Raw genomic sequence first — 72,089 nt, 5'->3', positions numbered from 1 at the left:
GCACCAGTGGTCTCAGTTGGCATAAGACAGCTTCCTATGTTACTTATGTAGCAGGTGCAAAGAGGTAAGCTCTGTGGATTTGGAGATAAAGTCCAAAAAGCTCAGTTTTCACACCAGAAATGCTCATCCCCAAACACCCAGTGTGAGTCTCATCAAAACATGAGATAAAAGTAGGCAGACCTTGGAGAAAGGTGAGACCACAAGCATTAGAGAAAGCAAGCAAGAAAGAAAGAAAGACGAAAGAAAGAAAGAAAGAAAGAAAGAAAGAAAGAAAGAAAGAAAGAGCCCTACACAATGATGAAGCTTAGAGTAACAGAAAAAGAAACCAACATTAGCAAGAGGGAAATGCAAGAGATGGTTTTTAAAAAATATTTTGAAAGAAATATTTCTGAAAGAAGGTTGAAGCTAGCCAAATATGCAAAGGCCGGGAGTTCCACACAGAAAAGACTATGAGAGAGAAAACACACACAGGACATAGTGGAAGGCAGAGAAGGTTTCATATTTGATTAATGGAATGATGGAGAAGAACAGGAAGAGAGCGACTGAAATAGATGGGAAGGGGCAAGCCCAGAAAGGATTTCAAATAGTATCTCAAGTTTAATCTTAATATGGGGCAATAGAAGAAGCCAATGAGGATAAAAACACAGATGGGCAAGTCATAGGAAGCTGATGAACTTCTGATTGGCCACTGTGAGAGACAGGAGCACAGGAAGCTGTTTTATATGGAGTCAATCCAATTATTATTATTATTATTATTATTATTATTATTATTATTATTATTATTATTTATACCCCACCCATCTCGCTGGGTTTCCCCCAACAGAATATTAAAAATACAATAAAACATCAAACGTTAAAAACTTCCCTAAACAGGGCTGCCTTCAGATCTCTTCTAAAAGTCATATAGTTGTTTATTTCCTTGACATCTGATGAGAGGGTGTTCCACAGGGCAGGCGCCACTTCTGAGAAGGCCCTCTGCCTGGTTCCCTGTAGCTTTGCTTCTTGCAATGAGGGAACAGCCAGAAGGCCCTTGGTGCTGGACCTCAGTGTCCAGGCTGAACAATGGGGGTGGAGACACTCCTTCAGGTATATTGGGCTGAGGCCGTTTAGGGCTTTAAAGGTCAGTACCAACACTTTGAATTCTCCTCTAACCTAAAGGAACTTTCCTCTTAGTGCTACAGTGTCAATTCCCACACATTTCCCTTGTCCAGAAAATGCAGTTATCTTTCAATAAAAGAAAATTGGATTAATCTAGCATGATTGACACACTGTGAACATATTCTGTATTGCGTCTTATTTGCACATACCATTCATATCTTTAATTATCCTTTCCTTTAATATTTGCACGGTCTTAGTAGTCTATTTGTGTTAAGCCAGCAAGTGTATAGTTTCTTGGGCTGCTTTAATTTTCCTACCTATAGATATAATGATAGCTGCTGGAGCCAAGGGAGGAAAAAATACTTCTATACAGCTGACATTTCCTGTGCCCATCTCCATTAGTACCCTGTGATACAGAGCTAGGATCCAGCTCCACTTCTGATCATGAAGAATCCATTTTAAATGGAACTATGAATGAAATTTGGTGGTTTCTCACCCAAATAATCATGCTAGGGTCATGAGTGCATGTTTCTTCTACCACCAGGAATGAACTAGACCATTGTCCTAGTATGCTGTTCAATACAGAGCTGAAGCATAACTTGAGACCCACCTTGCTGAATGCACCCGTTTTTTGTCGTTTTAGGCAAACAACAAAATAGGGGGTGATTTGCCCCAGTGGTTTCCCATTATTTTTGTGTTTGCTCTGATTCTTTGAACAGACCTGAGATACAGACTATTATATTAGAAGGATAGACAAATCCCACTTTTAAGCACTTTTAAATCTCATTGATTTTAGTAGGGGGGATTTAAGCATAATACATAACTGTCTTTCTTTCTATCTTTTAATTATTAAAGATTTCTTAGTTTACAAAAGTATGTGCAATGTCTCTTTTTTCAAGTTACATTTTCTACAGGTCAGTTTCATTTGTTGAGACTTTAGTGTGACATTAGGAAGAAAAAGGGACACGGATGGCACTGTGAGTTAAACCACAGAGCCTAGGACTTGCCGATCAGAAGGTGGGTGGTTCGAATCCCCGCGATGGGGTGAGCTCCTGATGCTCAGTCCCTGCTCCTGCCAACCTAGCAGTAAAAAGCACGTCAAAGTGCAAGTAGATAAATAGGTACTGCTCTGGTGGGAAGGTAAATGGTGTTTCCGTGCACTGCTCTGGTTCACCAGAAGCAGCTTAGTCATGCTGGCCACATGACCCGGAAGCTGTACGCCGGCTCCCTCGGCCAGTAAAGTGAGATGAGCGCCGCAACCCCAGAGTCGTCCGTGACTGGACATAATGGTCAGGGTTCCCTTTACCTTTAGGAAGAAAAAATGGGGGAAGAGGTGGAGGGGACCATGGTGGGTGGGGGTGGGGTCTGGTGTCGATGTTTCTATTTTACTTAATGTATATGTGGGGTTTTGTGTCAGCGTCATTTGTGTAGGTTCTCTTTCCTATTCGCTTGTGTTCCTTCGTTGGTGAGTAAGCATGGACCAATGGTACCAAATAGTATGGGAAACAGCCCTACTAGAAAAATTAACTAGTAAACTGAAACTGACATGGGGACAAATAGAAGAAGATGCCTTCACCCCAGTATGGCTCCCCTTTATCACATACACAGCCCAATAAGATAACAAGAATCCACCAAAAGCATACAAATCAATATGGCTAGCCTGATTCAAAACACCCACCCCACTCACTCACGAAAACAAAGTTCACCACAGCCAATCACAAACAAGCAACTACATAACTGTCTTTCTGAAATGAAGGCAAGCACATGCTGAAATCTCTCTTAGAAGCATAAGAAGAGTGCTTCCAGATCAGGCCAAAGGCCCATTTAGTCCAGCATCTTGATCAATCAAACACCAATGGGAAGCCCTTGAACACAATAGCACTCGCTTCTCCTGCAGTTTCCAGTAGCTGGGATTGAGAAGCAGACTTTGGAGGTAGAACAAAACCATCAGGGTAAGCAACCTCCATGAATTTTTCAAACCCTCTTTTAAAGCCATGCAAACTGGTGACCATTATCACGCCTTGCGGGAGGGAATGCCATGTGGTGTAAAGCTGGACCTCCTTTTGTCTGTCCTAAATCTTCCAACATTTGGCTTTGTTGGATGGCCCAGTTCTACTTGCTCCACACTGTGCATAAACTTATAACCCATGAATGAATGGGAGTTTGATGGGTCACATGTTGTGCCAGAAAACAAACAAACCAAAGTATGGCTGCTTTTTTATACAGACATAATGCTTAACAGCCATAGGAATATCTGTGGGATCCTAGTCCATAATATTTCCTACACTGAGCACAAGATGTGCTAAATGACTTACAAGTTGTTCCACAGGGCTTCCAATTCTATAGTACTATGATTTATGTACAGAGAAGTGCATGGTTCTTTGCAATTTACAGACAAGCTGTTTCGCCTTGCCTTGTACCGTATGAATTTGCCAAGCAAATGAATGGTGTCTCAAGGAAAAGGAATTAAAGAAGAATCATAGTGTATTCTTTCCCATTCTGCGCAATGCACCCAGGGGTTGCTTCGTCTTTGATTTTTTTTAAAAAAAAGGAAATCACAAAGAGATATGAAAATTTTTTAAAAACCAGGTAACTCATGCATAATAAGTACCATTACATCATTATTTTGGACATTGGATGAGTGCATTAAATATGCATCTGGTTCTTTACCATATGCTGCAGGTAAAGCAGATGTTATGTGGAACACTTGCAGACAAACATGACGATAGCAGCTTACTTGTGTCTACAGTAATTGAGGAACGGAGAGAAAAACATGTCCCTTTCCATGAATGGGGCAAGGGATGCATTTCTGGAAGCCTGAACATATGGCGTTGTATACAGCTAAGGCCCCATCTAGTACAGTATACTTTTAAAGCAGTATCATGCCTCTTTCAAAGGCCAGGGCTTTCCAACAAACAATTCTGGGAACTTTAGTTTGTTAAGGGAGCCAAGAGTTGTTAGGAGACCACATAACTCTCATAGAGCTACAATTCCCAGACCACACTTAACAAACTACAGTTCCCAGGATCTTGGGAGGAGGGAGCCATGATTGTCTAAGTTGTATGGAGTGGATTTGGCCTACAGAAACTCCACCTTGCCCTAGAAATTGAAGACCTACCATTTGTTAAGAGTGCTGAGAGTTGTTAGGAGACCCTGTTCCCTCGCCCAGAGCTATGATTCCCAGAGTTGTTTAACAATCAATCCTTCCCAGAGGACTTGCGGAATCGGACTCTTTTAACAACTCTCAGCACTCTTAAGATTCCATACTATCTATGTCTTTGTGGTCTCTCCTGAATACAAGATTTATGCTGCTGTTTATGTTGTTGTTGTTGCTGCTGCTTGCTGCTGCTGCTGCTGCTGTTGCTTTGTTTAAAGGGAGAAATATATTTCAAAGCTGATATGAGGTATGGTTAATGCTGGTGATTTTGAGAAAAACCACATTTTTATTGTCTAATAACTAAGATGAATTTGTCACAGATAAGAGTGACCTGATTTGTGATTACTGCACGAAAGCTGTGGAAAATATTTGCCAAGGTTTATTATGGTGAATTGCAGAGATGTTTTATTATAATATATGACTTATTGATCACTGTTCGTTTCTTTCATTCTGCAGGGAAAGTATATTTGTAGCTTTTAATTCTATGACTTCCAGAGATAATCCCTCTGTGTATACACCAGGAGTAGTCATTGTGGTTTCCTCCAGGTTTTACTGGGTTGCAACTCCCATCATCCCTGACCATTGGCCATGCTGGCTGGGGCTGATGGGAAATTGAGTCCAACAGCTGGAGAGCACCATGTTGGCACCCCTGCTCTTTAGCTATAGAGTTGTTTTATTTCAGGCATTGTTGATAATGTGTTTTCATCTTGTTTTGTTGATATGTGTGTTGCAATGACCATTACTATTGAAATGATAAATGTTCCTACAATTTCAAAAACAAGGTTGCCTTCCTGCTGATCAGCTGTACTTGAGGGGCCTCAAAAATGTGATGGAAATCCAAAAGTGGGTTTTCTAACAGGACTGTCAACTACTGAAAGACAAAGTGTTGGTGCTGACCTTTAAAGCACTAAACAGCCTCGGCCCAGTATACCTGAAGGAGCGTCTCCACCCCCATCATTCAGCCTGGACACTGAGGCCCAGTGCCAAGGGCCTTCTGACGATTCCCTCACTGTGAGAAATGAGGTTACAGGGAACCAGGCAGAGGGCCTTCTTGGTAGTGGCTCCCACCCTGTGGAACACCCTCCCATCAGATGTCAAGGAAATAAACAACTGTCTTTTAGAAGAGATTTGAAGACAGCCCTGTTTAGGGAAGCTTTTAACGTTTGATGTTTTACTGTGTTTTTAATATTCTGTTGGGAGCCGCCCAGAGTGGCAGGGGAAACCCAGCCAGATGGGCGGGATATAAATATATTATTATTATTATTCACGAAGCTGAAAGTTGAAAGATTCAGGGCAGATAAAAGAAAGTGCTTCTTCACACGGTCAAATTATTGAGCCTGCTCCCACAGGAGGCAGATGGCCACCAACATGAATGGCTTTAAAAGAAGATGACGCAAACTCATGGAGGACAAGGCTATGGAAGGCAACTAGCCCCAAAGCCTATGTTCTACCATCACTACCAGAGGCATCATGCCTCCGAATACCAGTTGCTGAGAATCACATGCAGCTGCTGCGTGACCTTGGGCCAGTCACACTTCTCTGAAGTCTCTCAGCCCCACTCACCTCACAGAGTGTTTGTTGTGGGGGAGGAAGGGAAAGGAGAATGTTAGCCACTTTGAGACTCCTTCGGGTAGTGATAAAGCGATCCCGCTCTATCCAAACTCTTCTTATGTATGCACTCACGTCCAGCTTGCAGACTCCCCACAAGCATCTGTTAGGCCACTGAGAGAACAGGATGCTGGACTAGATGGGTCATCAGCCTGATCCAGCAGCCTGTTCTTATATTCCGGTATCTGCTTAAACGGCTGCATCTAGCCCAATCCTGATCTTAACACCTTACAGTTCAGCGGTACAGAAATGTTGTTAAATGCATAACTTATATGGCAGGAATGTTGCAAAGTAAGACTGCAAAGCCTTTGCTGAAGGGCCTCCCATGAAGAGCAGTCCACCACCTCCCGTGAGAGAGCCAATGTGGTGTAGTGGTTAAGAGCAGTGGACTTGTAATCTGGTGAACCGGGTTCGCTTCCCCACTCCTCCACATGCAGCTGCTGGGTGACCTTGGGCTGGTCACACTTCTTTGAAGTATCTCAGCCCCACTCACCTCACAGAGTGTTTGTTGTGGGGGAGGAAGGGAAAGCAAATAGTTAGCCACTTTGAGACTCCTTCAGGTAGTGATAAAGCGGGATATCAAATCCAAACTCCTCCTCCTCCTCCTCCTCCTCCTCCTCTTCTTCTTCTTCTTCTTCTTCTTCTTCTTCTTCCCGGACCAGCCTGATCCCCTCTCAAGCAGCTCTGACCACTATGAAGTTTCTTCTAAGGTGTGCCACCAGCTGAGGATAGAATCATAGAATTGTAGAGTAAGGAGGGACCACAAGTCCAACCTCCTGCAATGTAGGAATCTTTTGCCCATCATGGGGCTCAAACCTACGACCCCGAGATTAAGAGTCTCGTGCTCTACTGACCAAGCTGTGTTGCAGGGCGATATTATTTCCATACAGGTTGTGATACCCTAACTTGGGTGGCTGAGAGAGACAGCAAGATTACGCTCTGGAAAGGAATACGGGCTAGGAGCTGTTGCCAGCATGATGCACAGGAAGTGCTAAAGCCTTGCAAATGGGAGAATAATTACACGGGGAGTAATTAGAATGTTTAGATGAAACACAGAAGCCAAATCGTTGCCCTGGGATTAGAACCGGATGTAATTACTTTGGGGGGGAAACCACAGAGGGTGGCAACATCCGCAGCAACATTTCCTTGCAAACTTTCCGAGATGGAGCTTATTTTTAATTCGAGAATGGAGGTTGCAGAGAAAATAATGAGCGACTTTTACTGCCGAGGAAGAATGGTTACGATAAAAATAGGTTGATCTAAGGGAAACAGCTGCAATACGCTCATTGCCATTGCTTAAAGAGAAAAGGGATAATAATGCAAAGCACTGGCAATGTAACATTCTGCCGCCTGCCACTTTAATCATCACAGCAGGAAATCAAACAAGGAAATTTAATGAACCAGAGTTGGAAGAGAAATTCCTTAATATTTGGGAGAGAGAGAAAGATGGGTGATTCTGTGAAGACGGCTCGTCAGTTACAAAAATGTCTCTTGACTTGAGTGAATCATATAGAAGCGTATATTAAGGAAATTTATGCAAACAGTAATTATGTAAATATGAGGGCAATTTCAAATGTATTTCTTCCTTGCACTGTTCAACCTATTGCCGTAGAACTTAAAAGTGGATTTATTCAGGGATGGTTCCATTTCACGCCTTCTGTTTTATTTCTGTGTGTCTCAGTTGAGAGAAAACCAACTGACAATGAAGGAAAGTGCACACACACTAGAAATATATATCTGTTGCGCTGATTTTGCAATATTTTCCACTCATGTATCATACATGCAGAAATTGTCCTAATATAACATTGGTATCAATGTCAACCTAAGCACTACATGACCTGCAATCAAGTTCTTCACTGTCAGAGTATTTTAGGACATACATTACAGGCATTGTCAGAAAGCATAGACGTTGTCACAGGTTTCTAGGAACATTAATATGGTTTGAGGAACTTCAGTTATAGCACAATCCTATGCATCTCATCTCAGATATGCATATAAACTCAACAGCGGGACTTACTCCCTGGAAACTGTTATTTGATTGACTGATATTGCACTGTTCCTTCCAAAAGAGCCCAGGGCTGCAAACAAGGTAAAACAATAACAATAAAATTAAAACATGAAAACAATTCAAAAATATTGAAAACCTTTAAAAATATAAACACCACCCAAAAACATCTAATGACATTAATAACTGAAAATAAAAATGATTACATACTCTCACAGCTAATAATTTCAAGGTTGCCAGGAAAAATATATTTCAACCATAAAATGCCAGGGGAAACAGGAATATAATAATACTGAGTGGAGAGATTGTGACGGGCCCAAGGTCACCTAGAGACTTTCATGACTGAGTGGGGATTTGAACCCTAGTCTTCCAAGTCCTAGTCCAGCGTTCAAACCACCACACTTGCTCTCTAAGTTGTCTGTTCAGATGCTAAGTATAACCTCTACATTCCTAAACTTCCACTATTTCCCCATTCATTCGTTCATTAACTATCCTTGAAGCCATCATTAAGCTATACCAAACTCTGTGTTGATTGTGCATCGAGGAGGCTTTCGAATCATGCCAAAATAAAGAAGAAAAAAGGAAAACAACCTCTCCAAAAAACAAACAACAGAAGAAGTCATTGATATTTTGTTTCCAATTAATTTTTAATTATGGCTGACACCTCGGGCCAAAACAATTTCACCTTCCCCTCCCCACCTTTACAAATACCTTTCGCCTGTGTCATCTTCAGAAGCGCTTCAACACTGGCTGCTTATTTGCATAGACAAATTAGAAGCCAGCAGAGCTCCGGGCAGCTTCAAAATGACACTTGTAAATACCTCTGGGAGATAGTTAGCATTATTCCAAGCTTTTCTTTCCTCAAGAAGAACCAGACATTTCAAAGAATCAAGTGCAAATAGGAGAGCAAGTCTGACAAATAAGGTCAAAATACACTACAGAAATGCTCTTTTGTGAGGGGCACGCGTACACAGATCAGCATGCAAATCTGAATCTGCATTGGTCTACACTCCCTGACAGATATATCTCCAGAGTTTCAAGCAGGGAGTCCAAGGATTGAAACTGGCACCTTGTGTGACTTTGCATATCTATTGCACACATAGATTTTCATCACTTCTTGTCAAGGGGTTACTTGCATGGATGAAGCAGCCATGCCAGATTAATCCCTTCATGTCAGTTGGTTGTTGTTGTTTAGTCGTTTAGTCATGTCCGACTCTTCGTGACCCCATGGACCAGAGCATGCCAGGCACTCCTGTCTTCCACTGCCTCCCGCAGTTTGGTCAAACCCATGCTGGTAGCTTCGAGAACACTGTCCAACCATCTCGTCCTCTGTCGTCCCCTTCTCCTTGTGTCCTCCATCTTTCCCAACATCAGGGTCTTTTCCAAGGAGTCTTCTCTTCTCATGAGGTGACCAAAGTATTGGAGCCTCAGCTTCATGATCTGTCCTTCCAGTGAGCACTCAGGGCTGATTTCCTTAAGAATGGATAGGTTTGATCTTCTTGCAGTCCATGGGACTCTCAAGAGTCTCCTCCAGCACCATAATTCAAAAGCATCAATTCTTCAGCGATCAGCCTTCTTTATGGTCCAGCTCTCACTTCCATACATCACTACTGGGAAAACCATAGCTTTAACTATATGGACCTTTGTCGGCAAGGTGATGTCTCTGCTTTTTAAGATGCTGTCTAGGTTTGTCATTGCTTTTCTCCCAAGAAGCAGGCGTCTTTTAAATTTGTGGCTGCTGTCACCATCTGCAGTGATCATGGAGCCCAAGAAAGTAAAATCTCTCACTGCCTCCATTTCTTCCCCTTCTATTTGCCAGGAGGTGATGGGACCAGTGTCAGTTGGTACCCAATACTTTTAAATGGAGACACACATCGCCAAGAGTCATAAATGAAGAAGAGGGGGGATATGCTTGTGTGAATGAGACTGACATTTCTTTTTCTAGACCTTCAGGTTTTAGCCTCGCCATCATTATTGGTCAGGGAGCTGGGGCAACTCCCCTGTGATAAAAGGCAACAGAGGCCACATTTGCACATACATTTAAAACACTGTGATACCCCTTTAAACCAGTGCTATTTTTTCTAGAAAAAAAGGGCACCATGAATGCCTCCCTTGTTCTCTTAGAATAACAGTTGAGTTCCGGCAAGTTCCAGCTGAATAAAATCCCTGCTTTAAACAGGCATGGCTTCCCCAAAGGATTCTGGGAGCTGCAATTGGTTAAGGGTGTTGAGAGTTGTTGGGAGAGCCTTATTCCCCTCATGGAACTACAATTCCCAGAGTGGTTGAACAATCCATCCCTCTTCACTGGGAACTCTGGAAATTGTAACGATGGGGGAAGAATAGTGTAGTTATCAAACTGTTGGATGGAGACCTGGGAGACCGAAGTTCTAATCCCCACAAAGCTCACTGGGTGTCCTCAGGCCAGTCACTCACTCTCAGCCCAACCTATTTCACAACATTATTGCGGGTATAAAATGAGGAGAAGGAGAACCACGTATACTACCTTTTTGCTCCTCGGAGGAAATGGTGATAAATAAATGTAATAAAGAACCACAAATGACCTGGGAAAAGAAAAGCATGGACTCATTTCCAAATGAGTACAAATGCTTCCCTATCTTGCTATCTGTAGGGATTCCTTATTTGCCACAGGTGGACAGGCACCCAACTATTTGCAAGCCTACTGTAAGGAGTGAGGGTCCAGAAAGAGCAGCTGCAGCTCTGAGCTGGTGAAGAGGGAAAGAATGTGAGCCAAGAGGAAAGCAGCACCAGAAATATGTCATCGCTGTTGGCCAAGTCATGTCACTTGTTCATCTCGGCTCACATATCTTTTCATTGCTTTCCAAGGCCGTTTCATCACTTGACTGGACACCTGAAATTACCTAATGGATTGATTCTCCCACATTTCTACAGGGTTTTTTGGCTCATCCAAATCCTGGGCACTTCATCATACAGAGCACTTGGAGAAAATTAAAACAGCACCGGGCTGCAATTTTTAATTGCAAGCCTGACGCCGTTGAGCAAATAACGCTGGATTGTCTTGGAATTTATTGGCAAGCAGCTTGTTTGTTGGAGTCTGATCTCTGATTAACAGTTCACTTTGGCTCTGCTCAGCATTCAGATGGGGTCATTCCGCTCAGATGGAAAGTGCCTCGAAAGCTTTTTGAAAACCCTTTGCTTCCTTGGCAAAGGCCATCCCGCTTGCTAAGCTCATTACAGCCTAAACAGAAATAGCATCCTGATCACCAAACTAATTTCACCCAGTACATTTTGTGGGGACCTGCTCAATGTTTTTTTTTTTAAAAAAAATCACCATTTCTGGATTCAGTCATAGATTGAATGCATTTGTTGAGAAGCCTTTGTTTTAATCATGTTTTGCAGAAATGTTATATACTGTATTTTTCGCTCTATAAGACGCACCTAGTTTTTGGAGGAGGAAAACAAGAAAAAAAAAACATTCTGAGTCTCAGAAGCCAGAACAACAAGAGGGAGCGCTGCACAGTGAAAGCAGCGATCCCTCTTGCTGTTCTGGTTTCTGGGATAGCTGCGCAGCCTGCATTCGCTCCATAAGATGCATACACATTTCCGTTTACTTTTTAAGAGGGAAAAAGTGAGTCTTATAGAGCAAAAAATACGGTATATTGGATCATTGCTTTAAAAAACTTTTTCTTCTTACTTTGAAGAGAGGGAGAGGGAGAGGGAGAGGGAGAGGGAGAGAGAGAGGTCTAAAGTTAGTGAATGTTGCTCTCATGTATACTGGGCCCAGTTAAGTTAAAGCCATCATCCTGAATTGGGCTTCCGAAAGAGAACATGTCAATGTACACACATGAATCATGTTCTACCAGTGACAAATTCCTGGTAGAAAGCAGGTCAGAATATTCTGCACCAGCTGAAGCTGACAAACAGTTTTCAGGGGCAGCCTCACATACAATGTATTGCACTAATCCAGCCTTGTGCTAACAGAGACACAAGTAACAGACTACACATTTAAAACAAGGTAGCTGTTTCCTACCTTAAGACTTGCGCTTTCTCACTTTTCACAGTTATTCACGAAACAAAAAGCATGGGGTGTTGGTGGCTGCCAAACCCTGAGAAATAGAACTAGAAAAGCCACCAAGAGATTTCACAGCAAAACCAGAGCCTTGAAAGAAAGTTATTTTACACTTGGACATTTCTCCTGAGAAAGCGAGTGAAGCTCTCGTGGTGGACAACTGCACTTTATGTGCTGAAATGTCACAAAGCATTGCTGCGGTGATTCTCTCTTCTCCACTAAAACATTGCAAAAGGCCACAGCCCTGTAGGTTTTGATATGTCTGCAGCTGAAGACTATTATCTGAAACACATGCCCTCTGGAACAGGGGGTCGTAGTCTCCTGCTGTGTGGGGATGCACTCTGGCTCTGAGCAGTGAAGATAAAGGAGGCTTGCTTCTTCTTTTCAAGCAAAGTAGCCTTGGGATTCATAAACCTGTAAGGAAGGTCAGGAAGTGGCTGGTGTATTCGCTTTGTTTGTTTGCTTGCTTTTGTTTTAAGCCCATCGCATCTTAGAACTATCCCATGTGCTTCCAATATTCTGTTCTGATTGACGGCAAAGTGGGGGCTGGGGAGAAAGGTAAACTGTGATGATGTCTTTGGGTGAGCCCCATGTTAGACAAGCTCAGAAACTCAGAACCTACTAAAAGCAGCCCTCCTGAACCTAGAACTCTCCAGATATTTTGGAATATAATTCCTCTGGGAGCTGTGGCGCAAAATGTCTGGAGGACGACACCAGTTTGGGATAGGCTGCACTCAGAGCGCAAGGAAGCATATTGTTAAATTGTGTAATTCACTCCCACAGAACGCAGTGATGACCAACAACTTGGATGGCTTCAAAAGATGTCTGGACAGAATCGTGGAGGATAAAGCTGTCAATGGCTACTGGACATGATGGCTTTGGTCTCCCTTCACTGTTGAATAACAGTTGCTGGAAACTGCAGAAAAGGCAACTGCTATTGTACTCAGGACCTGCTTGTAGGCTTCTTGTGGGCTTCTGGTTGGCCACTTTGTGAACGGGATGTTGGACTTGATGCACTGGCCTGATCCAGCAGACTCTTCTTCTGTTCCTATTGTCATACCATTCGTTCATCTAACTCCACATTGTCTAAATTGTCCAGCATTTAGTTCTTTGGGGTTTCATCTAAAGGTATTTTGCAGCCCTACCTGAGATTGTCTGCATATAAAACATGTCCACTACAGTGGTACCTCAGATTACAGACGCTTCAGGTTACGGACGCTTCAGGTTACAGACTCTGCTAACCCAGAAATATTGCTTCGGGTTAAGAACTTTGCTTCAGGATGAGAACAGAAATTGTGCGGCAGCGGCGCAGTGGCAGCGGGAGGCCCCATAAAGTGGTGCTTCAGGTTAAGAACAGACCTTCAGAACGAATTAAGTTCTTAAACCGTGGTACCACTGTACCACTGTTTGTTTTTGGGTTTTTTGTAATAAAATGTCTCATCTGTGGTACCCGTTTCTTCCCCAACTGTCTGCAAATAGTGGCCAGGCTGAGGTTCCCCAATGTGTTTGAAGACTAAGAAAGAAGACAGACTGACATAGGATGATGAAAATAATAATAACAACGCTAACAACAATGACATTTTTATTATAATTACAGTTAATATATTGATTGCCTTCTAATCCATTGTCTCAAGATAATTTAAATATGTAAGAAGTAAAAACAGTTAAAAGCAGAAAAATAATGAGCCTGAGGGTGTAATGAAGGGGTGGAAGAGGATGAATTTAGGGGGTTAATTGAATGAAAAAAATTAATGAAGTATCCAAGGAAAAGAATGGAGTTTTTTAAAATGAAAAAAGAAGGAAATGGAACTGTGCCAGTGTTTTGTTATGGGAAATGTATTTCAAAGGTATTAACTTTCCTCTTCAGTTGCTCCCACTTTCCCATCTTGGCCAGAGGCATGTTACCATGTGGCCCTCGGGTGATTGGCCACGGGTCAATGTGGCCCTCAACCACAAAAAGGTTAGCCACCTAAGGGATCATTTTAATTTAGATCCCAGCCCTTGGACTTTCCTGCATAAGGGCAGCCTCATCTCTTCCATTTGAATTGTTCACACAGTTCCTTGAATGCCATACGCAAGATAGGCATTTTACACTCCTCTACACCAGCATGTTTATTGATGCGATAAGCCTGCGCACTCTGCTGATAAGTAAATAGACCCGATTAAGTGCTTCAGCAGAGCACAAGAAAGCGCATTTACAACTGAATGAGAAATCCGTGTTCCCTGAACAAATATTTAAGATTCAAGTATACACTGGAAAGCTATTACCGGGAGCCAAACAAACAGCATACAGCACGCCTTTTAAAAACAACAAAAACACTTGGTTATCATTCAGCAGGTAGCAAATTGGACAACTGTTTTTTCATTGATTCTCCTGCCTTATTGGTTCCTCTGGCCCAGTAATGTCTTCTCTGACTGGCAATGGCAGCTTCCCAGGGTCTCAGACTGGAGGTGTTTCTTACTGCAGGGTAACAAAAATATCCCAGGTACCTTGTTCTTCAAAAGTTGTCTTTATGAGGGTAAGATTTGCCACCTTCACAGTTATGACTTGGCTTTTTGGACTCTCAATGGATTCCTATAGAGCTAGCTTAGGCTAGGACAGTCTATTTGTCCATCTAGTCCAACTTTGTCTACTCTGACTGACAGCAGCTCCCCAGATTCTCAGACAGAGGCTTTTCCCATAGTGTGTTACCCAAACCCCCTTTTAAAAAACTGGAGGTTGCCAGGAACAGGACCCGGGACCTTCTGCATGCAAATCATGTGTTCTGCTGTTGCAGAGCCTGCAATAATCACAAAACGTTGAATTAACTCTTTATTAGCAAGAATGCAATCTTCACTTGGCTGAGTGTCAAGCCTAAAAAGCACAGCAGCTCATTCTCAGTGAGTCTTCCTCCATGAAATTAGTTCCTGGGACTAAAGGTCCCTGCCTCTCCACAGATGTCTATGTCTCCTCCTCTCCAGGGCTTTCTCCAAGCAATCGGAGACTGCACCTATGTGCAGCCAATCTCTTCTCTGCCCTTTTCATGCCTCTCCTGGTTCTGGGAGAGGGGAAGAGGGGAAGAGTCACAACAGGAAGGAGAGACACCCGTGACTCTTCATCAACCTAAGTCATCTCAGCCTCTTGACCTCCCTCCTCCCATTCGCCAGCTTCAGCTTCTGATTCCTGACTTCTCTCTGCAACAGACTAAGCCCTGTTACCCCTTCAGCTTCCAACACCTCCTCCTCCTCCTCCCAGTCTTCTCCCTCAGACCACTGCTCCCCTCCCCAGCTGGTTCCTCCCACCATTCCTCTGCATCCAACCAGTCCAGGACATCTGCTACTGAGCAACAGTCCTTCCCCAAGATGTCTTCACCAATCTGGTGCCCTCCTGATGTTTTGAACTATGACCCCCCAGCAGACCTGGTCAGCAGCACCAATGGTTATGGGTAATGGGAGTTGTAGTCCTAAAGATCTGGAGGGCATAAGTTTGGGAAAGACTGCTCTAGAGAATCCACTACAGACAAACATTAAGAGAGAGATGTTAACTGAACATGTTAACACTCACAGACCAACCTATTTTCCTGTTTCTCCTTGTTTCCTTCTATTTTTCCATCCTGAAATTTCCTCGCGTGCTTTTGTGACAATTGCCTTATTTGCATCCTGACAAAGGATTAGAGTTGTTATTAGCTGTGTTACGAAGAACCGCAACATGCAGCTCTTCCACAGAGACGTGCAAGCTTTAATTAGGCAAATAATAGTCAAGTGAGATGACATTTTTTCAAGAACACAACAATAATGTTCAGTTGCTACACTGTAAGCTAAGCAAACAGGCAACAAATTATTTATTTGGTTCCTTTAAGTATTGAACCCCAGACTGTCAGTCTGAACTAGCAAGGATGATGATGATGATGATTTGAAGGAAGGGATTTACAGTGGTACCTCAGGTTACGGACGCTTCAGATTAGAAAATGCTTCAGGTTACAGACTCCGCTAACCCAGAAATAGTACCTCGGGTTAAGAACTTTTCTTCAGGATAAGAACAGAAATAGTGCGGCGGCAGCGCAGCAGCAGCAGCAGCAGGAGGCCCCATTAGCTAAAGTGGTGCTTCAGGTTAAGAACAGTTTCAGGTTAAGAATGGACCTCCAGAACGAATTAAGTTCTTAGCCCAAGGTACCACTGTACACAGAGGAAAGCTCAAGGAATTACCCCTTCACTAAAATGCACAACAAAGCCCTTGACGATGCAAAATCTCTGTGTGTACATGTGCAGGCATGCTCACTGATAAAATAATTTTATGCATGCATAGCAATGCGTACAAGACTCTGGACTGGCATGCATGGACCACGGGCATTCACTTCCTTGCCTGGTTGGACTGTGTCCTTGAAATGGGATAATGCATCTTGCTTACCGGTAGCGATGTTTGCAGACATCTGGCTTTTGCACGGCTGAAATGTAGCCTACTGTCCAAAAGTAAGAGCCAGTTCTGCTGCTCTGCCCACTCTTTGCATATGGCAACATTCACCATTGCCTTGTGACCCCTAGAAAGTTGTCCAGAATGTCGGCAGGCTCCCCCTGGATGCAGAACCGGTGTTGCTGCTGCAGAGGCGATGGCTCAGAACCATCCTCTGCTACCACTGTTGGAAAAACGCCCTGGGGTGCGCCTGCAGTCCCTGCTGTCCGAGCATCCTCTGGTATGTGCAGCTCTGGAAAAGGCATTTCCCTTCTTCTCCAGTGCGCTCAGCGACATATACCAGATGTTATAAGCACACTAATCTTCTAGCATTACACAGCAAGAAGCGTGAGACATCATAGAGCTAATCTATGTATTTATTTACACACTATGTACAGACAAAGAATTATGGCGTCCTCTCTCATCAGCTCAGTGGCACTGAGGGTTAAACCACAGAGACTAGGACTTGCCGATCAGAAGGTCAGCGGTTCGAATCCCCGCGACGGGGTGAGCTCCCGTTGCTCGGTCCCTGCTCCTGCTAACCTAGCAGTTCGAAAGCACGTCAAAGTGCAAGTAGATAAATAGGTACCACTCCGGCAGGAAGGTAAACAGCGTTTCCGTGTGCTGCTCTGGTTCGCCAGAAGCGGCTTAGTCATGCTGGCCACATGACCCGGAAGCTGTACGCCGGCTCCCTCGGCCAATATAGCGAGATGAGTGCCGCAACCCCAGAGTCAGCCACGACTGGACCTAATGGTCAGGGGTCCCTTTACCTTTACCTTTTACTCTCATCAGCTCTGAGAGAGAACAGAAATGGAATGTGGCCCTCAATTTGGGGAGGGGGGGAGGCTTGCCCTATTTCCCACTCTAACTACATAGTCCCTGCCTGGGTTAGCTCATCTGTTGGTTGTGCATGATCACAACCAAGAGTTTGAACATTTGTATCTATGGCTTACACAGAAAATATGGCAGAAATGGAAAGAAGCAGAAGTCCCAGCAAAGGAAGAATGGATACAAAAGCTTATGGAATATGCAGAAATGGCAAAACTTACCAGAAGAATAAGAAATCAAGATAACAAACTTTTTATAAAAGAATGGAAATGGTTTATTAAATATTTACAGTTAAATTGTAAACAGATAAGAACATTGGCAGCATTGTTGTAATAACTTGCAGTATTAAAGGAGTATATATTCAAGGAAGATGAATAAATGAACAAATTAAAGTGCTTTGGACATTCAGAAGATATTAAAAATAAATTTAAGGAACCGTGGAAAGAGGGGGAAGGAAGTCAAGTTTTGAAAAGTTAAGATGATTGTAAAATTGGTGGAATGTATAAATTTGAAAAGTAAAAAGAAAATTAGAAAAAGAAAAAGAAGGGGTAAAGGTTTCTCAATACCCCAGTTTTTCCTCATTTGACAGAATGAAACTGAGTGCACTTGAAGACTTAATGAAACCACATTTTCATCAGAGCTCTTTCTAACGTTGGGCTAAACTTAAACTGTGAGAAGAATGAGGGTTTGGAAGTTGGTATCCCAACAGACTAGTGTAATTACTTGTCAATGGGTATATCCAATCCTGGGCACCAGTGCTGTTAAGTTTCTTGATAGAAAAACAGGTCTTAATCATAAAGAGCTGTTGAGTCATTAGCTCTCGGCCAAACAAGCAGTGGTAGCTCATAATTGGAAGCCATTTCAGAGTGTGAATATTGACCGATGGTACCGAAGAGTTTGGCAATTTGCTCTTTTAGGGAAATTAACACCCAAAAAATGAAGGATAATAAGGGGCACAAGACAAAGGATTCCTTTGAGACAACACGAAAAATGTTTAATTATACAAATGCAACAGATAATGCCCACCTTCTGTCCCCAATGTAGCTCAATGACTGACTGACTTAGTTATTTTTCTCTTTGTTTCAAAATGCTGCAAAGAAAACATAAAGCAAAAAGGAAGTGTTAACATTACCAGCATGTATGTCTACGGAGCTGTCTTATGCTTGTTATATAATCCTTACATTTCCATGCTTTCTGGGGTGAATTTGTTTTGTTTTTCATTTCTATTTTTGTAAAGGTTAGTAAAGAAAAGGGAGGGGATGAGAGTTTGAACAAAAAAAAAATATTCAAGATTTAAGAAACCAGGGTAAGAGAAGTGTTGTCGTGAGACAATAAGGCATAACTTAAATTGTACAATTCCCCAACCATCATAGCTGCTCAAATATCCCACTGGAGAGCTGTAGGAACGTGTGTTTTTTACTTAAAGAAATATCTAAAAGTGATGTCAGTGGCAATGACATTGCTTGGAAAGGACAAGGGGTCATTAGTTTCTTCCGTCTCTTATTTCTACAGTTTACTTTGCAGGTTCCAATTTCTCCCACAGGAATTGGCAAAGGCTAGGTTGTTTTGAGTGGACCAAAACCCAAAAGAAAAAAAATAATCAGGGATGCCAATGAGGGGAAGGAGTTGACAAAATGCCTTGATGATGAAATCCCAACTCCTTCTGTATTTAAAGAAAAAATAGTGTGATAATTCTTATTTAGATAACCAACATTTTCCAGATCCACACAGTTTGCCTCTACAAGGTGACTAGCAGACAATTTCCAGAACCTTCACCAAACTATAATTCTCAGGATTGTTAATATGTATCGTTACTTATCAAATTTGTGAGTCGCTTTTTCTTGCCCAAGGCAACTCAAAGTGACTTGCAACCAACAAAACAAGAAAAAAACCCCCGCATAGATACATTGAAGGGTAGTGGGGAGAAATACATTAAAAATACATATATTAAAGATTTCTTACTTTACAAAAATGTGTGCATTGTCTCTTTTTTTAAGTTGCATTTTCTACAGATCAGTTTCATTTGTTGTGAGACATCAGTGTTACATACAATGTTAGGTTGGGAAGAAAAGAGGGGGAAAGGGGGTGGGGTCAGGTGACAATGCATCTATTCTTCTACTTAGTGTATGTGTGGGGTTTTGTGTCAGCATCCCTTGTGTGGGTTCTCTTTACTATTCTCTTGTTGTATTTCTTTGGTGGTGAGAGAGGTTGGGGTTGGCCTAGGGTGTGGTTGGTTGTATTTGATTGGCTGTAGTAAAGTGTGTGTGTGTGTGTGTGTGTGTGTGTGTGTGTGTGTTTGGATCAGGTTAGCTAGATAATAATAATAATAATAATAATAATAATAATAATAATAATAATAATAATAATTTATTATTATTTATACCCCGCCTATCTGGCTGGATTTGTATGCTATTCGCGGGTTCTTGTTGTGTCTTGTTGGGCTATGTATGTGATAAAGGGGAGCCATACTGGGGTGAAGGCGTCTTCTTCTATTTGTCCCCATGTCAGTTTCAGTTTATTGGTTAGTTTTTCTAGTAAGGCTGTTTCCCATACAATTTGACACCATTGGTCCATGCTTACTCCTGACAGGTCTCTCCAGTGTCTGGCTATGATGCTTCTGGCTGCTGAGAGTAGGTGGGTTATAAGTTCTGTATGAGTGGTCATTATGATCTTGGAAAATGTTCAGGAGGGCCAGTTCTGGAGTGACTTCTAATACTTGCTTAGTTCTTTTGCATACACTAAGTAGAAGAATAGATGCATTGTCACCTGACCCCACCCCCTTTCCCCCTCTTTTCTTCCCAACCTAACATTGTATGTAACACTGATGTCTCACAACAAATGAAACTGATCTGTAGAAAATGCAACTTAAAAAAAGAGACAATGCACACATTTTTGTAAAGTAAGAAATGTGTGTATCTGAAGAAGTGTGCATGCACACGAAAGCTCATACCTAGAACTAACTCAGTTGGTCTTTAAGGTGCTACTGGAAGGAATTTTTTTATTTTCTTTTGCATACTTCTTGTATGATTGATGTCCAGGAGAGTTGGCTGGGAAAAATACATTTAAACCATCCAATCCATTCTAATTCTTTGGGGAAAGCTGTGATACTGGAACTGATATAAAACAAATATAGGTTTCTGATACGCATATACCCTTTATCTGGTGCACAATCCAAACGACAGAGAGGAAAACGTACTGGCATCAGGCATGTCAGGGCACAAACCAGGATCCCTGTAAATCAGACTTGGCTTCCCTTCTTTCTGCATCACCTACTGACTAAGGAAGAGAACCTGGAGGTCCCCAAGGTGGAAGGAAGTGGAGAAGGCATCTGGCTGGCCTCTGTAAGATTAGGATGCTAGAGTGGATTAGCCTTTGTCTTGATCCAGCGAGACACATTCCTATGAAGGAGTGAGGAACAGGATCTGGGATGCTTAAGTCCCTCACCCACCATGGGCCAATGGAAAGTATCTCCATCCAGATCTTTGTGTCCAAACTGACCCACCTGACCACACTGACTCTCATTCATGTTAACATAGCAATCAATTATATCTGGAGTCCCTGGTTCATCATGATCATGTTAAAAAGAAGAGTATATACCCCTTTATCAGATTTAAATGTTTCATGCAAAGACACAAGATGTTCCTTTCTGCATTCTACCACAAAGGCACAGATTTGGGATTCACCGTCTCTCACTGATACTGGGTACTCAGCCAGCTATAGTTTAAAAATAATAGTGTAAGTAATGGATAGCTAACCAACTTCCACTGCATGATCATGGAACAGTTCATCACACTTAAGTCATCTATATCGCTCCTCTGTCTCTTGGCAGGTTCTGGGAACAATGTCCTTCCCTTTCCCATTTTTTATGAAAAGATTATTTTTATAGATTTATCAGTGTTGGAGAGAAATTGTTGGAGGAAAATGAATTCATTAAAAAGGTGTGAAGATTAACTTTCAATTAGGTCATAGCGGTTGATACAGAGCTATATTTAAAAACAGCTTCAAGAACCTACGTAGATAAAAAGCAGAAGCTAGAAGCATCAATTCTTTAAAGGGTCAGATAATCAGAAGGCACTGCAGGTCTACTTACTAGGGGTTTGTTGTGACCACAAGTTTTGACTCGTATCTGCAGCATTTGGAAGCAATCTGATCTGTTTCAGATCTGCGGCGTGGACTTTCTGACTCAATTTGTTATTCAAGTCCAGATCTGACCTGCTAAATCCAAAGTCCTGTTTCACTCCCATAAACAATAATGGGGGATCTTCTCCTAGCCCAAAAATGGAAAGGGGACAAGATACCAACGAAAGAAGAATGGCAGGTCAAACTTATGGAATATGCAGAAATGGCGAAACTTACAGAAAGAATCAGAAACAATGACAATGAATATTTTTTAAAAAAAGACTGGGAACCTTTTATGTTGTATTTACAGAAATACTGTAAAGAAATGGACTCACTAGCAGGGTTCGATTAAATACTTACAAGTAAGAAAACAACTTTAAAGGTCAAGAAACAATAATATGGAATGTAACTGAGTGTGAGATGTATAGGTAATTATGAAAGAAAATTTGGTATAAAAATGAGAAGAATTTAAGAGTATTCAGATACAAGATCATAAAAACAAGATAACAATTAAGCAGAAGTAGTAAATATTCAAAGATCCAGAAGGGGAAGTTGAGGGAAGTCATGGGGGATGGGTTCTTTTTATATATATATGATAAATGTTAAATTGTGTTATTGGACTGAATATTAAATTGTAAAACTATATATATACATATACAGTGGTACCTCGGGTTACATACGCTTCAGGTTACATATGCTTCAGGTTACAGACTCTGCTAACCCAGAAATAGTGCTTCAGGTTAAGAATGTTGCTTCAGGATGAGAACAGAAATCAGGCTCCGGAGGCGCAGCAGCAGCAGGAGGCCCCATTAGCCTCTAGGTTAAGAACAGTTTCGGGTTAAGAACGGACCTCCGGAACGAATTAAGTACTTAACCCGAGGTACCACTGTGTGTGTGTGTTTGTGTGTGTGGGGGGGGAATCTTAAAATGACTATAATGTGGGGGTTTTCACATCAGTGGCTCAGATTTGCTGGCAAAGTGGAGAGCTTCAAAGTGGTTTAGGCCTGCCAAATGTCAGAAGAATCCATCAATGAGGTTTTCCACCAGGGAACCTTGATTTTTTTGTTTTGTCTTTGAAGAAAGATCTCTTTTTTATTTTCTGCTGAACTGGAAGCAAATTTCAGGCATGGTTTCCCCTTCTGAGAGGATGAAGCCTACCATATTTGAGAAAGATGAGTCAATCGGTTCTCCAGCAAGGCCAGGCTTTGGGGTGTGAAAACAGAAATCATGTTCCCTCCCCGATTTTTTGTACACAATCAGTTTGAAACTGGCTACATATGCTAGGGCTGCCATACGTCCGGGTTTTCCCAGACATATATGGGATTTGTCCATCGTAAATACGGTCCAGGTGGAATTTCCAAAAATCACTTAAAATGTCCAGGAAAACCTGGTCATATGGCAACCCATGTTGGAAGTGTTGACTTTTTTGGCGAATAGCCTTAAAAATAGCTCCAAAACTCCATTATTTCTTTTGGACATTTTTTTGGGGGGGGGGCAGAGCTCAACAACTGTGAGATCACAGCCCACATCACCTCATTGTTCAGAGTATACCCAGAATCAATGTACACACCTTTTTTTTTACTCATTTTAAAGGATATCAGCCTAACATTGAAGTAGGTTTATATTCCCCTATATTATTTTAGCTTTAGTATATCTGAGGAATGCCTCCTTTTGCACACCAAGATGAAGGAGGAATGTCATACTTCTCCTTTGATTCTCTTTCAGGCTGAATGGGAGGTCCTTTTCAAAAGCACTTGCTTACAAACTGAACACGAATTAGCATGTAATTACAGAGAGGTTGGAAGCGCCAATGAATAGGCTGATACAGCCCCTGTTATATCATCCTAGTAACAAAACCTCATTCATTCAAGGCATTCAGATCTTCCTTTCTGTGAGTATAGCTGGGCAATTCACCTCTGATCTCTGTGAATCATTGGAAGATAGACTGAATAGGGCAAGGAGGACAATTCCACTTACGTCTAAACCAGGTAGCAATCAAATCTCCAGGTTGTTAAAACAACGGCAGTGATGTGCTGCGGAATATATGGTACACCTAAGAGCTCTTCTTTCACCTTCATGGTCTCTTACTCCAGCTCTATAGTAGGTGTTTTAAGTTTATTGCAATCCATGTGCAGGTCCCTTGACCAGCTGTGTCCATTCCCAATTATTTAATCCTTGAACATCTACCAACCTACCTGTTTTGCTACTACTACTGCTGCTGCTGCTTGCTTTTGCCAGATGTTCTCCTAGGAAAATATTCTTCTTCTTTGGCGATCACTTGTAGCCGAGTAAGATTGTCCTCCATGAACACGGTCTTAGCAGTGAGTCCATAAGTTACTGTGGAGGCCAATTCTGGATCCACACGTCCTTACACAGTGGCACCACACCCAGTGGGCTAATATTTATATACTGATTTACAGTGCATTTTACCAAATAACAAATGGATGGGCCTCTCCCCTTAGGACAGTGGTTCTCAACCTGTGGGTCCCCAGATGTTGTTGGACTACAACTCCCATCATCCCTGAGCTCTGGCCTTGCTAGCTAGGAGTGATGGGAGTTGTAGTTCAACAACATCTTGGGACCCACAGGTTGAGAAAGGCTGCCTTAGGAGCTTTCTTTCTATCCATGGAGAGGCAATAGAAGGAGGTGAGGGAAGATGAGAGTACCAGGAGAAGAACTAGTGTTCATTTCAGGGGCAGTATAGTCAGAAACTGAATAGTGAACCAGGATGGCTAATGGTGGCTGCAACCTAGTAGACTGGCCGCCAACACACTTCCATCATAAGCAAAACACTCCGGTGTAAATTGTGATCATCGCAAAGGTAATTGGTAACAAGTGACCCAGCAGTGAGTTTGTTATGTGGCTTAGACATCGCAAAGAGAGTTGCATATTGATCTGGAGCTTCTGTTTATGGACTCCTGATGAACTCTCATTTGTAAGAGTCCTTCAAGTAAATTTCAATTTGAAGAAAATACACAAAGGAAAGTGTTTCAATCCCGCTTTACAACCAAGGACGTTTATTGTGCTAAAATGTAGGATCCCCCCCCCCCATTAGGCAATGCCAGTACACTATGAAGCATAATCGCAGCTGTCTCTAAATAGCAGCAGGAAGCCCAGTTACGCTTCTTCTTGCATATTCTAGGGTGGCATATGTGAAACTGCCTTTATTCAGCTGCTATTGAGGATGGAGCAAAGAGGTATCAGGAACCTTTAGCTCTGGAAACTACTATTTTAAATAAATGATGAATAACAGATTGCAAACGAAACAAGTAAACAAAATATGTTATGGCTGGCAGTCGTGGTTTAGTGCCATTGTCTCCAGAGAACGGTGACCTCTTCCTTCAAACCCTGCTTAGAGAGGGTATGTTTCCATCTTACGAAGCCCGAAAAAATTATAGGTTATTGTACACCTTTAAAATTAGCATTTGGCTAGCAGCTGATCTGCTGATAGGCATAAAGAGTCTGCTTCCACTGTGAACTATAAGGCGACACACACTTTGTCTCCATCAGCTGTTCAGTGCTGAGAGGAGCAAGCAGGTAAAGAAAAGTTTTTTCTTCTTCTTTCATAGCACAAGAACTCGTGAACACTCAGTGAAGCTGAGCATTAGAAGATTCCAGGCAGGTAAAAGAAAGTACTTCTTCACACAGCACATAGTTAAACGGTAGAACTTGCTCCCACAGGAAGCAGTGGTGGCCACCAACCTAGATGGCTTTAAAATAAAATTAGAACAAAATCATGGCTACGCTCTATGTCCACAGTTGGAGGCAGATGTTTTGGCTCTGGAGCAAAAGACCTTTCATTCTAAGCCAGGGGTAGGCAACCTAAGGCTCGGGGCTGGATGTGGCCCAATTGCCTTCCCAATCAGGCCGCAGATGGTCCAGGAATCAGTATGTTTTTACATGAGTGGAATGTGTCATTTTATTTAAAATGCATCTCTGGGTTATTTGTGGGGCATAGGAATTCGTTCATTCCCCCCCCCAAAAAAAATATAGTCTGGTCCACCACATGGTCTGAGGGACGGTGGACTGGCCCACAGCTGAAAATAATAATAATAATAATAATAATAATAATAATAATAACAACAACAACAACAACAACAACAACAATAATAATAATAATAATAATAATAATAATAATTTATTATATATACCCCACCCATCTGACTGGGTTTCCACAGCCACTCTGGACAGCTTCCAACAGAATATTAAAATACAATAACCTATTAAACATTAAAGGCTTCCCTAAACAAGGCTGCCTTCAGATGTCTTCTAAAAGTCTGGTAGTTGTTTTTCTCTTTGACATCTGCTGGGGAGAGCGTTCCACAGGGCAGGTGCCACTACCGAGAAGGCCCTCTGCCTGGCTCCCTGTAACCTCACTTCTCACAGTGAGGGAACCACCAGAAGGCCCTTGGCACTGGACCTCAGTGTCCGGGCGGACCGATGGGGGTGGAGATGCTCCTTCAGGTATACTGGGCCAGGGCCGTTTAGGGCTTTAAAGGTCAGCACCAACACTTTGAATTGTGCTCGGAAACGTACTGGGAAAAAGGTTGCTGACCCCTGTTCTAAACCCTAGAGAGAGAGCCAAATTGCAGGATCAGATCTCTCTGCACCTCTCTCAAAGCAGGAGCCAAGCATGAAACACCCTCTACACATGCAGGTGGTGGCGGCGGTTCTGTGACACTTCAGATTCCTAGATGAAAATGGCAATGAAAGGCTTGCGGTGGAGAATTTGAGATTCTGCCTGACCAACTGAGAAGCCGTGATGGCTGAAGGGTCTTCATGAAGCTCCCGGCACTTCCGAGCCAATCGGAGACTATGGTAGAAGTCCCTGACCCATCTCCCTGAGAAGCACGTACTTTGTTCCTGTCTGTTCAGATTAAAATACCATTCATTTTAGCCAGATTGTGTCCTTCATCAAAGGTCGGTTTCTGCAGCCTTTCGCTACGGCTGCAGAATGATGAGCCATTTTCGGCTTCATTTGGACACATGGGCAAAGGTAGAATTGTGCCCTGTGGCTGAGAAAAGTCAAGGGTAGCTGTTCACCAGCACACCAGAGGCACATATCACAGCCATGCAAGGAGCTTTGAAGGCAGCAGCTTGTACCGGTTTCCTGTTACAGCAGCAGCAGAAACCACACAAGGTCTAATGATCAAAAACATTGATTTATTCCTCTCACAGGCCTTCAGCCTCTCCCTGGCTTCTAATTAAATCCCACTTACATTCAGCTCTGGTATATAACCCTTCTGCTCTGCATGAGATAAAACCCATTGCTATACCTAATGCCCCCATCCATGTCGTTCCTTTCACAAAGCTCCTTTTCCTCAAACAAAGGAAGGGGCCAAGATTAGCCTCTGTGAAGACGAGCAAAAGTTGAATTTTAAGATTCCCCAAGTATGTAACATATGTAGGAATAGACTCACTTCACTTCGATTAAAAATATATATAAAAATTCAAAGGGTGTAATGATATGAGAGATTACTGTTTTTGTAGTTTTGTCATGAAGAGTAGCATATGGGGATTTCTTCATAAAACATCAGCTTTGGGAAGTCCTAGAAGTCAGCTTTTTTATCATTTAGAAAAGAATTTTTTCTAGCACGATGGAAAGGAAACGAAAAGCCTTAGGTTTCCAAATCTAGGGATGTAAATTCAGGCCTTGCTGGGGATCCGCTTTATTTCTTGAATATTTCAAACTGTGCATTAATGCTTGCCAACTGGGGGGGCTAATCTTCTGCATAATACTGTAGCCTAGCGGCCAAAGGCAGAAGTGCATGTTATGTTCCAAAATGGCTTCTCAATGACAAATGCTTATCTCGGGGATGGGGAAACCTGTGCCCCACCCCCAAGGTGTGTTTGGACTCTGATTCCCAATGGCCAGGGATGCTGGGCATTGTGATCCATCAACATCTTGCATGCCACAGGTTCCCCATCCCTGACTTAACCCTTTGCTGTGGCATCGCCACATGTTATAATTCTCTGGCTCTTTTTCAAAACATCGGTTATCACTGGTGGGGCTGGGGAAATGCATCCATAACAGTGACCAGAGGTCGAATGGCCACTTGGAGGAGGGCAAAGAGTAGATACGTTATGGTGCATCTGCAGCGGCACAACCGGACACCTTCATCTGCCCCAGCTGCAACAAAACATGTCTCTCCTGTATCCGTTCTCTACAGCAACAGCAGGCGCTGCAACCTTCCAACAGTTTGACCTCACCCCTAAAGGTATACTCCTCCATTGTCTCCCAAGACAGACAGATGCCAACCATGACATGGGGTGACTGATTTGACATAGTAAGAATCAGCCACTACATAGGGCACTGATTCGACTCAACAGAGGGACATTCTTGCCCTGTGTCAAATGTGGCGTGTAATTAGACTATGAGCTATAAAGTGTTTAGCTTAGGGTTTCCCTGACTACATTTCCCATCAACCCTGACCACTGGTCCTGCTAGCTAGGGATGATGGGAGTTGTAGTCCAAAAACAGTTGGAGACCAAAGTTTGGGAAACCCTGGTCTTGTTCAATAAATGTTGATGGAGTCTCAGCTGACTTCAGTGGTTTATGTCCAGCTGAGGCTGGTTGCCAGCTATGGCTGTCCCTAGACTAGGACAGCTTGGCCTCTTGCATGGACTACTGCAATGTGCTCTTCGTAGGGCTGCCCTTGAAGTTTGCCCGGAGGCTGCAACATCTGGAGGGTACCATTCTGGTTCTTCCTGTCCTAGTCCCTCACCTTCCGTAGACTCACTTCCTCTTCCTCTGTCACTTTCCCTGCTTCTCAGCATTTACATAATTGAGAGGGGAAAGGGACAGAAGCAGGAGCTGCCTTTTGTGCTTGAGAAGCTCTGCAAAACATTCCAAACTTAGCAGCGGCGTAGCGTGGGTTGTCAGCACCCGGGCAGGCAAGTAATTTGCGCCCCCTAACCCGGGGCAAGGCAAGTAATTTGCGCCCCTAACCCCTAACCTGCCGCTGCTGCCAGCTTCTTCTTGCTGCTGCCTGGGCTGGGGTATTTATGGTAAGGTAGCCACGGCGGCGGGGGGGGGTCCGTGTCAGGTGATCTGAGGCGAGTTGCCGCTGGCGCTGGCGCCCAACCGACGCCACTTGCCCGGAGGAGGAGGAGGGCAGAGAGGCGAGGAAAATGCAACATGGCCCAGCAGCTGCAGCAGCAGCGGCGGCGGGGCTGTGAGGAGGGGCTGCCTGGCGTGCCCTCCGCGACCCTGACGCGTGGGGACTGCAGTGAGCGCTGAGAGCCGCTGCCTGCCGGACGCCTTCAGCCCAGACGCGCGCACAGCTCGTCGGTTCCGCAAGACATGGGGCTCTGCTACGGCCTGCACCCGAGGCTCTTCGGCGACTCCAGAGGCGGCGAGCACACACCCACCCCCCAGATGTTGCGCCCGGTGTGGCCGCCCCCCCTGCACCCCCCCCACGCTACGCCACTGAAACTTGGACAGCACCATATAAATAGTGATAACATATACCTTAGAGCATGGGTAGGCAAACTAAGGCCTGGGGGCCGGATCCAGCCCAATCGCCTTCTAAATCCGGCCCAGGAATCAGCGTGTTTTTACATGAGTAGAATATGCCCTTTTATTTAAAATGCATCTCTGGGTTATTTGTGGGGCATAGGAATTTGTTCATTCCCCCCCCTCCAAAATATAGTCCGGCCCCCCACAACATCTGAGGGACAGGGGAACGGCTCCCTGCTGAAAAAGTTTGCTGACCCCTGCCTTAGAGAGTATCGATTCTGTTCCGAAACATGCTGATAGCTTGGTTTAATACAGGGAAGCCTTGGTGCTACCTCCGTAGCAGAAAGCACACAGAGACCACACAGGCAGTTTGGAGCTGGTTTCTGGTTTCAAGCTTTTGTTCTAACTGCTTTGCTTTTATCAGCTCTCTGCAGGCTTCTGTAATAACCAGAAAGTCTTTGTCAACAGTCAGTTGTGGATCAAACAGGGTCCCGTGTCAGAGTCGTGACTGCAACATTTTCTTCTGCACAGTTGCCTTGATTGAAATTGTTCCCAGGGAGTGAAATACATCCCGACTTCCACACATACAAATCCACTGTGCTTCCCAAACACATTCATGCTTTGCTTTGCCAAAGCCGCATCTCCCATAATAACCTGGCACCATTTATCATTTTTAAGGCTTGACTACCAGAATTATATCGCAAACATCTACAGAGTATTTTGTTTTGCTGATTAGAGATGGCATGGGAACTGGGGATCTGTCAGATACTCAGGCTTCAATTGCTGGCCAAAATCTGAGTGGCGTTCTCTCCAGAATATTGATGAAATATGCGTCACTTGCAAGTTCTGACTGTGGCATGTCCTCTGGAATTTTCCCTGTCACATTCTCAGTCCAGTCCTTGCGCTGCATGAAGCTAGTTCTGTTAGGTAGGTGAGAGAAATAGGAAGCTGCCTTCAAGTGACTCAGCTCATCAATCTGCCCAGCTCAGTATCAGAAGGGTTTCTGACAGAGCTCTTTGCCAGTCCTACCTAGAGACACCTGGGACTGAACTTGGGACCTTCTGAATGCAAAGCACACGCTCTACAACAGCCCTTCCCCCCCACAGGCAGATTTGGGGATGTGCAACTTGTTCTGCCGCACTGGGCGTCAAGCCTAGGGGGTGCTGCAGGGCAGACAGGCAAACTAATGCCAGTGTATTGGAAGAACAAAGATCACCAGTATTGAAGCGATGATTCTTCAACCTCAACTTCATTGGAATGGCCATGTTGTGTGGATACCTGATTATCGTCTTCCAAACCAACTACTCTATTCTGAACATAAAAATGGAAAGCGCAATGCTGGTGGTCAACAAAAGAGGTTTAAAGACTCTCTCAAGGCAAATCTTTAAAAAATGTAGTATAGACACCAACAATCGGAAAACACTGGCCTGCAAGAGCTCCAATTGGAGAACAGCCTTTACCAAAGGTGTCATGGGCTTTGAAGACACTTGAACTCAAGATGAAAGGGAGAAATGAGCTAAGAGAGAGGCACGTTTGGCCTCACCATGATCAATTCCTGCTTGGAAACCTATGTCCCCACTGTGGAAGGACATGTGGATTCAGAATTGGCCTCCATAGTCACAGACTCACTGTTAAGACCATGTTCATGGAAGACAATCTTACTTGGCTATGAGTGTTCGCCAAAGAAGCAGCAGCAGCACAAAGCAAAACAAATGTTAACCAACAACAAAGGACTCAGCTACATTAGTCAAAAAACAGTGTTTTAAATGCGATATAAACATGCAACACCAGATGGTGCGGTAGAGCACAATCTTTTCTATGCGATTTTACATCAGGTTTTTTCTCTTTTGTTATAATGATTTGTTTTATGACATGTTTTCCCCCTGTGTGTAGATCCATGCAAAGTTTCTGGTGGTGGTTGTTCTGCACTCCAAGGCTTAAACACAGTTCAGAGGGTACAGGGCTAGATGACATGCAGTTGGCTCCTATCTCCTTACTCCAGAGGAGGCTGACAGCAGCAAATGACAACTGTTGGAGTGGTCAATGGTGGCCAGTCTCTTCTCTAGCCTCCTGGAAGTGCAAGCTGTTGGAGCAGGTTTCATGCTCTTCCATTTTTATATTGTTGCAAGATGTTGGCTGTTTTATCTGATTGCCAGCCTCTGCCTTCAGAATTACAGTGGTACCTCAGGTTACATACGCTTCGGGTTACAGACGCTTCAGGTTACAGACTCTGCTAACCCAGAAATAGTGCTTCAGGTTAAGAACTTTGCTTCAGGATGAGAACAGAAATCGTGCTCCAGTGGCAGCAGGAGGCCCCATTAGCTAAAGTGGTGCTTCAGGTTAAGAACAGTTTCAGATTAAGAACGGACCTCTGGAACGAATTAAGTACTTAACCTGAGGTACCACTGTAAATGAATTTGCTTTAAACATAAAGCTGTTAAAAACTGAACTTATTTCCTCCGAAGGAGCAAAGCGAACTATGTTTTATATTTGGTAATATCTGCAAATGGTAATATTTTCAAATGTCCCGCACTAAGAGTACATTTTGAATGTGAAAAAAAACAAACCTTAACATTCAAAAAGTGAGTTCAAAAGAACGTTGTCCCATTTACGCTGTATAGGAGTGGAGCCTTAGACTTGTTAGCATCTCCTGACTCTTTGCGCAGGCATCAAATATCAAATCATAAGCTATTGACTCTCAAATATTAAACAGCATGGCCTGGCATCTGTCAAATGCTGTCAGATACTAAATGCCGTTACATGTCAACTATCAAATCAGATCCAGTAGACTTGAGCTGGTTTACTGAAGCATTTACTTTCATAGGCAGCAGCCTATATATTATCTGGATTTATTTCCTTTTCCTGTGCGTTAATATTATATCTGATATTAAAGACCAATCGCTAGGGATGGACTAAGCAGCTAATTCCATTTCCTTTTGGTTTCTTCTTGCACTAATATATAGGCCTCCTCCATCCCATTCTACCCCTCGTACGCCATTCCAGCAGCTAGGGTGCTGTCCCATTGCAAGCACTTTCTACAAAAAATGCTTTTCAGTGTCTTTCAATGCATTCAGCAGTAGGGACAGGTGAATCTATCAATTCTGGTTTCTCAAGTTCATTTCTCTGCACAAGTTTGAGGTGTTCTTAAAACCCCCCAGAAAGACATCTCATGGAAATTCACCAGCATCTTATTCTTAATTTCTCTGAATTTCTGCAAACCAATTTTCTGTAATGCATTTAAACATATTTTTATATGCTTTAAAAAGCTTTATTTATCATTGTCATAATAAACATACAAACAATCACCTCCCCCGGCACAGTCCCATTCAAAAACACACAGATGTTTCTCAAATAAAAATATATTTCCACAGATTCCTATGAGATTCTAGTGGTCTATAGCCCTGCTCTTTTGATATTGCATAGGAAATAAAGCTGCATTGTGCTTTATGAAATTTGTATGCATTGTTTCTTTGATCTAAAATTTCGTTAGTCAGTTTTTACATTAATATCGGGTCCCAAACTTGTGCAAACCATATTTTTATTAGATCAGTGTTTAGAATTCTCCAAGTATCCATGTGAATTTTTGAATATTTTTACTAGTAAATGCATTTTCATGCACAGTTTACCACAATATATATGCATTGTTGGATCACATTATTTGGCTGGAGAATTGAATAGCAAAATTTAGAGAAATGTGGATTTTGAAGGATGGCTGTGTCTTGGTTTTCCTTTTGTTCCAGAAACTGGGAATTTTCTAAGTTTTGTTGTGTTCTGATCTGAAAGCAAAATAGTGAGTGTTGGAGCAAATTTACACTTTGTAAATAGGATAGGACCCAATAAATTGTCCGAACCATCAAGAGTTTAAAATAGCCAAGGGTGGCAAAAGAATATATCCTAGATGTTCTTGCAAAATATATTGTTGTGGGAAATCCAAAAGCTTGGCCAGGCACTCATCAAAGGTATTTTTGGGGTGAAGCAAAATGAAATTAGACTATTGCCTTAAAATTAGTTGCTCGGCTAGTTAAAGACTCTCCTAAGTACCTCATTGTGTTAATGTAGAAATATACTGGTTAGTACAAAGAGTTTTTCAGGATTCTTCCTTTATGACTGCCTTTGACAACCTGGGATCTTCAGCTGTTGTTGTAAAAAGGTAAAGGTAAAGGTAAAGGTAATGGACCCCAGTCAAAGGTGACTATGGGGTTGCGGCGCTCATCTTGCTTTCATGCCAAAGGAGCCGGCGTTAGTCCACAGACAGCTTTCCGGGTCATGTGGCCAGCATGACTAAACTGCTTCTGGTGCAACAGGACACCGTGACAGAAACCAGAGCACACGGAAATGCCGTTTACTTTCCCGCCACAGCGGTACCTATTTATCTACTCGCACTGGTGTGCTTTCAAACTGCTATTTTGGCAGGAGCTGGGACAGAGCTCACCCCGCCGTGGGGATTCAAAACCGTCGACTTTCTGATCGGCAAGCCCAAGAGGCTCAGTGGTTTAGACTACAACGCCACGCTTGTCCCATATTGTTGTACTACATCCTTCATCCTTGACATTCACCCTGTCTGATGGAGTTTGCAGCCCAGCAGCATGAGGGCACCCAAGATTGGGAAAGGCTGCCTTGGAAATATTATTTTGATACAATTTACTTGAGGTAGTATTTTGTTTTTAAATAAATAATAAATGCTGATGCTTATTTTGAGTCAATTGTTTCTTCTCTGCAAACTCAGGTACTTAATTTTAATAGGCAGCCAGAAGGCTGACTGCAAACACTTTGTGCTCTCTTGCTACTTATATGACTGTAAACCAGCTAATTGTTGACTCATCTCAATTCTTGTGAGTGAGGTGACCAGGCAGACGCCGACACCTCCATCTGCATGTCTGCCACATCTTTTGGAAGGATGGAACAAGGTACATGTCTTTTGGCAGTCCAAGAACTTCAGATGCTAAGAATATGCCTACTCATATTGAAATACTGCCCCTCAAAGAAGCTAAACTTAGATTCACAAAATGTCTAGGGATATGTGTACCCCTGCGTACCCACAGAAAAAAAGCACTTTATATTGCCCCAAATCGGTGTGTCACCTTGGGGGGGGGGCTTTTCCGCCTCAGGTAGTGGCCTCATCCTGCCTAATGGGTGTGCCGGCTCTGGCGACACCTCCTCAAAACTCTCAGGTGAGACTCTTCCTTCCTATTTGGGGCTCAAGATTCACTGATTGGGAACCTGATTATCACTCCCTCATTCTCTTAATTCTGATTTCACTCGTTCATAAATAATTAATTTCATCAGGCCCAAGTACAAATACATGAATATGCAGCTCCATGTCAAAAATACACAGCAATTGGGGGGGGGGGTTGGGGGGAGGTTTGGAGGAGGAGTGATGGGGGTGTCTTTTTTAAAAAAGAGAGAAAGAGAAAATGGCTTGAATATAATTATATGCATATTGCGCCACAAAACATTCTCGTTTCCTCTGCCGGAGCAAACGGAAAGCACAATTGCCTCCGACTCTCTTAAACAGACGTAATTTTTGCTAAATACACGAGCGTATTTATCTGGTGCGAGCTTTGGGAAATGAGTGATCGTTATGCTAATCAACGGTAATGATTCCTCCCAATCAGCTTTATCTTAATGTAGTTCTTTGCCATTACTGGTGATGGAATTCATACCAGTTGACCCGCAATAAAAAGCAATTACATTAGCCACCTAATCACAGCCTTTGCAGAACAGAGAAGCACATTTAGAAATGAAAAACCTTTCGAGAGAGAGAGCCCGTATAACTTAAGCAAACACCATAAAGCATATTTATGACTTAGCAGGGAGAAAGCATAACACAGGAGGAGAATGGTAAACAATGGAATGGAACTGTAAATTTCGGGACAAAAAGTGTGGCGGTTGTCGCCTAGCGATGGGATGCGTTTGGCTAAATTGGAAATTGTGTTTTATCAAACCAGTGTGTGTGTGTGTGTGTGTGTGTGTGAGAGAGAGAGAGAGAGAGAGAGAGAGAGAGAGAGAGAGAGAGAGAACACTGTTCCCCTCTGATACAACAACTAACAGATCAACATGATTAGAAAGGTCTGTGAGGCAGCTGTTGTTGTATGACTTTTATATAACAGTTCCCTCCAGGCGATGCTGTCAAGGGTAATCTGAGGTTAAGTACATTGCCTCCTTGAGTAAGCGAGCTTCGTGTAGTACTTAGCTCTCTTGTAGGCAAAAAAGAAAAAGAAGAAAAATCCTGTTAGCATCTTCTCTGAGTTTCGGGGGTCAGCATGAAGAGTGGCGGCAGCCAAAGTTAGGATTGGATTCCCCCCCCCCCAATCTCTCTCTCTCTATCTCCTTCAGCTCAAGGACAATGTAGATGAGCACCGGGCAGCTGAAAGCTCGTTGATAAATGAAAGTAAATACTCTATCCTTCACAAGACCGTAACTATATAGAGGGCAGAGGGGAGCTGGCTGCCCTCTTCGTCTACATAAATATCAAATCATTTGCTATAAGTGTTCAAGGACTGCACCCACCAAGAATGCCTGGTGAGGAATTGCGAAACTGAACATACCCCCACAATATAAATAAATTGCACCTAGAAAATGAGATAGTGCAAGGAGCGGATTCTAGCTAATTCATCTCCTCATTGATGATAACCAAATACACCCCATTTTGCCTCAAATATTAGGCATTAGACACAAAAACAAATCTCACTACAGCCAACCAAGGACAACCTACCACACCCTAGGCCACCCCCAACCTCTCTCACCACAAAGAAAATACAAGCGAATAGTAAGAGAACCCACACAAGTGACACTGACACAAAATCCCACACAAACACTAAGTAGAGGAATAGGAGCGTTGCCACCCCACTCATCATTCCCCCTTTCCCCCTCTTTTCTTCCTAACCTAACATTGTATGCAACACTAATGTCTCACAACAAACGAAAGTGATTTGTAGAAAACGCAACTTGAAAAAGGAAACAACATATGTATTTTTGTAAACTAAGAAATCTTTAAAATATATTTTAAAAACATATTAGGCATTAGCTCGAATCAAGACAGACATGAATTTAGCTTTCTCTGCAACTTTTTGACCTTTCAAACATATCCCCCACCTACCTCAAAATAACACTGCATTGCAATAGTCAGCAGAAGCTGACAAGAAGCTGCTAACATCCCATCACTCCGTCTTGTACAAATTCAAAATGCCCTTTTTACCTCTCCCACTTCCCTCCAAAATGTACCAACCAGTAAATTAAGCTAAAACTGCCAGACCTCCCATCACCTCCTAACCTGTTTATCAAGAAGCTCTAACTGCTGGCTTTGCAAGATAACATAAGACAAAAAGAAGTTGCGGTTTGCCACTGGGATCACTTACTCTAAATGCTGATAGCCAATAGACTCATAGTAAGTATTAACGTGTGCAATTAAACTATAAAATGTGTGAGCATGCCGTGAAAAGACACATAGGATTTGGAAGTTGATTCCCTTGTACCTTTCTTGCTGCAGCTTGAAAAATAAATCACCACCCCGGTGTGATTATTGACAAGACCCCAGCATTGGTCTTTAGTCCGTAACTTGCTAGCTTTCAGTAGGCAGAGTGTTGCTTTCTGAGCTAAAGGATTCAAAGCACATGAGTCCTTTACTTTAGGGATGTGGGGGACCTGTGGCTCTCCAGAAGTAGCTGGACTACAACTCCCATCATCCCTCATGATGTTGACATTTCTATTCCACCTTAAGGAGCAGACGTGTTGCGTGTCACATGTCTGTTTACGTTCCAGCACAGCTTGCTGTGAACTTCTGTTGTGTATAGCTTTTGCTTTTTCCTGTTCTCTCTGAGACGATGAGAGAAAGAGACGACATGTTTCTCTGTCCTGATTTATGATTAATAAATCTGTAGTTGTAGTATGCTTCCACAAGCCTCACGCCTATTCTGTTGTGCGCAGTTCTATCTGCTGATAGTGTGCCCTCGCTTCAAAGCCCGGATCACTGATTTATGTCAGAGCAGAGGTGATGGTCTTCAAAGTGGGATGGCTGGAAGGAGACGGCCCAGCCGGGCTAGCCAGCTGGCCTCCCGGCCCTCTGCATGTCGACACATATTAGCTTTATATAGGTTGGCAAGGCTAGGAGTTTCAAAGGAAGCAGGTAGCATCCAGTGAAGGCAAGACAAGTCAGTTCAGTGTCAGAGGGCAGACCAGGGGACAGCTCTAAGTGGTCACTATTAGCTGAAATTCTCTCTTCTCAAGGCAGCTAGTGACCATGAATGTTATGCTCTTTCTCCATGGATGCCTCTGATTATCAGATGCTGGAAGTTACAGGAGAAGAGAGTGCTCTTGTGCTCAGATCCTGCATGTGAGTTTTCCACAGGCATCTAGTTGGCCACTGTGAGAACAAGATGGCGGAACAGATGTCCCATTGGCCTGATCCAGCAGGCCCTACTTATGTTCTTACATTATGTTCTTTGGTTGCTGTCTCAGCAGGGATCTACACTTACATAGGTTGAGAAGACCTGGGGTGTGGTGGTTTGAAATTGACTGGATGGCTAAAGGGTCCTTCCTTTGTTTTTGTTGTCTGGGGAGATGGAAGTCCTTCAGGATACTCATCCCCTGAGTCAGAAGATGGTAGCAGTGTCTTCTGCTCAGGACAGCCCTGAATACTGTACTCCCCCAGAAGGAGCAGCCTTAACCTCAGCCTCATTAGAGTCCTTCACGACATACGGCAAGGTCCCTGGCTTGTGAGTCATGACACCTTTGCCACAAACAGAAGATATTTTATTACTAATGGTATTGATAACACGCTCTTCACCCTGAAGGTTTCCAAGGTCATACATAAAGAATTCATTAAAACACAACACAGCAATTGCACATGCAAACCACAAAACCAATAAACATCATAAAGCTGAAACCCAGCAGAAGAAAACAATTCTTAAATCAACCTTCATAGGCCTGGAGGAAGAAATGTGTTTTAATTGGATAGCTAAAAGCAGAACTATGCCTAATAGAATGTCTAATATGATGAAATCATTGGTATATTGAGCTCGGCCTTCTGCACTTGGTACTCTCAAGAAATTTTGGACAATAACTCCCATGACCCAAAGCATCTGGAGGGCACCAGGTTGGGGTAGGGCTGTTATAGCTGCTATAGGCATATGGGAAGTTGCCTTGGACTGAGTCCGAGCACTGGTCCTGCCAGCTGAAAATGGTCTACACTAACGAGCTCACCAGGAATTTGGACAAGGATCTATCCCAGCTGGAGATACCAGGGATGGAACTTGATTAGAGAAACTGCCTTAGTCTCTCACCAGCTTTATTTGATGTGGTTTATAAATTGAGGCAGCCAGTCTGTTTCGGCAAAGCAGCAGTGTCCCACCAACCTCAGTCTAGTCTCCGCCAGTTCCCACCTGTCTTCTTAAATCTAGGAGTCCACCACATTCCATTCCCCGCCCCCTGTTATTTGGAAAGTTGTGAAAAGCTGGCAGCATTATTCATAGGAACATACACTAGTGGAGGAAGAGGAGTGTGGAGGGAGCGCACTGCCCCCGGCAGCGCGATCCCAGTGGGGTGCCATCGCGGCTGCCCCCGCCCGCCTGGACTGGCCGCCACGCCCCTGGGACGCGCGCCAGCCCCACCTGCTCTCCACCCCCTGGTGCCGGAGCATGAAGCTCCACCACTGGGAACATACCAAGCTGTCTTACATGGCGTCAGACTACTGGTCAGGATGCTCTACATGGATGGACAGGGATTTTGCTGGATTCCAGGAAGAGCTCTCTCAGTTCTACCTGGAGATTATGGGGGAATGAACCTGCTATCTTTTGCATGAAGGTGGGGGGCTATTTTTTCTGTTATGCTTGATTTTAACCTGTAAATCGCCTTGGGGGATTATTTTCATTATTATTATTCAGAAAGGTGGCATATAAACTTCACAATTTGCTGTCCTTTTGTGACACATAAAACCACCTGCCTCACACTATCTGAGGAAAATTATTTGGATTGTGAAACGAAAACTTCTTTCTTGACAACCTCTGATAATCTGCAGATGGACCCCTGCCCCCAGAAATCTATTCTGGGGCTAAACTTTTCCTCAAATTGAGCATTGAGTACAGTGAGATAAAATGCTGTTGAAATCCCATCTCCATGTAGATAGTTACATCCTTTGACCTTGTAGATAGAATAGTGTGATGTTGATGTTGTTCATCTCTCTGCCCTCAAGTATAAATGTAATTAACTGTTTTCTTGGGTACACGTTATATATTTAGAAGTTCAGCTACATACTCTCTCCATCACCACATTTCTGTCTGGTCCTGGGCGTAACAGGTGACCAAAGCTCTCCAGCATAAAAGTGAATGTTCTTGAAAGAAGTGTTGCTTCAGAATGATAGCATATTCCTCTCCCAGGCATATTCAGATCAAGGTCAGCAAAAACACTTTGGAGGTTCACAGTTCATTGGGGAAATCAGCAGCTCGGCTGGTTGCAGCTGGAGCTTATGTTAAATCACGCTGGCATCTGTGCACATTTGACGGCACCAAAAAATTATTGTTCTCAACAATGCCGCCCTGGTCGATGTGGTCACCTTCCAGGGAACATATTCAAGTTTACAGGCCAGCTCTATGAGGGTGCCTGACTGCAAGCGCTGAGTTATAGGGCACATTTTGTGTCCTGAAAAGTAAAATAAAAAATAAAAAGGATAGCCGTGGGATTTATGGCTCGCAAAAAAAATATTTTGCTGGATTTAGATCAATAGAAGGAGGTTATAAACCCATGTAGGTTATCATTAATCACAGCACCCCAAACCTTCCTGAATTGTCCAGCCACTGTATCTCAAGTAGACCGTTATCATAATTGTCATAGAGATCTTCACAGAATTGTAAATTTCCATTGGTTGGTCTTGGCTGAGGCACAGATGGGAGAAACAGCTTCTTCTTCTTTGGCGATCACTCATAGCCGAGTAAGATTGTCTTCCATAAACACGGTTTTAACAGTGGGTCCGCAAGTGACTGTGGAGGCCAATTCTGGATCCACACATCCTTCCACAGTGGGAACATAGGTTTCTAGGTGGGAGTTGATCATGGTTTTGGAAGACGCCTGTGCGTGAATTTGTTTTATGTGTCTAGCTGACCAACGCACAGTCTTCGCAGCAAGACTCTGTTCTGATGGCATGAGTAGGTGCGACGAACCAGTAGATCCTATCTGCTGCAGCCTTCATCCGCCTTCACATACAGTGGTACCTCAGGTTAAGAACTTAATTTGTTCTGGAGGTCCGTTCTTAACCTGAAACTGTTCTTAACCTGAGGTACCACTTTAGCTAATGGGGCCTCCCACTGCTGCCACACTGCCGCCACCCGATTTCTGTTCTCATCCTGAAGCAAAGTTCTTAACCTGAGGTACTATTTCTGGGTTAGCAGAGTTTGTAACCTGAAACGTATGTAATCCGAAGCATCTGTAACATGAGGTACCACTGTATCGCTTTTTTTCATCCGCCTGTTCTGCCGTTGTGGACTTCTTGGATCATTCTTTGTCTAGCTCTTCCCCTTTGACCTTACCGCCTTGGGTGACCCTGCTGGGAGTACGCGATTCCTGACAGCTTCGCTCACAAGGGTCATAGGAACATGACAAGGTGATGATCCAGCAAGTGAGGGGAGAAACAGCAAGAGAGTTCCAGCTGATGATGGTGTGTCAGAGAAACAAGAGTCAAACCATTATTCGTTTTATTTTTCAAAGCTTTGCTGCTCTCCTGTAGGTTTGCTGCTCTCAAACACAGCAAGCCTATTGTGATGGCCTGGGATTCACATTCGGATGCTGAACCTGAGGAATCCCAGCCTGCACAGGATTCCCCGCCTCCAGAATCAGCTGAGCCTGAAGGGTCCTCACCTGTGCTGGATCCTCAGGTGCAGGCACCAGCTGAGTCTGCTCTGGCTCCTGAGGTGATGGCGGACCCATTGCCTGCAGGTGCTCCACTCTCAGCCCCGTCAGAGGAAGCTGAGGTTGCCTCTGGGTCCGGTAACCCTCCAGCCTCTCCTGAGCTGCAGAGGCTCAGGGCAGAGAGGCGGAGGGAACTAAGTTCCCGCAGGAGGAGTGCTCGCCTCCAGGCCAGGAGGGGCGAGTCACCTGAGGACCGGGGCCACCCTATGCCTTGAGGCAGATAAAAGCCAGCCAGCCCCAGCCCCAAGTTGTGGGAGCAACATTGCTGATTGCCAGTTCCTGCCTGAACCCTGCCCTGCTTTCCTGCCAGAGCTCCTGACCAGCCCTGGTTCCCTGTTTGGATGCCTGCTCCTGACTTCACTCTACTCCCTACAGCTTCTACGGACTGCCTCCATATTGCTCCTTTGACCTTGGACTGGACTCAGACCTTGCCTCTCAGTTGCCGCCCAGAGAGAGGTGATACCTAGAGGAAGAGGATAAGCTACTGCCCTGCTGCCGCCGCCACCATTTCATACAGTGACTATGGTGACCCCACCATGGAAAGCAGCAGTGGGGAAGAGGCTTCCTGTTCCTATTCCTCCTTGGTGCCACTTCTCTCAAGAGCCGTGTGAGGCAGCCCAGTATCATTGGTGGGCTGGCCCTGGTTGTGTCCCTCAGAGCAAGGAATCATGAGGTAATTCCATCCATGGGGCTTTATTTTGGGATCAGGAAGTATGGGCAGCTAAGGAGTCTGAAGGAATGGCTGCATTCACATGGCAGCTTCTTTTGATTTCCCAATATTTCCCAGCTGTCTGTTTCCACCTTGGATTTGAGCTTTCACACAATTCTGGAAATAGAGTGGGATATTGCACAAGTTCAGCACTCATTTCTGTGCTATTTCCTCCCGGCGGGGGCGGGGGGCGGGGGGAGAGAGAGAAATCTGTTTGCAAATAGCATGGTAATAAGCACTGCACTTGTTCTGTATTCTGCTGCGTTTCCGTAAGTGGTTTTTACGTCATGCGAAAGATCAAATATAATGTGGAAATTAACATTTAGGGGAACGTTGGGGGAATGGAATAAACTGCTGTTTGAATGTTGTAAGCACCACACTCCTCAGCCAACAAAATTCTAAAGTAATTCAAACGAAATGAGGCAGTGATATGGAAGCCTCCTTGACAGAGAAAGATATTGGAGGGGAGATTTTGACACAGCACTAGTTTGAAACATTTAATACAGTGGTACCTCGGGTTAAGTACTTAATTCGTTCCGGAGGTCCGTTCTTAACCTGAAACTGTTCTTAACCTGAAGCACCACTTTAGCTAATGGGGCCTCCCACTGCTGCCACGCCGCCAGAGCACGATTTCTGTTCTCATCCTGAAGCAAAGTTCTTAACCTGAGGTACTATTTCTGGGTTAGCAGAGTCTGTAACCTGAAGCGTCTGTAACCCAAGGTACCACTATATTACAATCACCACACACACACACACACACACACACACACACAAAACACCTCTCTTCCCCCTTGTCTTGACTGAATTCCAGCTTGTGTCTTTATAGCATGTCAGGTGTTGGGTATTGAAATGTGAATCTTATAAAGGGTGTATTGTGGGCTGCTGCAATTATATATCTCAGCTCCTACACGCAACACCAGCTATTTCTTGGAGTGCCTTTGGGTCATCCAAGTAGGTGTTTTCCTTCCTCACTTCAGTCCTTTGCATTCATTCTCAGAGATGTGTTTCTTTAAACTGCTGGATTGTTAGCTTGATCACAGTGGGTGTTCTGCCCAAAAAAAAAGAGTCTGCTACTCTTTTCATCTGAATTTGTAAATATGTTTTTCCAATCCGCCCCTTCAACTTTCTGTAAAGTTCTGCAGGGCTTTTTCTTTCATTTATGTCCTCTTCTTTTTACTAAACTAAACACAAGCATCCTGTCATTGCGGGTGCCCAGATCTTTTCTAGCCCCAAAATGCATATAAAGAAAGGCGATGAGAGTTATTGGAGCTCAAATGTCCCTGAACTCACATCTCTTTGACCTGAAACTCCTGATCTCATTTGCGTGGAGAAGACTTGTGACTGCAAATTGGTAAGGAAAGTACACTGTGTCCACTGTGTTTGTGTGTGTGTTTTATTCCTTCCCTGGCTAAAGGCTGAGTCCTGATAGTAAAAGACTGGGAAGAAGTAGTGATTGTTAAACCAATCTGGGAAATGTGGCTCTGGGAGGGAAATAGGATCTCCTGACAACTTTCAGCACCCTTAACAAACTACAGCCCCCAGAATTCTTTGGGGGAGGCCTGATGCTTTATAGGGGGAGGAATCATAGTGCTTCAAATAAAGGGTGCGAATGTGATCTGTGTTGGGACCCTTGGCCCTGGAAGCAAATCAATGTTGTTGTTTAGTCGTGTCCGACTCTTCATGACCCCATGGACCAGAGCACACCAGGCACTCCTGTCTTCCACTGCCTCCCGCAGTTTGGTCAGACTCATGCTGCTAGCTTCGTGAACACTGTCCAGCCATCTCGTCCTCTGTCGTCCCCTTCTCCTTGTGTCCTCCATCTTTCCCAACATCAGGGTCTTTTCCAGGGAGTCTTCTCTTCTCATGAGGTGGCCAAAGTATTGGAGCCTTAGCTTCAGGATCTGTCCTTCCAGTGAGCACTCAGGGCTGATTTCCTTCAGAATGAAGAGGTTTGATCTTCTTGCAGTCCATGGGACTCTCAAGAGTCTCCTCCAGCACCATAATTCAAAAGCATCAATTCTTCGGCGATCAGCCTTCTTTACGGTCCAGCTCTCACTTTAGCAAATCACTGAGAAGGCAGCAATGTGCCACTCAGCAGAGATGGAGAAATGGGATCTTGAAGACATCCGGTCACCTGTTAGGGGAGAAAGAACTGTGTTCAGTCCTGCATTTGCTCCTTTCTGACTTTCTACTGAGCAGTGCCATCAAAACCCATAACACAACATGCTTCATAAAGCCATATCCACTGCAGGCATAAAACGTATCTAGGCTGCAAGATGTCATTTCCCAACACATTTATCATCTATCATGTTGATTCCACTCGCTGCATTTCCCATCCGTTGTAGCCCTTTTAGCCGACTCTTATTTGCATTTCATACATTTCTGTTTGGGTTTTCCTCCATCATTGATTTTGATTGATCATCAGAGAATGTAATCAATGTTGCTCTTCCCGGGGGATGTGTCATCAGTAGGAAACAGATGCATTATCCTGCATCCTTCCCCTTTTCCAAAACTACCTCACCGGAGAAGGGAGAATCAGGGATAATAATAAAAAACGCATGAAGGAAATGGTGAATGAGAACCTGGGGGAGCAAATTATCAAGCATCAATCTACATATGCAAGAGCACCTGGTGGAACAGATTTTCCATATGAGTCTGCAGGTATGTTGGAATGCCCCCTTCCCTCATTTTTCCCCTGAAGGTGATCACATGGCTCTCCTCCCCTGCTTTTATCACAACAACCCTGTGAGGTAGGTTAGGGTGAGAGACAGTGACTGGCCCAAGGTCACCCAGTGAAGATTTGAGGTCCATCATCCCATTCTGTTCCGTCCTATTGCATTTTGTTCCCTCCTGTTTCCTTGCACACATTTTTTGCTTACTTTTACATAAAACACACACATTTCTAACAAAAGTGCACACTTTTCAGTGGTCTTTCAATGCAGCCGTCAGCAAAAGGCGCATTTTGTGCACACACCGAAACAAAATATGCGTTTCTGCATGAATTTTGCGTTTCAAATCTTGAGAAGTGTGCGATCTGACGGGGAGTTGCATTTTGATCCGCAGGTAAGTTTGGGAGCATAGGCTCAGATTTGACTGCTGTGAAAAATGAGCCAAACGAATGCCTCCCCACCCTCCACCCTTAGGCCATTTAAATTGGTTGGATTCAGTGGCTATGAAATGCCTGGATAATATTGGATCCACCTCTATAATGGAGCCGGAATGCTAGAGTCAGCAGGACACTGGTGTTTTCCCATTAGTCCTCCACACCACTGCTGCAATAGCATTTCAGTAAATCACCTCCCTCTGCCTTTTCCTCCCCACCTTCATCCATCTTGTCTGCTTAAATTGGAAGGTCCTTTTGGATAGAGGCTATAACTTAACTTACACGCACTGCCTAGATCTGTGGAAGTCTCATCTTCAGCTCAGGCTTCCAGGGAGCTGCAGCGATACAAAATAATTGTGAACTTTAGGACTCAAATGAGGCAAGCTGAAGAAGAAAGAAAAAAATCAGTATTGTGTTCCAAAATGTCCCCTTTGAGCTGCATGAGGAGGGGGAGAGAGGGCAATAGTTCCTCATCTGCAAGATGCCTCAAACAGTACATGTTTGGCCCTGATTTGGAAATGTTGGCCTGTTCCAGCACATAAGCCATGCTCATTTCACGTAAGTATATATGCTGACATGTTTTTTAGGCACGCCTTTGAAAAATTGGATACCAATCCCACTTGGTAATCATTCAAATTCCTTTGAAACCAATGGAACAGTTCATAATTAACTTGCATCCTGCCATTTCCAGTGGGCCTTTCCGTGTTCATGTCTACTTCAGAAGTTAGCCTCATTGAGGTTCATGGGAAATATCCACAGGTGAGTGAGTGTTTCAGGAGCATGCCGCTCTGTAATTACACAGTTCGAAGATGGAGTTAACTTTTCATTCACTAAAACATGATCTCCACAAATTTGATTGAGTGTCGGGTAAGCACAGCAACTCATTCCCAGTGCACTTCATGAAAATCAGTTGCTGAGACTAAAAGTCCCTGCCTCCTCACAGCTGTCAGTCCCCTCTTCTCCAAGGCTTTCCCCCAAGCAATTGGAGACTGCGCCTGCATGTAGACAACCTCTTTTCCTCCCTTTTTATGCCTCTTCTGGTTCTGGGAGACAAGTGGGAGGGGAGCTTGTCACAACAGGAGGGGGAGACTCACATGATTCTTCATCAGCCTGACTCATCTCTGCCTCTTGACCTCCCTCCTCCCACCCTCCAGCTTAAGCTTCTGCCTCCGACTTGTCTCTGCCACAGACTCTCCCAGCTCACTAAGCCCTGTTACCTCTTCATTTTCCGACACCTCTTCTTCCCAGACTTCTCCCTCTAATCACTCATCACTGTCCCACCACCGCTCCCTGGGCTCTGAGCCTTATTCCTTTAGAGGTACTCCAGCTGGTTCCTCCCACCATTCCTCTGCATCCAACCCGTCCATAACTGTAAGTATAGGATTGCAGTGGTAGTCACTCACAACCAACGGTAGGTGGATTTTGGCTAAAGTGTGTGAAATTACCCTGAGGGAATAGCATTGTGAAAGTGGATCTGGAATGTGTTCAAGACTCTTCTGTGAGGTGAGTCCTTCAGCTGGATGTTTATCTAAACTACAGACCTGAATGGATTTCACAGCCAGAGAGCTTCTCAGCAAACTGCTTTCTTGGAAACTCTAGCCCAGTGGGAGCAAACATGGTGCCCTCCAGATGTTTAGGGATCACAGCTCCAAACTGCTTAGCAGTGCGGTAACTACTCTATTCCGAACTTAAAAATGGAAAGTGTGTGGGGCCGCTAGGGGCACATTGGAAGATGGCCGACAATAACATCTCTCCGGCTCACACGAGGTAATTAAGAGGCTGATATGGGAGTATGCAGCCTCCCTTGTTGCCCCAAGGAAATGGGGAACACTGCCTTGCCTGCTGTGGCCATAAATCACCCCCGGATTCAAAAGAAGGGGGTGAGGGCACTAGGCACAAAGCCCTTGTGTGGGTCCGGCTCTCCCGGACACTGTCTCTGATCACGCACTAGTTGCAGCAGCTCGAAATAAACAATTAGAGAGAGAAGCAAATGCACATATTTCAAGTGAAGAACGGGAGTGAAGACTGCTAACTGAAGTGACCTCTGTGAAAGTAGAGCGACGGGTTGGATTTAACAGGAATATATCTGAAGAAGATACATCAAAGGTTCAGTATGTTGTTGTATTGTTTTTTCCCTTTCTTGTTTTTTTTTCTTTTTGTATTTTCTTCTCTTTCTTTATTGTAAGTTTTAAAAGTAATAAATATTATTTTTTAAAAAAAAACAAAAACAAAGGTTCAGTATGTTGGAGCGGGACTGGATGGGGGGGACTTTTTTTTCTTTTCTTCTATGTGATTAACCAATAACCCCTCCCCAAGAAAGAACTGTCGCATAACTGACCTAAGCAGGATGATTAAAAACTGTGTGGAAATGAATTACTAACCAAAAGTTTGGCTTATGGAGATCAAGAAAAGAACAAGGGCTTTTGGAATGGCGCAGTAATAATAAGGGAATCGCCATGTTGTCAGGTTCTGTCGAAAGATTGATGATTGGGAGGAGGAAGCTATGGACTGGCAGAACCTCCTCAGAGGACTGAGAAAGGGAGTAACAAATCTGTGAAGATTAACGAGCAAAAACCCACACAGGATTACAATTTGTTTCAACCCAGACTTCCGGGTTGGCGCCATCGCCGAATGGCGGACTCCCTCCGAGCTCCGGAGGGAGCCTGCTCGGCAGGGGCTGGGTCCTACCGCACCGGCGACACGGGGACCCTCAAAAACCATGGGCGCTGAAACCCATGGACATGGTGACTCGGCTGGCACCTTTTGCGCCCCCCCGACCCGCAAAGGAGCCTTTTTAAAGGCTGCGGAACGGGTGACAGGGGGAGGGGTGGTGCTTTGAGTCCTCCGCTTCCCCTGCCGAGCGAAGCCGCATGCCATTCGACGGAGAGCGCTGACTTCTTCTATTGAAAATTTGGACTTAAAAGAATAACCCGTGGGTAATTGGAACCTGGACTAAAAACGGGGATAATTTTTTTAAAAAATTCGGAGCGAGCGGGGAAGGCGCAAAAAGGAAGTCAGCCCCCCCCCCCGTCGTAGAGGAGTTAAAGTAAAGGATTTGACAACTAAGATCGAGCGCAACCCTATTTTGACAAAGTTACTAACTTCGCGATGGAAAATCATAAGACTGAGCTGGAGGAGAAAAGTGGAATTGAATTAAAAAGCAACCCCCCCCCCCCGGAATCCTGGGAGCGATTTGTGAGAGCGCCGGGAGAAGAGAAAGAGAGGTTTTGACAGCTGTCAAAGCGGAAGAACAAAAATGAGAACTTTGTTACGAGGACTTTGCCGGTTACATTTGTTATAAATTGGATACAAATTGCTTAAAACAAGGAATAACAAGTTATTTTGACTGGTGGGCGTGATCTGGAAGGGAACTGAGTTATTGCAATCCACCTAGAGGAGCTGAGGGATATTACAAGTATTGTTGGCTTGGAACTTGAATAGAACTTTTTATCTCCTGGGAAACTGCAGGAATGGAACACTATTTTGTCTACAGAGGTCTACACACTAAAGGAGACAATAGATTTATCTATTGAAGAATGGAAGGGACTTGGCATAATGTTTTGTTCCTGAATAACAGAGCCTCTGCAGAGGAATTAGAAGCTTTTGGAATTAGAACATTTGTGCAGGAGAGCAGGGGAAAAAAAAGGAGGAGAGGGATTAACAAGAACAACAAGAACAACAAGAATTGGATAAAGTTGGAAGTGGGAACATTTGGGACATCCAGATTTGAAAAGTCTAAGAAATAAAATTGGAGTTTTTACTCCTAAATATTAAAATCTGGATGGAAGAAATGGGCCTTTTTGAGATAGACTCCTTCCAAGATTGGACATTCGAAATTAAAGATGACTGGTAAAGGACTATGGCCTAGATAGATGTGGGAGCTCCAGGAAGACATCAGACGTTGATGAACATTGGGAACGCAACCGGGAAAGGGGGGAGGGAAATTTGGAATCCAAAGGGCGTAAAATTATATTTGATTATCTTAATTATATTTTACAATTTTATTTTAATTAATTATATTTGATTATTTTAATCTGTATTGTATATTAAAGGAGGGAACGCGCGGAAGGGAACAGGTCGATTTTAGGGGATGGGAAAATATTTTTAAAACTGGGCTAATGATAATAAGTTCAAAATCTGGGATAAGAATTTTCTGAATTTATTTGTAAAAATTAGAATACAAGAGGGGGAGGGGAGGGGAAGTCCTGAAAAGATTCAGTTACAGATAGGTAGCCGTGTTGGTCTGCCATAGTCAAAACAAAACAAATTCCTTCCAGTAGCACCTTAAAGACCAACTAAGTCAGTTCTTGGTATGAGCTTTCGTGTGCATGCACACTTCTTCAGATACACTGAAACAGAAGTTTCCAGACCCTTCTATATAGTGAGAAGGTGGGGAGGGGTATTACTCAGAAGGGTGGTGGGAATGGGTGATTGGCAGATAGCTGTGATGAGCCTGTTGACGACTCTTAACGACTGCAGTAGGTCTTACAGGAAAAAGCAAGGGGTGAAAAGGTGAAAAATGGCTTTGTCATGTATAATGAGATAAGAATCCAAGGTCTTTGTTCAGACCAGGTTTTTCCATGGTTTTGAGTTTGGTGATAAGTTGTAATTCAGCAGCTTCTCTTTCCAGTCTATTTCTGAAATTCCTTTGTAGTAAAACAGCTACTTTGAGATCTTGTATAGAATGTCCTGGGAGATTGAAATGTTCTCCTACTGGTTTCTCTGTCTTGTGATTCCTGATGTCCGATTTATGTCCGTTTATTCTTTGGCGTAAGGTCTGGCCTGTTTGTCCAATATAGAGAGCTGAAGGACACTGTTGGCATTTTATGGCATACACAATGTTAGACGATGAGCAATTAAATAGTCCCAAGATGGTATGTGTGATGTTGTTGGGGCCAGTAATGGTGTTGTCCGGGTGTATGTGGCAGCAAAGTTGGCATCTGGGTTTATTGCAGGCTCTGGTGCCAGTGTCCGTGTTAGGTCTGGTTGTAGTATTATTGTGGGTTAGGAGTTGTTTAAGACTGGGTGGCTGTCTGTAGGCAATGAAAGGTCTTCCTCCCAGAGCTTGAGAAAGAGAACTTTCATTGTCCAGGAGAGGTTGTAGATCTCTGATGATGCGTTGTACTGTTTTAACTTGGGAGCTGTATGTGATGACTAGAGGTGTTCTGTTATTTTCTTTTTTGGGTCTGTCTTGCAGCAAGTTCTCTCTGGGTATCAGTCTGGCTCTGTTGATCTGTTGTCTAACTTCATCTGTTGGGTATTTTAGTTCTAAAAAGGTTTGCTGTAGATCTCTTAGGTGAGAGTCTCTGTCTGTAGAATTGGAACAGATGCGGCTGTAACGTAGTGCCTGGCTATATACAATAGACTGTTTGGTATGTTTGGGATGGTAGCTAGAGGCATGTAGATATGTTTGTCGGTCAGTTGGTTTACGGTATAAGGTGGTGTCTATGTGCCCATCCTGTATTTTTATAGTAGTGTCCAAAAAATGTATTTCTTGCATAGATTGATTCATTGTTAGGTTGATTGTGGGGTGAAAATCATTGAATTTCTGGTGGAAGGTGTCCAGGGTCTGTTGACCATGTGTCCAGATGATAAAAATATCGTCAATGTATCGCAGGTACAAGAGAGGTTTGAGTGGGTAGGAGTTTAGGAAACGTTGTTCTAAATCTGCCATGAAGATGTTGGCATACTGTGGGGCCATGCGGGTGCCCATTGCTGTGCCGCTGATCTGAAGGAACAGGTCATCACCGAATTTGAAGTTGTTGTGGGTAAGGACAAATTGGCAGAGTTTGGTGGCAAAGTCCGCTGTGGTTTTATCTGAAATGGTGTTCCTTATAGCTTGTAAACCATCGTTGTGTGGGATGTTGGTATACAGAGATTCCACATCATAGTAGCTAGTATAGTATTGTTGGGAAGATTATTTAAAGATTGTATTTTCCTCAGAAAATCTGTGGTGTCACGTACATAGCTGGGAGCACTGATGGCATATGGTTTCAGAACAGAGTCCATATAACCGGAGACACCCACTGTAATAGTGCCAATACCTGAAATGATGGGACGTCCTGGATTTCCTGGTTTGTGTATTTTAGGTAGAAGATAGAAAGTTCCTGGTCGAGGTTCTGTTGGTGTGTTAGTGAGGATCTGTTCTTGGATGTGTGGGGGTAGCTCCTTAACAATCTTGTTCAGTTCTTTTTTGTATTCTTGTGTGGGGTCTGAGTCCAATTTTATGTAAAAGGCGGTATTGGAAAGTTGTCTGTGAGCCTCCTGAATGTAGTCAGTTTTGTTCATGATGACGACAGCTCCACCTTTGTCTGCTTCTTTAATTATAATGTCTGGGTTGTTTCTTGAAATATGGTTACCCAAACAAAAAATTTAAAATTCGGCTTTGTAATTTGGAATTTATGTGATTTGATTTGATTGGTCTGTTAATAAAAATTATTTTTTTAAAAAAATGGAAAGTGTAATGCTGGTGGTCAAGTAAAGAGGTTTAAAGACTCTCTCAAGGCAAACCTTAAAAAATGTAGTATAAACATCAACAACTGGGAAACACAGGCCTGCGAGCGCTCCTATTAGAGAACAGCCTTTACCAAAGGTGTCGTAGACTCTGAAGATGCTCAAAGTCAGGACGAAAGGGAGAAATGTGCTAAGAGGAAGGCATGCTTGGCAAACCCTCACCATGATCAACTCCCACCCGGAAATCTATGTCCCCACTGTGGAAGGACGTGTGGATCCAGAATTGGCCTCCACAGTCACTTACGGACTCACTGTTAAGACCGTGTTCATGGAAGACAATCTTACTCGGCTACAAGTGATCATCAAAGAAGAAAGAAGAAGAGCAGCGTGGTCAATAGTGAAGGGTGAAAGGAGCTGTAGTCCAACACCATTTGGACTTATTAGGAGAAATTTGTGCTAAAACACTAGTGATTTTTTTTGTTTTTATGTGGCAAACTGCCCTGTGATCCTCAGATGAAGGGCGGTATGGAAATTTAATAAATAGTACTGATAATAATTTTCATGAGGTCTTCTTTTTAAAAAATAAAAATAAAAATCACACTGCTGTAGAAATGTGAAGAACTGAAGTTAAGAGTGCAGAAATGAGAAACTGAGAGAAAATGAAATGCACACCATCACCCATCCCTAATGGAGACATGTGATTGTCTCCACAGTGAGTGGCTGAAAAATATAACAGGAACATGTTAAGTGTGCTCAGCTCTTTTCTGTGCTGAGCTGTAGGAGGACTTGCTATTTGCATAAACATGACAGATCTTCTACCAAAAAAAGCTGCTGTGTAGCACTCGAGAAACGGACCCATTCATGCCTCTGGACTCCAGCAGGGGACCACAAGAAACCATGCCAATCATTTCATCCTCTAGGGGAAGAAATAAAAAACCTGTGTCAGCGCATGTGTAGTTGGTTTGGGATTTGTTTGGTTTTCCTTTAAAAAAAAAAAAGAAGCTTGGCTTCTTTACACACATCTTCATTTAGATCGTATAAAACCCAGCCAATATGCCATCTGCTGCTGATGACTGCCAGTGACTCAGAACAGAAATATTTAATTAAAGTAACAAGGAGGAAAACGAGAATGGCTGGGAATTGTGGGTGGCGTTCTTCACTCGTGGTGCAATGTGTGAGCTTAGGGTCATGGACCTCAGCTGTTCCACCTCCACGAACTCTGAAGCACAGTATCAAAGCACGCACATGGTCAAAGGTGCATAATTGGCTAGCACGTTCGGCACTATTCGTGATCGAAACACTGCTTTCTCTTTTAACAGTATGGAATCCACACGTACTTTGAAAACCTATTTCTTGTATGCCCCGAGAGGTAAGTGAGCCTGAGAGTAGGCTCTATCCAGCATGGATAGTATTCAATCACAAAATTAAAAGACGCCTGCTTCTTGAGAGAAAAGCGATGACAAACCTAGACAGCATCTTAAAAAGCAGAGACATCACCTTGCCAACAAAGGTCCATATAGTTAAAGCCATGGTTTTCCCAATAGTGATGTATGGAAGTGAAAGCTGGACCATAAAGAAGGCTGATCGCCGAAGAATTGATGCTTTTGAATTATGGTGCTGGAGGAGACTCTTGAGAGTCCCATGGACTGCAAGAAGATCAAACCGATCCATTCTGAAGGAAATCAGCCCTGAGTGCTCACTGGAAGGACAGATCCTGAAGCTGAGGCTCCAATACTTTGGCCACCTCATGAGAAGAGAAGACACTCTGGAAAAGACCCTGATGTTGGGAAAGATGGAGGGCACAAGGAGAAGGGGACGACAGAGGACAAGATGTTAGGATAGTGTTCTCGAAGCTACCAGCATGAGTTTGACCAAACTGCGGGAGGCAGTGGAAGACAGGAGTGCCTGGCGTGCTCTGGTCCATGGGGTCACGAAGAGTCAGACACGACTAAACAACTAAACAACAACAAACAACAAAGTTTTGCTCAGGGCAGTCCCATTAAAATGAATCGACCTAACTTAGTCGTGTGCATTAAATGCTATGTAACATGTCTTGTAGCGTGTCTATACCTGATCAAAAAAAAGGAGAGAAAGAAATATATCAATTTGCCTGATTCACAGCTTTTCCTTGCGCACGATAGGTATTTAGGCCACACTGCAGCATAAAGATTCCCGACGTATCAGTAGAGATGCTATCAGCAGTATAATCCACTACAGAGAATTGGATTATTCCAGAAGTCACCTCCTTGATGTAGTGCTTTTGCTGCTTTGAAATTGGCAGTAGCAACAGCATCTGCATCTGGAAATTTGCAGATTTGGAGAGATCCTAAGTGGAAGGCTGAAGGTGTAGGAAAACGTGTAGCTTACAACGAGATGAAATAGAGAAGGCACTGCACCATCAATAAAACATTTCAGCAGGAAGGGGGATCAATACTATAATTATCATTTATTACCATGTATTATTTACATTATAATATCAGCGCAGTGTGCTCCATTAGAGCCAGTTTGTTCTGCCATTGATTTCAGAAAATAAATCCTGACGTGCTGAATTCATATGGTTTATATCATTCCTCCAGTGTGGTTTCTCTGTCTCTTCTCTTCCTTTTCATTCGGGCTCCTTTTGCTCAATTGAATCTTCTTCTTTTTACTTTTGATTTTTCATAGTAAGAAAAATGAAAGCTGTACGTAGAGAGACGCTGGAGGAATTTTTACCTTTGTGGACTCTGATCCGAGCTGACCTGATCTTCTTCCCTGCCTGGTCTAATGTGCAAATCGGAACTCAAGTTATTCAGCAGATTTCACACAAAGTTCCAAAGCAGCTAAAAGTAAAATAAAAAACCACCCATGCCGACAATTTATTAATTTTTTTACGAATACCTTTCTAAGGGTATGTGGCAAGATCTGCTGGGATGAGCAGCTTAGAAAGCAGCAGATCTTGGGCTTAGCTGGCTGATTCCTGGATCAGCCTGTGTTAAGTCCTTAACCCTGGATCAGCCAAAGATTTGCTGGGGATTGGCCAACTGAGCCAGTCACCCACCCACCGCAAAAAGGCTGGTGTCGGATGGGACCAGAGAAGGGAAATTAGGCTGGGTCCTAAGCCCTCTCAGCTCAGTAACATGAGCTGACAACCCGAAACAGCAGTTTAGAATAGCTTTTAAGTAAATAAAATCTATTCCCTGCCTTTGAACGTTTTAAAACAGGTAATGCAGTCTGCAATGGGTTGTGTACAGAGCTCCTTGCTGCTCTGTGCTTTGAATCTGATACTGTAAGTCTCCCTGAGAAACATCAGAATCTGATGTTGTGTTGCTCTCAAGTGGAATTGTATTGGGGGGGGGGGACATGGCTGTTCTCAGCTTTTACATGGGGGTAGCCATGTACGTGTGTGTTTTCTGTACAGGTCCCCCCAAGAGTTTGCAACAACAAAAAGTTAAAAGTTACAAGAATGCATCAGCACTTTTACTGCACCTATACACAATTTGGTAGGGAAGTTGGCCAAGTATATGTTGGTTGGCAAGGGAAAATGTAAGTATATAAAAGGAGAATTCTCTGGATGCCAGCATCCTGGTTTGAGGCAAGTACTTTTTGGTGTGAGAACCCCAGCAGAGATTTAATACATGTAGCAAATTCAAGTGTGGAAATATAGGCTGTTAGACCTTTAAAATATGTCTTTCTAAGTGAGTTTCAAAATAGTCCCCTCTTCCCTCAGAATAGGAAAAAACTACATGTTTAGTAAATTTAAAATGGATTACTTACAAACTCTCCAAAGGTCAAGTTCATGTGTTTTTCCATATCAGTCAGAAAACACAGGCAGTAAAACTTGCCTTAGCGACAGTGGTGAAAGTTTCTGAATTATTGGCTTGTAAAAGCCATATGGTCTGAAATTGGCACAACCAGCTTAGCCCACACGACAGTGAGCTTCTTTGGTAGACAGATATAATAACTAACGAATCATCTATAAGCAATTTCAATTCATAAAACACTATTAACAAAACAGCAACTAAAATAAGCTAAACATCACAATTACAGAAAAAGTCATATTACATGGTTAACAAAGCATTTATAATCTATCAAACGATATGAAAAACATTAACAAAATAGCAACTAAAAAAATAAGCTTCCGCTAATAGATGCATTTTTATGGTCACTTTCACCGACTATAACATTTTTGTATTTTGTTGTTGTTAAATACAGTGGTACCTTGGGTTAAGTACTTAATTCGTTCTGGAGGTCCGTTCTTAACCTGAAACTGTTCTTAACCTGAGGCACCACTTTAGCTAATGGGGCCTCCTGCTGCCACCACGCTGCCGGAGCACAATTTCTGTTCTCATCCTGAAGCAAAGTTCTTAACCCGAGGTAATATTTCTGGGTTAGCGGAGTCTGTAACCTGAAGCGTATGTAACCTGAAGCATCTGTAACCCAAGGTACCACTGTAGCTCATCACAAAAAACTGAAGAGTTAATTTTGAAGGATACTCGCATTTCACTTTCTGAAAGTGTGCGTTAGGTCGGTTCCCATTGAAATGTGAATTAAACTAAATTTCTCTCCCATCCCTCAATATAGATGTGGGGTTGTATCCAAAGAGGTGCAAGGACATTAGTGCAAGGACTTCTGCCTGTGCAATGCGACTTCCCCTCCTGCACCTCCCAAATCTGCTCTGGAGGGCTGAGGGTGCCCCAAAACAGATTGGGGGGGCCAAGAGGCATAGGGGGAGAGGAAGCCCTGCTGCACATGCAAAACTACTAATACTAGTGGGATGGCTTTGCTGCAAATATATTGTACTTTCTTGCATATATTGTACTTTCTGTTTTATGGATTGCTTTGCATGCCTTGTGCCAAAGAGCAGAGAAGCAAAACCAGGCACCCTGGGAATTTTGCTGAAGGGCAGAGCATGAATCCCTAAAATAAAGAAAGCACCAGGTTTTAAAACAAATAACAATATGAAATAAATCACCACCATGTGTGTTTGACAACCAATCTATCACTGCTCCCATGCTGCCTCTTGGCTTAATAGCGTGCCCTTCAGTCCTGGGGTCACATAGGCTTGGAATGCAGTCTGGAGATCCTCTTGTTATTTAAATGTCAAGAAGCAAATATTTAGCAGCCTGCAATGTGATAAGCGCCCTGCTTTTGATCCCACCAGCTTCACATCTTCCTCCTTCCCTCCCTTCCTCTCTCCAACTGATATCTTCATTTGTTTATCTGCCTCTTCTCCACCACACTGCCTCCAATGCCCATTTCCACAGGATTCCTCCCTCCAGGTCTTCATCCTCGCTACTGTCTGAAGCTACTTGCTGCCACTTCAAGAGTTAACTGAAATGCATGTCCCTTTGTTTGGAGACCTATTGGGTGGCCTCTTGTGGTTCGTGGTGCGCAGGCAGAAGGAAAACATTCTTGCTTCCACCACCATGCCTTGGAATACACAGCACCTTTGTCATTATAGCTGGGGTACTCTAGGATTTCCGTGGAGGTCAGTCTTTGGCTTAATCAATTTATCATCACTTGAAGCCTTCCTTTCCCAGTTTCTAGCAGCTATGCCCAGAGTTCATGTATTATTGTTATCATGATTTTCTTTTTAAATATATTTCTGGGATTTTGTTGCCTTAAACTTCTGCAAGCTGGATTTCACAGCTTGAATTTTGCACATTTCTTGTGAGCACCTTGACAGACTTTGTGGCGGCATTGAAATAAGCTCAGCTAACTAACTGAAACCATCATCCTATGCATCTGCAGAACTAAGTCCTACTGAATTCAGTGAGACTTATAACCAGGTAAGTGGGCTTAGAATTGCTGCCTAGCTAACATTTTCCCTTGGAGGAAGGGAAAATCAGCCTGGGCTGTCTGCCCCTTACCATGACCATAGGCCTTGCTGCCTGGCAATGATGGGAAGAGGAACCCAATAACTTCTGGAGGGCCTTGTATTAGGCTGTCCTTGCCTTCCTCAGTCTCACTTCTGTAACATGAAAAAAGCAACATGGTCCTTCCTCACACAATTGCTGTAAAAATCACTGAGGTTTTCTATCTGAAGCACTTTGAATATTCAATTAGGCGCAATTGGTGTCCTGTTCATTTCAACAGCAGAAAGGTCACTTGACTCTTACTTATTATTTATTTTATTTATTGCATCTGTATACCACCCTATACCCTCTGTTCTCAGGGCAGTTACAACATAAAATCACAATATTTGGACACAAAATACATAATAAAAAACAAAAACAACCCAGTAAGCCCCCCCCCAACACACTTTAAAAGGGCATTGGATGTCAATCAGCCAAAGGCCTGGTAAAAGAGGAATGTTTTTACCTGGCGTCTAAAGGTGTATTGGGACAGGATGGTGCTGTGGTCTAAACCTCTGAGCCTTGGGCTTGCCAATTGGAAGGTCGGTGGTTTGAATCCCCGTGACAGGGTCAGCTCCCGTTGCTCGGTCCCAGCTCCTGCCAACCTAGCAGTTCAAAAGCACATCAGAGTGCAAGTAGATAAATAGGTACCACTCCAGCAGGAAGGTAATCGGCGTTTCCGTGCGCTGCTCTGGTTTCCAGAAGCAGCTTAGTCATGCTGGCCACATGATCTGGAAAAACTGTCTGCGGACAAACGCCGGCTCCCTCGGCCAGTAAAGCAAGATGAGCACTGCAACCCCAGAGTTGTTCGTGACTGGACTTAACTGTCAGGGGTCCTTTACCTTTACCTTTTTAAAGGTATATAATGAATGTGCCAGCTGAACCTCCTTGGGGAGAGCATTACACAAAACGTGAGCCACTGGGGGGGGGGGAGCCTGTTCTAGTGGAGGAGGCACAAAAAGAAGGTCTCTGTGGAACTCAAAGCTGCATATCTCTGGCCAGATCGTGCTCCCTGTGGATGCTGAATTTCCTTGGCCTTCAGTTCTACATTGTCGCTATTCTGGTGTGACTCCTATGAGCTCCAAAAATAATGATTTTCCATTAGACAACAGCCATGACTACACAACAAAAAGCTTTATACACCTTCACATAGATGCTTTTGCATCTTAGAGTACAGCCAGAGGTTATGGCAGATTGTTTTAATGATCAATAACAATATAGAGTTGGACATCTTGTTTATCAAATCAGTTTGCGTGCGCATAGAGTTCCGTCATGACCTTTGCGCCAAAGAAATCTGTATACGATGTACCCATGCAAGGGCTGCTTTTGGGTTGTGTTTTGCATCGATCTTGCAAGTGTTGCTGTTACGGCTCATGGCCAAACACTTTTACTTACATACAAACTACATCTTGCCCCAGTTTTACTTACTGCTTAAACTGTGTGGATTTTTCTTCAAGAAAACTTCAGCACACAGCATGACGACTTCTGTTCTGCACGGCTGTCTCCTTCTTTGACTTTTGGAATTGAAAAGTCTTGTTTCCTGACAAGAAAGAAAGAAAGAAAGAAAGAAAGAAAGAAAGAAAGAAAGAAAGAAAGAAAATGACTCTTGATCTCAGGATCACATTGGGCAAAAGATTCCTGTATTGCAGGGGGTTGGACTAGATGAAACTTGGGGTCCCTTTTAACTCTTCCATTCTATGATTCTATTCTAGGAAGGAAGGAAGGAAGGAAGGAAGGAAGGAAGGAAGGAAGGAAGGATATATATAATTTTTAAGGAGGATTTTTTAAAAATAATAATAATCTGCAGATATGTTTTCTAATTAGCTGTTCCTGGCAGGCAGCAATAAATATTTTATTTCCCAACCTCAGCTGACAATGGTGCTGAAAGAAACACTTTCACCTTTACCTCCAGACTCATGTCACTCCCTGTGGTGCAGTGCATTATTTGTTTTGCTGACAACAAACACTCAGGCATCTGACATTAGATCACTTTGATAGAATGGCAGGCCAGGAACCACAAGGGAAGAGACATTTTGACTTAATGCCTGTTAAGTACAGACGGTCCTTTAGCCTGAATCTGCTGGAGGCCCATCAGGAGGCTTTTTAACTAAGTGTGCATCTTTTGAAAGACACTGAAAGAGGGAGGCAGGAAACCAATACCCATGGATCTTTGGCTCCCAGCTGACTCATCTCCAATCCCCAGCTTCTGGGTTGCATCTCTGAAGGGCAGGGATGGGGAACTTGTGGCCTATCCAGATGTTGTAGGACTTCAAGTCCCATTAGTCCCAGCCTGCATGGTCAGTGGTCGGGGATGATATGAGATGTAGTCAAACAGCACCAGGAGACTCCCCCATCTCTGTCTTAAGGACACAAAAACTGACTTGCTAAGTGAAATCAAGGGCGTGGGATGTGGGAGGCTTTCCACATTATATCCTTAAGGAGCAACCCAAGTCTAAGATCTACCAGGATGAATGAGTTTGGATCCAGCACAGAAAATGGTCACAGGTGGTGATAGTTTAGGTCCATCAATATCTGGAACATCACAAGTTCCCCACCCTGGTCTAGGCCTTCAAATTTCTGCAATTATCATCATCTAACGGTGTTGATAGAGAATATACAAAAGAAGGCAGTCAACATCGAAGGAACCCCAAACCAATGAAAATCTTGAACCTCACCTGTCTTTTGCATAACTGAGGACCTCCTTTTTTGTTTTGATAGAGAATATGGGCTACATTTGAGAGAGCGTTACTGAACAAAGTACTACTGCAAATTTTTACATACTTTTTAAAAATGCACACACAGAGAAAAGCCAAATTTGAATTCTTTGCAAATAGTTTAAACCCAGGCTGTTAATGCCTGATCGACACTGAGTTTCTTTTTCCCTCACGCTCTTCAGAGATTTAAAAAATGGGCCATTGCTGATCTACATGACATCGATACAACCACCCGAAGAGTCATGAAAGAGCTTAATATTCACAACACATTGACTTCAACTGGAAAATTATATATCCCAGGGCCCAAAGGAGGCACCAGGGTGCTGACATTTATCAGCTACATTTCACTCAAATATTAAAAACGGAGAAAAATATTTCCACTCATCTGACAGTGCCATAGTTCAGGGGTTCTCAAATTATGAGTGCCAGGTGCTATCCTTATCCCTTTGGTGCCATGTCATGCAACTCGTGGCATCATTCCAGCGCTACAAGGAGGCTTTCGCTGAACAATGATGCCCTGGTGAGGTCCCTTTGGTTCCCAGTGCAATGAAAAGGTGCCATATCAGTGACCTGGTATGGAGATTTTTTTATGGCTGTGGGGGCCTCTTGGAACTACCAATTCTGTTGACTGTAGGCAAAGAGAGCAATGGAAGTGAGGAGGGGTGTTGGGGGGGCAAGAGAAAGGAGGAGGAAATTGTGTCATTTGAGAGGCATGTATATTTACTATTATGTGAAGGCAGAAATAGATATTATTGTACATTCTATAAGAGGACTGGAGGAAGTTTTATGAAGAGTAGAACCCAAGCCTACATTAATGTAGGAATAATAGTTTTATTACGTATACCCCGTCCATCTGGCTGGGTTGCCCCAGCCACTCTGGGCGGGTTCCAACACATATAAAAACATAATAAAACGTTCAACATTAAAAACTTTCCTATACAGGGCTGCCTTCAGGTGTCTTCTAAAAGTTGTGTAGCTCTTTATCTCCTTGACATCTGATGGGAGGGCGTTCCACAGGGCGGGAGCCACTACCGAGAAGGCCCTCTGCCTGGTTCCCTGTAACTTCACTTCTCACAGTGAGAGAACCACAAGAAGGCACTCAGAGCTGGAGCTCAGTGTCTGGGTTGAACAATAGAGGTGGAGACGCTCCTTCACAAGTGTGTGTGTGTAGATATATGAGATAGAGATCTTGATTCACAAAGGAAGAAAAAGAAGGAGTGTGAGACTTGAGAACTATAGCATTTAAAGCAACATGGTCACTCCTAGGCCACACTGATGCACCATTCACTGCAAATTAGGAAGCCTCTCTGTGCACACTGAACTCCCCAAACTTCACTCTTTCCACTGTGCCACCTTCCCCTTGTCTGAAGGTCTTCAGCTCCTCACCCCCTGGGGTGGGGAACACTCTTCCTTTCTCCTTCACATGCTTGGAACTGCCTCTGAGAACAAGGTAACTAGGTGACTTTGGGCCAGTCACCATCTCTGAGCCTAACTAACCTCACAGGACTTTTGTGAGGATGAAGTGTGGAGGAGGACAACCACGTACAGTAGACCACCTTGAGATCTTTGAACATCAAGGGGGTACACAGTGCTTTTTTCTATTAAAAAAATGTTTAGGGGTACTCTCATTTTCCTACTCATATTGAAATACTCAATGAGGCCAAACTTAGATTCACAAAATATTTAGGGGTATGCATACCCCTGCATACCCCCAGAAAAAAAAGCACTGGTGTATAAATGTAAAAATAAACAGTACAGTGGTACCTCTGGATATGAACGGGTTCCGTTCCGGAGCCCTGTTCGCATCCAGAAGCAAACGTAACTAGCGACGGCACATCTGCGCATGCGTGTGTCGCTTTTCGCTGATTCTGCGCATGTGCATGACATCATTTTGAGCGTGTGCGCATGCGCAAGCGGCAAAACCCAGAAGTAATGCGCAACTTGAACACGCTCAACCTGAAGCGCGTTCAGCCCAAGGTATGACTGTATATAAAACCTTGTGTAGCTTTCTCTGCGCAAAAAACTCAGGATGAATGCTCAATAAACAGGTTTTCTGGAAGAGGTGTTTTCTGACACTGTTGAGCATACATGCCAGGCACAAAGAGTATCCCCTGCAAGTCCCTCCAGGTGTAAAGCCCTGGCACCTAACCCAATAATGCCTCAGTTTCCCTCCTACCTTCCTCCTACCTCCTCACCTGCCCATACCCAATGTAAACCACAGGCCATGTGGCCACAGGCCACTCCCAGAGGGCCAATAAAATTAATCCCAGGAGGAAAAGGCAAAAAGAAATAGGCCAATCAATGAATCTCCCTACAAAGATTCCTTTTTAGACCCTTACAACAGGAAACTGGCTGAGCTCAAACTGCATATGGAGATTTGCAAACAAATGCCTTTGTCACATGATCAAAGGCACACGCCCAGAGCAGAGAACATTCACAGTTAATTATCATCCAGTTAAAGCTCAGAGAATACGAACACACACACACACACACACACACACACACGATTTTTATTAAATTTTCTGTTTTGCAATTTAAAATAGTCATTTTACATCCTTAAAATATCAGTGACTTCCCTTCTTCTCTTTCCATGGTTCATTTTACATATCATAAATCCCTGCATATTTTACAAAAACTATACCATTCAGTAATCCATTATTGCATCCATCAAATCTTATTTACACTGTTGAATTTATCTTAATGCCGCCAGCATTTTCAGCTGTACACAATTATTTCCCCATATATTCAATAAACTTTTTCCAATCTTCTTTAAATGTATGTTGCTCTTGTTCTCTTATTCTGTATGTTCTGTATGTATTCTGCACTTCTTTAGCTTCCATGGAATTTCCCCAGAGTTAGCAACACACATTTAGCCATTCTCCACTTCAGTGTGAATCAAACAATTATACTTAACAGGAGCACAATTGGTCATCCCTTGCATTGGCGGAGCTCATTTGTCAGCAACAAGAAACTGAGCCATTAGCATCATCAGACCAGCCCTGTGGAATGCTCTGTCAATAGGGATTCAGCAGGCGCCTTCTGTGTTTCCATGCTGCCAAGTTTATGCAGGCAATTTTTTATCCAAGTGGATAGCTCAGTTGGTTAGAGCATGGTGCTGATAACACCAAGGTTGAAAGTTCAATCCCTGTATGGGACAGCTGCATATTCCTGCATCACAGGGGGGTTGGACTAGATGATCCTCAGGGTCCCTTCTAACTCTACGATTCTATAAACTAAGAAAACGTATTTCCATAATAATTAGTTGATGGCCTCCAATTTTACAATTTAACTTTTTTTATTGCAGATAGGCATTCTTGTGGTAAATTGCTTTTATTTTATTGTTTTTGATATAGCAATATATATATTTTTAAAAATAAATATGTATCATTCTCTTCCGTTAGCATAACAAGGAACTGAAGAAACAAATAAAATTAGGAGCGGCATCTTCACCTGATGCCCTCAAGCTTCGTTCAAGAGCCACGTGTTCCTGAGTATATAGCCTGTGGTAACTGGACATTTTCATCTGCATTTTATAAACGGAGAACCTTGAGCTAAACTTTGTCACAAATATTAATTTCACAGTCTCTGAATTTGGAAAGTCAGCATGGATATGCACCTGTCTCTTCTCCCTTGAAGGATTGGATCTTAAATTATACATACTGTTTGCCTGGTGGGAGATCAGTGATGGCAACTGGTGAACACAGAGGCTGGAAAACAGGACGTCGTCGTATGCTTAGGGCCAGTGTGCATCTGTGTGCAGGTGTGTGTGAGGGGTGAAGGTGGATATTTGTTTCACTCCAAAACACAATATATTGGAGAAAAGCTTTCTGAAAGAGGGGGGGGGAGGCATTGCTCTAATTGCATGCAATTTAACAACCCACAGTACTGATGAATTATTTGGAAGAGCCTGAATGAATCCCTCCACAAAGCACTGAGGAACAAGATTGTGACCCTGAAATCACCTTCTAGGTCTCAGTTCATTTAGGCTACCGCCAACCTCTTAGCTTCAATCACAAACAAGGTTGCAGGAGATAGTAAAAGGTGCTCTCAAAGGCCTCCCCACCCCAGCAAACCCTGTTACCTGTGAAAAGAGATTTTTAAGGAGGATAAATTGATTAGACAAGCTTAGCCTGACAGATTTCCTTTAGCTAAGACAGGGGTGTCCAAACTTTTTTTCAAAGAGGGCAAGATTTGATGAAGTGAACATGCATGAGGGCTGACCAAAGTTGTTGACCATTTTTTAGGATTGAAGTTTTTGACCTTTTTTTTTTTAGGATTTTACCCCAAAGTTGTTGACCATTTTTTTAGAACCACGGGAAGGAACTGCCTGTGGGACATGCCTGAGCTAAGAGGATGGAACTTTGCATAACTAAAGAGATAATGGCTAAGTGCAGGTGATTTGTTGCCAAAGGAGGGAGCAGCTGGAGAACCTTCAGGAAGTAGATATGCATTTATTTATTTCCTCCCCAGGTGATGCCATCAAAGTCTCTGTGTCTATTAAAGAGGACAATCAACTGGGAGCTCCTGGCTCTTTAAAAGATCTTAAGAGACCTGGCATCTCCTCTGTGGCAGAAGCACCATCTATTGGGTAGGCCAAGCCCCCTCTCCAATTTTAAATGAGGGGGCCTGGTCCCCTCAGTATTCTGCAGTCACACACAGGGCCCATTGGTCCCTCCCCCCTTTCAGAGGGTGCACTGGGCTCTGTCAGGCCTCCTCCCAACGTGTGATGTCATATGCACTATGCGTGTGATGTCACATGTGCCAAGCCACCCCACCCCCCCACCCCCCGCAAAAAAAGCTGGGTGGAACCCAGCGTGCCTGCTCTGTGGGAATCTACTGCTACAAAGGTTCCCCTAGAAAACTGATGGAGAGCAATGTCTGTTGGGAGTTCATGCTATGACACCTCATTGTATGTTCAGCATATATGTGTGTGCTGAGCACTTTTTCCAGCTGGAACTCAGTTATAAGAGAACAAGAGAACAATGGTGAGTTCCGGCACCTCTTTCTCTAGAAAAACAGTGCTGTATGTGTGTGTAAAGAAAACCTTAAATGAAATGAAATGTGAATATTTTCACACACAAAATGGCCCCCCAAAATCCTCTTTAAAGCAAAAACCAAAAAGGTGTGTTTCAATATTGCTAAAAATGTTCGCACACATACACACGAAACATCACGAGCAGTTTCAGCTCAGCCCCAGTGTTCTTCCAGAGCCCAGCTTGGAAGCACAGAGCATGGACATCCGGTCAAGAACATGCCAACATGGCGGAGAGACCCGTTCACAAATCTCCTTCCTTCGTTGTGTGCTTATTTTGAACCGGCAGTGCAGGCCACTGCTTGAACTTCCAGAAACACAGCTGCAAGAGGGGGGAAGTGTTAACTATCTGCCTTTAAGGAGAGATCTCCACAATAAATCCAGGAAAATGTAATGTTTGTGTAAGCAGTTTGTATACTCCAAGATAAAAAAAATCCAAATACTTCCCCACTGATTCCTGTCTGAGCATATTTTGATTAAAGCCATCATTTTTCTAATCCGATGGTATTCCTCCTTTCATATTATTCTGTGCATAGCTTCTGAGTGTAGTTTAAGTGCCATTCAGTACAGGAATCTGTCAAGTCCATCTTATGTAGGACAATAATTGCTCATCTCATCATTATAATGAGTGTTCTGGTGATGTTAGATCTGACGGGTGTAGCAAGGAGAGGAAGAGAGGAAGAGAGAATAAAAAGCAATGTGTTGTATTTCATAATCTATCTTATAAATGTTTCAACTCCTTACATTCACATAAGTGAAACTTGACAGGCTTTCAACATAGTTAGTGTAGAAACAATTTATTTCTTGTTTTACACCTGCTCTTTTTCCAAACTACACCCTAATGATAAGGCTTCCCCTAACATGTACTTTTAAGGAACAACATCTGAAGGGGAACAAAAACACAAAGATGATTTAAAGGCAAAGACAAGAGCTCATCTCTTAGTGAGCTTCACTTTATAGCAAAAGGGCACTGAAAATGTGAAACCAGAAAGGTGTCAAATCTATAAGGACAACAGGATGTGCACCAATAATTAGATAACTTTGAGAGTAGGGGCTATTACAGACATTACAACATGAGTTGCCAACATGGTGCCCTTCATATTAGGGATGGAGGAGAAATTTGATTCAGTGAACATTTCAAGTCAAATCTATCAAATCTGCACTTTCTGAAGCCAAATGTGAACTGAAGCGCAGCCACACTGCAACCTCGCCTGAATTTTTGTGATGCTGTTCTGCAACCGACCGATGTTGACAAAATTGCATACATTAGATTAGAGGAGTGCATTTGGGGAAAGTGAGCATGAAAATGAAGCTATTAGTGCTTCTGAAATCAACTGTGCAAAACTGGATGGGAGCTGGACTTGCTCACTTGCTGGCAAGCCCTTAAACATTATGTCCTCCTAGTGGTGCAACAATAAAACTGCTAGCACATTTGCAAAGCTAAGCAGGGTCTGGTGCGGTTTCAATTTGGACGGGGAACCACGTGTTGACATAAACTTCATTGTAGGGGTTTGGACTAGATGATTATCAAGGTCCCTTCCAACTCTATGATTCTATGATTACATGAATGCTGCGGGATTCACCACAGACAACCAGCTCCCGTATTTTATGTTGTTTAAACAACAGCATCTTCTTAACCAATCAGGGAGTGCACAATGAAAGGTATTATAATTCTACACAGCCAATCAGATTGAACAGAGTGATTATTTCACTGAGGGCAAATGAAACCAGGTGCAGGCGAGTACTGGTGCCGCTGAATGAGGATGCTTCTTCTCCCAAAATAACTGGGAAATTTTGAGAGAAGTCCAAAGAGCTTCCATTCACAAGGTGGTGGGTATGGTCTGAAGGTACAAGTGACTGGAACTAAGCAGGTCGGGGTCTGGTCATTGACTAGGTGGGTGACTTATCCTACCTTGAGTGCTTTGAAGGAAGGAAGGTGTGATACAAACATAAGAAAACATTAAGTCAGCTGGTTGGCATCCATCTGTCTCATAGAATCAAGGAATCATAGGATCTTAAGAGTTGGAAGGGACCTTGATAATCATCTAGTCCAAACCCTGCAATGCAGGAATCTCAGCTAAGGCATCCATGACAGATGGCCTCAGGAGACAATGGAAGAGTGCGCTTTAGGGGGTGAAGTCAAACTGTTGGACGGTTGCCTGCTGTGGCTGTAGAGATTGATATGGGAGAGACATGTTTTGTTGCATCTGGGGCCAATTAAGGTGTCCGGTTGTGCCGCTGCAAATGCACCATGGCATTTCTTCTCTTTGCGCTTATCCCAGTGCAATAGGTGTGCATAATATACATGGTGTAGATGGATTAGGGGATGTGGGTGGCGCTGTGGTCTAAATCACTGAGCCTCTTGGGCTTGCTGATCGGAAGGTTGGTGGTTCAAATCCCCGTGACGGGATGAGTTCCCATTGCTCTGTCCCAGCTCCTGCCAACCTAGCAGTTCGAAAGCATGCCAGTGCAAGTAGATAAATAGGCACTGCTGTGGCAGGAAAGTAAACAGCATTTCCGCGCGCTCTGGCACTCGTCACGGTCCTCCGTGCACCAGAAGCAGTTTAGTCCTGCTGGCCACGTGACCCAGAAAGCTGTCTGTGGACAAATGATGGCTCCCTCTGCCTGAAAGCAAGATGAGTGCCGCAACCCCATAGTCACCTTTGCCTGGACTTAACTGTCCAGGGGTCCTTTACCTATAGATGGATTATGGAGAAAGACTTTGACCCAGTGAGATGTGTGCAATGCTTCTGTTCCACTTGCACAACAGGTCTCCACATGTGCAGCAGAGCTTACTCAAAATCTGATCCAGTGGGCTCTGGAGCCAGTTTTGTGTGTGTGCTGGTAGAGGAGAGGAAAGGAATGCCCCACTGCAAAACCAGAACACAGCTCATGCAGCATTGGATCCAACCCAGCGGAAAAATGCGAAGTCAGTGTGTCCAGCTCTACGGCATGTAAAACGAAAATAGAAGTTGCCTTCTGTTCTTTAGATAAGAGCACAGCCTTCTGCATTCTTGAGGTTCCGCCGTGCAAAACGCCATGCAAAACAGCACACGTCAAAAGCCAACTTCGTGAGGCCATTTTGTTAAAACACAAAAGCTTATAGCCTAAGACACCTTTGTCACAGGCCAGCGTTGAGCCTGTTCTCTCTAAAGTTTAGCCCTACTGAATTCAAGAGAAGGACGTCTGAGCTAACAGATCAAAAGTTTGCAAAACGCCATGCTAATTTGCCTGGGGAGGAGCGGGGGGTTGTGCCAATGTCAGCGGAGTTGCAGAGCATGTCAACCACGCAAATTAAAATCTGCTGAACTTCTGGTCGAGCGTTCCCAAGCATACGGTTTTCATAGTCTTCCCCTAAGGGCATGTCTAGATGAGGAAATAGGACTAATTTTGCAACATCTGTATGAGCTAAGTTGACATAAGGAACAACACATGCTCCCAAAGCAAAGGAGCCGATGAAAGGGAACTTTCATGAGTTCACTGCATCCGCTTAGAGACCAGACTGTCAAATTGTTTCTAGAAGAATTGTTCCTTATATCAATGTAGCAGAAGAAATAAGCCAGCCTTGCATGAGGACACGTGCTAAAGGCAGAAAATTCCCTGCAACTCAAATTCTGAATACGTCAGAGTAGAAAGAAGAGCTGTTCCCAAAATCCAGTTTTATTCTTTTCTCATCATCTGGTTCTTGAACATAAACTAAAAAGCTGCTTTAGACTACTGGTCCATCTACCTCAGTATTAAGGGAAAGTGTGCATAAAAATGCATAGGTGTAGGGAAATTACAAATTGTAGAATCATAGAATTGGAATAGCATTGCAGAGTTGGAAGGGACACCGAGGGTCATCTAGTCCAACCCCCGGCAATGCAGGAATCCCAACTAAAGCATCCATGACAGGTGACCATTCAACATTTGCTGAAAAACCTCCAAGGAAGGAGAGTCCACAATCTCCAGAGGGAGGCAGTTCCATTGTTGAACAGCTCGTCCTGTCAGGAGGTTTTTCCATATACGGTATGTAGTTGGAATCTCCTTTCTTGTAATTTGAATCCATTGGTAAAAGCAGATGGAAATCTGCTTCCTCCAGGCATACTGTCGCGAATGCTTCACGGCGCTTTAGCAGAAATGCTCAGAGTTCCAGGTTCTTCACTGCAGTATATTTACTGTGATATATAGATATAGATATAGATATAGATATAGATATAGATATAGATATAGATATAGATATAGATATAGATATAGATATAGATATAGATATAGATATACACACACATATCTACAGGCTATAATACATGAGCAGTTCATATACAGTGGTGCCTCGCAAGACGAAAAGAATCCGTTCCGCGAGTCTCTTCGTCTAGCGGTTTTTTCGTCTTGCAAAGCAAGCCCATCAGCGGCTTAGCGGATTAGCGCTATTAGCGGCTTTTAGCGGCTTTTAGCAGCTTAACAGCTTAGCGGATAAGCAGCTTAGCGGATAAGCGGCTTAGCGGCTTAGAAAAAGGGGGGGAAAGGGGGGGAAAGTCGGAAAAACTCGCAAGACATTTTCGTCTTGCAAAGCAAGCCCATAGGGAAATTCGTCTTGCGAAGCACCTCCAAAACAGAAAACCCTTTCGACATAACATGACTTTAGTCTTATACCCTTTTTCTATTACATTTTTGCATACTTTTTCAAACTGTATCACTAATGCCATAATATTATCATATCCAACAGGTGTTTAAAAAATAAGGAGGAAAGATCGGAGACATAACAAAATGATTCTAATAATGAGAAATGAGTTTTGAAAGAGGGTAAGGATTTGCTGTATCTGATTGGGTAAAGAGGAACACAAAAAAGGGAGACGTGAGGAAGTCAAAAAAGAAGGTTAATTAAGTATGGATTTAAAAGTTGGAGTTTTTATTTTTATTTTGGTAATTTTATTTTTCTGTATTTTTTGTTCTTGTCCTTTTTTTTTCTTTATGTGTATTTTTGACTGTGCTTGTTTCTCCTTATTTTTGTTGTTGTTATGTGTGTTTTTTTTTCTGTAAAAGCTTAATAAATATATCTTTTAAAAAAACAAAACAAAACAAAACAGAAAACCCTTTCGTCTAGCGGGTTCTTCGTCTTGCGAGGCATTCGTCTTGCGGGGCACCACTGTAGTCAAACTGAGTACCTGGCTGCACCTTAAGGCAAATAAGAAGCCTCTTTCTCTCTGACCACACTCCTCTACACCACCACCTTACTGTTAGACAGGTTTCCCTTTTAAACCGATGACAGCCAATCAACTGACAGCACATTACTGCTGAGTCATTCTGACCCAGCACTTCCATAGAAAGTATTGCAGGCTGATTGCATCAGCCAGTTGCATCAGCTAGCAAACTCGAGCCTGCAGACTTACTATCTCACACAGCATTCTGTGATCCCAACACATACCCTCTCAATCACCTTGCCCAGGTGATCAGGAGCTCCTCGTGTGGCAAAATAAGACAGCGGGCTAACTATTGGCATTGACTACAGACAAGAAATTACACAAGGCCGAAGGAATCAAACAATTCCCATGTTCCTTTAGTCACAGACCCCAGTGGATCTTAATTGATCGATATAGTGCACTCAATCAGTTCCACTTACTGCAACTCAACAAACAGCAGGTAACACAAATCACAACTGTCTTTGCAACGTGAACCTTTCAGGGAAGAGGAGGTCAGAAAGAAGCCTTGAAATGGACTTTTCTGTGCGCTCTGTTTTCAGCAGTGACTCTTTGATGCTATTTTCTCCCATCTGAGGCCTCTTACTGTGGCCTTGAAGGGTCTTAATTGGTACTCTCCAGACTGGCACACAACATGGGAATGTTGTGATCCTCAAACCAAGCTTTTACGGAAAGGCACTAGCAGTGTTTCAGAAGGGGGGGGGACAAGTCTTTTGGGGGGTCAGATTTTTTTTAAAAAAAAAAGTTTGAAGGAAGGAAAAAAAGATCAATAGGCCACAGGTCTTGCTTGCCCAGCTATGGTGCCCAGGAGATGAAACAAGCCCCAAAAGAATCAGCAGAGATGTTGGATGGAGCAGAGGGGAGCAGCTACCAAGACTATTAGACCACACCAAGGTCCTAGGAGTATCACAAATATTTGAAATACAGTGGTACCTCAGGTTACATACGCTTCAGGTTACATACGCTTCAGGTTACAGACTCCGCTAACCCAGAAATAGTGCTTCAGGTTAAGAACTTTGCTTCAGGATGAGAACAGAAATTGTGCTCTGGCGGCGCAACAGCAGCAGGAGGCCTCATTAGCTAAAGTGGTGCTTCAGGTTAAGAACAGTTTCAGGTTAAGTACGGACCTCCAGAACAAATTAAGTACTTAACCTGAGGTACCACTGTACATTAGAACTGTTTTAAAAAATAGTCACAATGATAGGGTTCCACCGTTGTTGTTGTTGCTGCTGTTGTTGTTGTTAAAATTTGTATACCACCATATACCCACAGGTCTCTGGGCAGCTCACAACACAAAATTACAAAACACAAAGTACACACCAAAAATAAAAACAAGGACAACCCAATTATTCTCTCCCCCAGCACATTTTAAAAGGGCATAGGATGTCAATCAGCCCAAGGGCTGGTTAAAGAGGAATGTTTTTGCCTGGAGCCTAAAGGTGTATAATGAAGACCCAGCTGAACCTCCCTGGGGAGAGCGTTCCACAGAGGGGGAGCCACTGCAGAGAAGGCCCGTTCTCATGTTGCCCCCCTCCAAACCTCTCGTGGAGCAGGCACACGAAGAAGGGCCTCAGACGATGACCTCAGGGACTGGGTAGGTTCATATGGAGAGAGGCGGTCCTTGAAGTATTGCAGTAAGCTACAGTGGTACCTCGGGTTACAAACATTTCAGGTTACAGACGCTTCAGGTTACAGACTCCGCTAACCCAGAAATAGTACCTTGGGTTAAGAACTTTGCCTCAGGATGAGAACAGAAATTGTGTGGTGCCACTCTGGCAGCAGCGGGAGGCCCCATTAGCTAAAGTGGTACCTCAGGTTAAGAACAGTTTCAGGTTAAGAACGGACCTCCAGAACAAATTAAGTTCTTAACCCGAGGTACCACTGTATTGGTGTGTGTTTTTAAAAAATGATGATATTAAGAACATAAGAAGAGCCTGCTGGATCAGGCCAAATGTCAGTCCAGGATTTTGTTATCACAGTGACCAACCAGACAACTGTGGGAAATCCACAAGCAGGACCTGAGCACAAAGCACTCTCCCTTCCCATGGCTTTTGTTATTGGCAAGCTTGACTTGCCTTTTGAATCCCACCTACTTTTTTGCCAGTTTGTTTGTTTACTCCCATGGCCTGCAAAGCCTGCGCAGCTTTTCACAGACTTGGCTTACTTACATGGTGTCTTGTCTCAAGGTCTGTGGACCATGCGCTGGGGCTGAGTTAATTGCCTTTTCTAAAACAATTGCCAAAAATGTGCACAGGCAGCTGCACACCCTACAGACACCAATAATTTTACTGGAGTGTACAAAAAGAAGAAGACGGAGGGAGTGATTTTGGGAAATGTCTGTCAAGAGTTATGGAATAGCTTGGAGTTGCACTTTTCTTTTTCTTGGTGGGGAATGGTGAATAGTTGGACATGTGCACA

This window comes from Podarcis erhardii, assembly GCF_964252035.2.
Source record: "Podarcis erhardii genome assembly, chromosome: 4".
NCBI lineage: Eukaryota > Metazoa > Chordata > Lepidosauria > Squamata > Lacertidae > Podarcis > Podarcis erhardii.
This window is presented reverse-complemented; position numbering follows the sequence as displayed.